At 42.1% G+C, this 61257-nt stretch overlaps 2 protein-coding genes, 1 long non-coding RNA gene and 2 other non-coding genes across 6 annotated transcripts; 2 read left to right on the forward strand and 3 right to left on the reverse strand.

The window, feature by feature from the left end:
• Positions 1-4657: 4657 nt before the first annotated feature.
• On the forward strand, positions 4658-6718 carry NANOS1 (nanos C2HC-type zinc finger 1). The gene has a single exon (XM_027063224.2). It carries the CDS (start codon positions 4960-4962, stop codon positions 5833-5835), a length of 876 nt encoding a protein of 291 aa, XP_026919025.1. The 5' UTR covers positions 4658-4959; the 3' UTR covers positions 5836-6718.
• Positions 6719-10498: 3780 nt separating this feature from the next.
• EIF3A (eukaryotic translation initiation factor 3 subunit A) lies at positions 10499-45703 on the reverse strand. The gene is made up of 22 exons (XM_027063225.2): positions 45463-45703; positions 39520-39710; positions 39217-39353; positions 38632-38795; positions 36373-36572; positions 34293-34501; positions 32411-32582; positions 28715-28819; positions 28235-28333; positions 26977-27093; positions 26293-26478; positions 25432-25779; positions 24901-25005; positions 24699-24812; positions 23333-23455; positions 22664-22817; positions 21926-22110; positions 18351-18439; positions 16862-17523; positions 13502-13715; positions 12583-12764; positions 10499-11724 (listed from the first exon to the last, which is right to left on the reverse strand). The coding sequence occupies exons 1-22, from the start codon at positions 45509-45511 to the stop codon at positions 11495-11497; spliced, it is 4035 nt and encodes a 1344-aa protein (XP_026919026.1). The 5' UTR covers positions 45512-45703; the 3' UTR covers positions 10499-11494.
• Positions 27425-27554, reverse strand: LOC113600398 (small nucleolar RNA SNORA19). Its single transcript, XR_003421399.1, has one exon. It is a non-coding gene; the product is annotated as a small nucleolar RNA SNORA19 (small nucleolar RNA).
• On the reverse strand, positions 28472-28605 carry LOC113600399 (small nucleolar RNA SNORA19). The gene has a single exon (XR_003421400.1). It is a non-coding gene; the product is annotated as a small nucleolar RNA SNORA19 (small nucleolar RNA).
• A 37-nt stretch (positions 45704-45740) lies between the features above and the next one.
• LOC113600317 (uncharacterized) lies at positions 45741-58704 on the forward strand. 2 transcript variants are annotated; one of them, XR_008292282.1, is made up of 3 exons: positions 45741-47896; positions 48977-49127; positions 54317-58704. It is a non-coding gene; the product is annotated as an uncharacterized LOC113600317 (long non-coding RNA). The 2 variants fall into 2 exon arrangements; XR_008292283.1 differs by having other exon boundaries at positions 54651-58704.
• Positions 58705-61257: the final 2553 nt, after the last annotated feature.

Here is a 61257-nt window from a genome sequence, read left to right on the forward strand (position 1 = left end):
GGTATTTCATTACTATCAGCTGGGAGACCCTGGCGGGAGGCGGGGTGGGTGACAGAGGAGACGCTGTTCCCAGTCCCCCGTGTTTCTTTCCACCCCTGTGCACACACCCACAACACACCCCCAATCCTGGCATGGGCGTCACCTCCCCCTGGCCAGAGTACCAAATCCTACCTTTTTGATAGAATTACCAAATGTATCTTTTTTTCATGTTACCGTGTGTTTCAGTTAGAATGAATTCAGCTGCAAGTCAAATACCCGACTTCCAGGGTCTGAAACAATAAAGTTGTTTAATTGTCTTGTGCAACAAGTCACCAAGGAATCAACAAAAATGCCCCTGAGGCTTTTTTTTTTTTAAGTAACTTTTCTGGTCAGGGATCACCAGTATGTTAGCTGCTTGTCCATGAGACTTCCCACCTCAGGGCTGCCTCAGCTCCATAACCTGCTGGTGGCTGGAAAAACGGGAGGCTCCTGGCCTTTTTTTTTTTTTTTCTTAGTTTTTAAAAAGATTTTTAAATCTTTAAATAATCTCTACACCCAACATGGGGCTCGAACTCACAACCCCGAGATCAAGAGTCGCACACTCTACCGACTAAGCCAGCCAGGTGCCCCGTTTTTTCCTTTTTAAGCCAGGGAGCAAATCCCCTCCCAGAGTCCTCCTGACAGACTTCCTCTTATATTTCAAGGACCAGAACCCCTTCCTAAACCAATCATGCCCAAGGGGGAATGAGATATGTCTGCTGGCCTACACCTGTCACGGCTCAACCCCCGAGGCCCATGGAGAGACTCTTCTGGAGCTAGAGTCAGCAAGAAGGGTAAAGTGGCTGCCACTTTACATGATGAGCCCCTCAAGGATCAGAGGAAGGAGCTGGGGGCCAGAGTGGCTAAGTCCCTCATTCAAAGCCGCATGTGACTTTGCAGGCTCAGGACGCCTCCCTGCACTTCACCACAGGGCTTCTCAACTAACTATAGCTGACTCTAAGCCCCAAAGGGCAGGAGCCCCATCTCCAGGACTCCCTGAGCCCGGCTAGAGGCATAAAATAGGCAAAGTCAACACTGTTACAGAAGAGAGCTCCCAAAGCACACAAATGTGTCCGACTGGCCTACAAGTCCCACAGCTGGGGAAGCCAAAGCACTTCCTGCCCCTAGAAAGCGCTTGGCAGGCAAGTCAGCAGGAACCCAGAGCCTGACAAACAGCATCTCTATAGCCACCTGGACACCCGCCAAGCTGCCTCATTCCCCAGGGCTGACCTCATATTTCTGAAGATCCTCAAGATGCCTGAGGTCCGTGTGCTGCCTCTCAGGCTGGGGGCTGGGAGCCGTACAGAGAGGTGAAAACGGAGAATCCAAGCGGCCACCCCACCACCCACCCCGTCCCACCAGAGCCTCCTGCTTGTGCCACAAAGGCCCCATTCCAGAAGACAGAGCAACACCTTCTAACCTCTGAGATGAGGCCTGTACCAGCCTGTCTTCCTGCTGCACCAATCAGAGGGCATCCCTTGAATAAATGCTCATGCTCCGGCTATTGCTGTCCACTTTGTTCCAGACTTCTGGAAGGGGGACAAGAAGCAGGCCGACTTCATCGAGGTGCTAAGAACATGACTGAGGTCAGCTCCACCACCTTGGAGAGAGCTCCTGGAGAGTTCATGGCCCAGCTGAAGCCTGTGCTTAGTGATAAAAGTAATTGTCTGCTAAACCCAGAACTGGATCAGGCACCCACTCTGGCCTTTCTGTGGGAACTAACAGCAGAGGTTCCCAGGGTACGGAGGCCACACGTGCAGGAGGAAAAAGGGAAAAAAAAGCCATCATGCACTCTGCCTCCACTTCCAGATGTTCCAGATCAAACCACCTACTGTGGGGGAAAGGCTGGTAGCAGATAAGGTGAGCAGCCTGGGGAAAAAGCAGGTAGCCAGACCCCCGGGGACACAGGAGCTCCCTTCCACCTCTTTCCAGGGCATCTTTTTTGCCATCATCACTACCCACCCACCCAGCCTGCAGCCCCACAGCAAGGCATTTGTTCTTACCCACGTTCTCTTAAAAGCTTTAATTCCTCTTGTAAACAAAACAAAACATGGGGTGCCTGAGCGGCTCAGTCGGTTAAGTGTCCGACTCTTGATTTCGGCTCATGTCATGATCTCACAGTTCGTGAGTTCGAGCCCCTCACTGGGCTCTGTGCTGACAGCAAGGAGCCTCCCTGGGATTATCTGTCTCCTTCTCTCTCTCTGCCCCTCCCTCATTTTGTCTCTCTCTCAAAAATAAATAAACATAAAAAAAAACCCACAAGGGCTAAAAATCATGTGGGAGAGGAAAGGTCTCACTCCCTTGCATCCCCTTTGGCCTGACCAAAGGGAAGCCAACGCAGCTGGTGGTTTTCAACTTTCCTTACACAAGTTATTCTCAGCACAGTGGCTCCCGCTCCTCAGAGCTGAAAAGTCTGCATACCTTGAAAGCATGCAAGCTGCAGGGCTGTGCGAACAGAGTGGAATTTTCCATTTATAGAATAATCATCTTCATGCTACTCTAGGGGCCGGTGTTCCTGTGTAAGAGCTCAGAGCTCAGTGTCAGCAAACCCGCCACACTTCTGCGGGCTCTTTTATTTATTTTCGGTGGGAGAGGGGGAGGAAAGAGAAGGAACGACTCTTTAACTTGAGTGCCAACATAAACTTGAAGAAGGAACTGGGTTGGCAAGTGTACAATATTACTGCCTGGTTTCATGGCTTCACCGTGAGAGAGCCAGAGGTGTAGAAGAGGCTGAGAAGCATAGCTTCTACTCTTCGTGCAAACAGGTGGCTGGAATATGCATCATGGTACTGTTCCAACTCCTTCCCCATGCCCACCACCTGGCTTCTGGATTGTTCCCTGAGGGCAGGAGATCAAGCCAAAGGCACATGGCCCCACCTCCTTTCTCTTCTTCCAACTTCCCCTGTGTTCCACACTTGATTTCTGCTGATGCATACCCAGGCATGAAGTCTGAAATACCTTCGGGGTCCATGTGTAACAGGAAAGCCACCAAGCCATTCGTGAAGGGACCTGAGTTCTAGTTCTGGCTGTGACATATTCACCTTCTCTTCTCTGGCTCTCATTTTCTTCATCTGTAAAGGAAGGTTGGATTGATCAAAGGATCCCAAAGGTCCCTTCCACCGCTGACATTCTGATCCACTCGTTCATACTACCATAAACCAGAGCCAGCATGAGGTTCCCAGCATCCCCTGCTGGGCCACTCTAGACCCGCTGGACACAGTCAGACTCACAGCTTCAGGCCTAATGAGGGCTCAGTTGCCCCCTCCCCACCCTTGTTTCAATAGCCACAGCATAGCAAGAGAGAGGAAGGAAAGTCCTGACCTGCCCTCTGCAGCCCACCTTGCCTGCCAGCCCAGCCACCAGAGGAGGCATTTTCCTAGTCCCACAGAACCCTAAAGAACCTGTCGCAATACCAAAAACATTTACTGCTTTCCATTAAAAAAAAAAAAGAAAGTGTTGCCCCTTCTGGGAAGGGCATGGCCACCTCCCATCCTCCTAATCAAAAATCTGGGGCGCCTAGGCGGCTCAGCCGTTTAAGCATGGGATTCTTAATTTCAGCTCAGGTTCTGAACTCATGATTGGTGAGTTCCAGCCCCTTGCTGGGCTCTGCGCTGACGGCTGGGAGCCTGCTTGGGATTCCTTCTCCCCCTCTCTCTCTCTGCCCTTCCCCCCCTGCTCGCTCGCTGGCTCCTTCTCTCTCAAAAAAGAAAAAAATCTTCCAATTTATTTTCCATTGTTTTTACAAAAATATTTTACTCATTTAAAGTATTAAATTGTGACGCTGAACAGGGTTTAATTTTCAAACTGCACAGGCAGCCCAGATTTTGATATGGCCACCTAGGGATGAGGGGCTTCATAAACACACACACACACACACACACACACACACACACACACACCAATCACTGTCCGAGGGCTGGAAGATTTTCTGGCCGAGCCCTCATCCCTACGAAGTCACCAGTTAATGGCCACCCAGTCTCTGAACACCTGTTGGGAGTGTGTCGCGTGCTATGGGAAAGTCCTGATCCCTCCCCTACTCACTACGGCAAGAACCATAACCCTCTGAGCCTCAGGTTTGTGCGAAGATTTCACCCAGTGGAAAGCTCTCCAAAGCACTGTGCAAACGGAAGTTTCTCGATTGTTGGGAAGCTCTGACTTGACGACTTGCATCCTCAGAGCGCGCCAAATCCTGCCTCCCCCACAGCTTTTCCTGCTGAGGCGGGAGAAGGGGCTTCTCGGAAGGCTGCCCCGGGGAGGTGGGAGATGGGCGCACGAACCATGGGGCACTCTCCCCCCCATACCCATGTCTACTCGCTTCCTCGGCGAATCTTGCCACCCGGCCGAGGCAGACCCAGGCCTGGTCACCTGTTCCAAACCCGAGGCACAGCGCTCGGGCGAAGGCGGGTCCCGGCAGCCGCCCCTCCTCTCCCCTCCGCTCCTCTGCTCTCCCCCTATCTCGCCCTCCCCTCCCAGTAGCTCCGGCAGGGCACGCCCCTCCCCCAGATTCACCAATCAGCGTCCCGAGCGGCGCCCGTGGCGCAGGGGGCTCTGGTCAGCAGCCAATTAGCGGCCGGGCCCGAGGCGGCGCTTCGCCCGCCCCCTCCCGGAATGAAAGCCCCCCGCAGCTGGCTAGGCTGGCGCAGCTCGCGGGGCGCGGAAGCCGCGCGGGCCGGAGCGGAGCGCGCGCACTGCCCGCCCGCCCCCGGCGCGCCCGCCTCCGCTCCGCCTCCGTCCGAGGCGCGGGCGAGGAGGCCGGGGCGGGGTAGCGCAGGGGGCAGGGCCGCGGCGGCGAGGCCGGGGGAACGGGGAGGAGCGGGGCCCGATAAAAAGGCTGCGAGGCGGCCCCACCCCGCGGCAGGCCGGCGGGCAGGCTCCGCGCTTCCCTTCCGTCCGGCCCGCGCCGGCCGCGGGGAGGCGGCGCGCGCGGCCCGCAGCCCGCCCATGGAGGCTTTCCCCTGGGCGCCCCGCTCGCCCAGCCGCGGCCGCGCCCCCCCGCCCATGGCGCTCGTGCCCAGCGCCCGCTACGTGAGCGCCCAGGGCCCGGCGCACCCGCAGCCCTTCAGCTCGTGGAACGACTACCTGGGGCTCGCCACGCTCATCACCAAGGCGGTGGACGGCGAGCCGCGCTTCGGCTGCGCCCGCGGCGGGGACGGCGGCAACGGCGGCGCCTCCCCGCCCTCCTCCTCCTCGTCGTCCTGCTGCTCCCCCCACGCGGGGACCGGGCCCGGAGCGCTGGGGCCGGCGCTGGGGCCGCCCGACTACGACGACGACGACGACAGCGACGAGCCGGGGTCCCGGGGCCGCTACCTGGGCGGCGCGCTGGAGCTGCGCGCTCTGGAGCTGTGCGCGGGCCCCGCCGAGGCCGGGCTGCTGGAAGAGCGCTTCGCCGAGCTGAGCCCGTTCGCCGGTCGCGCCGCCGCCGTGCTGCTAGGCTGCGCGCCCGCCGCTGCCGCCACTGCCGCCGCGGAGGTGGCGCCGCGCGAGGAGCGGGCCCCGGCGTGGGCGGCCGAGCCCCGGCTGCACGCCGCCTCCGGGGCGGCCGCCGCCCGACTGCTCAAGCCCGAGCTGCAGGTGTGCGTGTTCTGCCGGAACAACAAGGAGGCGGTGGCGCTCTACACCACCCACATCCTGAAGGGACCCGACGGGCGAGTGCTGTGCCCGGTGCTGCGCCGCTACACGTGTCCCCTGTGCGGCGCCAGCGGCGACAACGCGCACACCATCAAGTACTGCCCGCTCTCCAAAGTGCCGCCGCCGCCCGCCGCCCGCCCGCCGCCGCGCAGCGCCAGGGACTGCCAGCCGGGGAAGAAGCTGCGCTGAGCGCCTGGGCTCCCGTCTGCCCCCACCTGACGCCACCAGGGTCACCGCCTGCCCGCTCTCTCATTTTTGGTCTGCGCACCGTCTTTCCCTCGCTGTGGGAGAGGCTTGGAGATCAGCAGTTGGCTCAGCTTGGGAAGAAGTCTTGGTTTTGTCAAAGCAAGCCGGCCGTACGGAGTACTTTCCTGTCGAAGAGCGGTTGAGACTAGACGCTAACATCTTGATTTGTTTATGTCTATAGTTTCCAGTTTGTGCACATCCAGACGGTGAAGGCTGGGTGTGTATTCCACTACCTGAAATATGGCAACTTAGTGGCGCTGTTTATTTACGGTATACGTCGATCTATTTTAGATGCGCATCAGTATGAAGTGTCTCCATCTACTCTCGGATGTTTAATTTTATGGAGGCACTTTACTAGGTTTAGAATATTTTTTTAAAAGCCTCATAACTGGACTTGAAACTGACGATTTTATGGAATGTCGGCAAATTGACTATTTTATTGTTTGAAACAATTTCTTAGTTGTCCTTAAATCAGTTATTCTAATTCCAGGTGAAGCAAGCCCTGGCAGCATCACTGGTTTGAGAAGTGAAGGTTTAGTAAACTTTCCAGTATTGATTTGTGTGGGTTACTCCCTCCTTGTGGCTTGTTTCGGTCTTGGCTGGAGGTGTAAAAAATGTACAATCTGTAGCAGGTAGAGTACAGCTCCTTATCGTTTTATGTACCAGATCTTTTTATTACCGAACTAGGAACTAGTCTTTCCACCTTGAAAAATTGTGCCAAGTTAAAATCTTATTGTGTATACACTTGGAAATTGGTGCTGTTTAAAAAACCTGACTTGTGTATTTATACAGTAACAGTATATGAATTCATTAATCTTGCCTATAACTTTGTTACTTGGCCTTTTGTCCATATGCACCCACCTCCCCATCTCCAATTGCTGAAAAACATTTGTAAGATCAAAAGGGAGCAGTATTTAGTCACCCTGCTCATCAGTTTCAAGGTTCCTTAATAGTGGAAAGCTCATTCCAGCTGTTGCCTCTCAAACTAAATGGAAGATGCAATCCTTTGAGCTGCAGAAGGTTAATGTAATAACCTGTGCTCAAGAAGGTTCCACTATGGGCTGTGTCTGGCTTGAGGCATAGGCAGTCTTCAAACCAGAATAAGCACTAAAGGAGTTACTTGTGGAATGGGGGTTGAAGACCAGGAAAATGGCCACCCTCGTGCTTTTTCCCTCAAAGACCCTAGTCTGTTTCTGGAATCCCACCACTTATCTGAAGGAGATTAGACCCGATCTTTAGGCAAACATCCTTAATCCCTACTTTGTCGCACCCTTATTTTTACATCCATGCTGGATGTCCCACAATGGCATGCAGCTACCATCAGGACAGATACAGAGCCAAAAACAGTGAACTAGGATGAACGTATATGAATGTACAAAATACATCACTATCTGAAAACACCAGCAAGAGATTTAGTTATAAATATATAGATTCAACTAGGAGAGTTGAGCTACTCTACGTTAGATTGTTTTTTTATCAAACCACTAATTTCCTCTACAACAAATTGGCTTGAACACTCCTTTGAAGGTAGAATACAGGCTGGAGTAAATAACACTGGAAGGCTAGGGGCCTTTTTTGGTGGAGGGAAACGGCATCAGAACAAGGAGGAGAGGTGCTGGCAAACAGTGCATTAGCCAAGAGAAGATCCATTCCTGCTAGTCTAGCCCCAGACCACAGAACTTAAGATAGGACTAGTCTTAAACTCAAGTAGTTTCATAAAAAACCATGTAATTATTCTCTTATTGTGCTAGAAAATATACCCGTTTACTTTTGGTTTTGGGGAGGTGTCAGGTCAGTAGGAATTCCCGTTAGCTTCTTACTGTTCTACCTTTCCAAAGATCACTACAGGCCCATGTCTTCTGCAACCCAGAACTAGGCAGGCAAGTGCTTTGTATTTTCAAAGATCCAAATGGTTCTAGACACTGTTTCTAGATCTCGGGCACGTGGCTCGTTCAATAGGAGAATCCCTCAGTGATGAGGTGTGCCTAATAAGGATTTGATATTGACACGATCACTGTTTTATCCAAACTGTGAACATGTGCAACGTGGAGTTTATTCAAGTCTTGAAGTGAAGAGTATCAAGAAAGGTATCCCAAAGACCCTGGACCAGCAACCATCATGTTCATCCATTTAAAATGCACCTGTTTCAGCCCCTCCCCCCCCCCTCAAATTTTCCTGTTTCCCAGCTAACATTACAATGCTGGGAGTTGAAGCGTGAAAAGGAAACATTACAGTTACATTTTCTAGAGATCTTTTAGGGAAAATCTGACCACGCTCTAATGCACCTAAGAGCAGACTTAGAGACCTCTTGATCTAAAACTTTAAATACTTGCAAAATTTAATTTAGGGTGTGGGGCACCTGGCTGGCTCAGTGGCAGCAGAGCAAGTGACTCTTGATCTTGTAGTCAAGTCAGTTGTGCGTTTGAACTCCACACTGGTGGCAGAGTTGACTTAAAATTTAAAATTTGTTAAGGTTATTTGACACAGCACACACAAGCATGGGAGGAACAGAAAATCCCAAGCAGGCTCCACGCTGTCAATGCAGAGCCTGACTACTTGGGGAATAAACCCACAAACCACGGTATCATGACCTGAGGCGAGACCAAGAGTCGGATGCTTAACCTTAAAAAAAATTTTTTTTTTATTTAGGGTAAAAGAAATCCAATTTTCCAAAGTTTAAAAAATAGATAAAATAATTGGTATGACAAAGTGATCTTGTTTTTGTAAAAATATGGCTATATGTTTGGCTAAAAAAATCAAACAATGTATGGAATCTCAAAAGAGCTTTACCAGCTGTGCAGGCAGACTAGACTGCCCTACCTTGCTTGTCCTCTTCTGTAGAGATCTCTGCAGTAGCTTTTAACTTCTTTGTATTTTAGTTTTCCTATGCAGTGCTTTTTAGAAGCTGCAGAATTAACTTTTATTACAACTTTTGGCATAGATTGTAAGTAAGCCAAAATTATGTATGTATTTTAAAATTATACTACAAATATGCGTGCCTCAAGGGAAAGGGCAGGCAAGTTTTGGTGTCAGTCCTAACCTTCTAGTCTGTGCTTAGGCACGAGGAACATTCCTTCATTCCTTCCAGTGTCCAATATATATGTCCATTAGACTTGTAAAATTATAAAATGAATCCACAGTCCAAATGTCTTTGGGTAAAAACAAAACACAGTTAAAACATAAAAGCACCCCAATACGTAGACGCCAACTTCTTCCTGGAAGCCAATACAGACAGCTAGATGGCTGTAGTCTTTTCTGGGCCACTGTCTCCACTCTTAGAATTCACCTGTATTAATAGCAATGGTGTTCTGGTTTAAAAATGCAGACTGGGTGGCTCAGTCAGTTAAGTGTCCAATTCTTGATCTTGGCTCAGGTCACCATCCCTCACAGTTCATGGGTTCGAGTCTCAGGTCAGGCTCTGTGCTGACCACACAGCCTGCTTGGGATTCTCTCTCCCCCTTTCTCTGCCCCCCTCCCCCTTATGTGCTCTCTCTCTCTCAAAATAAGTAAACCTTAAAAAAAGCAGATGCCACCGAAAACATGGAAGACATTCTACACATAGTGAGTAGATTGGATGTTCGGTTTTCCTTTGACACCTGTGAAAACTGGGGTGGGGAGGCCTTCAGAGTAGAAACTTAAGAGCAGGACCACAGAGCAGCAGCTGACTCTTCTGACCCTATCCCGTGCTCTGGACTCACACCTCCCAGGACAAAGAACCTGGGGGGCATCGTATATTTGGGAAAGGGTCCCAGTAGCTTGCAGACTAGCCTGGAAATGCAGGCTAACCGTCAGACATGCAACTACAACTCATCTAATCAGCTAATAAATCGTGCCTTGGGGCCAATCAGTGATGTCACAGGTACAGTCCTGCTCTAGTGTCTGGACACTCAGCAGGTTACTGCCCCAAGTTCTTTTATTGGTTACAAAGAAAAGGCCTTCTCCCCCAAATATCTTTTAAGATTTCCACTTTTTGAAATACTAAATATATTAAGAAAATTAAATGTTGGGGTGCCTGGGTGGCTCAGTCTAGAGCCTGCTTGGGATTCTCTCCCTCTCTCTCTTTCAAAATAAACAAACATTTAGAAAATTCTTAAAAAAAAAAAAAAAAAGATGAAATGTTGAAAACAGTGGCTTCCATTGCTGGTAACATCAAACCAAAACGCTGCATCTGATTAAGTAAAGAAGCATCAATACTCCCTCTTCTGGCCTTATAGCTGTACCAACAGGAATTCTCCCCACCACTCAACACTGGAAATAATTTACATGTCTGTAGCCACTATCAATTTGCAACTAACATTCTCTGAAACTGTGATGTTTCTAATTTGAGAATACCCGAAACAGTAAACCACTCACCCACCCACCCCCCATATATATAAACTCACAGAGAGGATGGCATTACAAGGAAACTAAGGGGATCCTTAATTATGGAAGGAAACATCGTAGCCACATCTGCTCTGTTATACTTGGGTTATTTTCTTTGATCCTACATACTGAGATATTTAATGGCCCAAAAAACTCAAAACCACACTCAACTGGATATGTAAACTCACCATAATAAATAAAACACTTTGACTGTTAACTACGAATCAATCAACACTAAAACAAATTCTGTAAGTATTTTATTTATCATTGAAGAAAAAACACAGCAGCAAGTTCTGTGTTGGCTTCAATAAGACCAAATAGTTAATCTTTAACATAGCTACAACACTCCAAAATTGAAGTCAACACAGTCATTACTACAAATTACTTGTTCAAAGAATCTATCCTGAAGAGAAAGGAAATTAGGAAAAAGAATTTAAACAATTCCTCCAAACCACACATTTATAAATATTGTCATATTTAAAATGCTTGAAAGGCATGAATTCTCCATTAATGGAAAAGCAGTTTGCTATTGGCAACAGAAAAAACTCAGCAACAGTTTACCAAATGCTTTAAAATTTAAAAGCTGTAACTGTTTCGGATTCACACTTGAGCAGTATTCTTGTCATTACAATCATGACTGCAAATTGCTTTATACTCACCTCTCAAGTAAAACCTACAGAAAATCCCACCGTATCCAATGTTTGTAATGTTTACTGCACTTATAGTGAACCTAAAAACTTTCTAAATGTAGTTAATATAGTAAATACCTCAAAGTATCTAGAGGTATGTCTCAACCACTAATGGTGTGGAAATTGTTTCAGCCCCTGCTTTGAAGAGTCTTCAAATACATTTTCTATAACAGAACCTTACCTCATTCCAAATGAATATGGTATTTCAAAAAAAAAAAAAAAAAATCAGTTCTATACCAAGATACAGGTGTTACTCCATACCTGAAGGGTTCACATTTTAATTTATTTTTTAGTTTTTCTCTTTTGTAAACAAATGATTGATGAAATAATGCAACACCTCAAATTCCAGAAAATGGCCTCGTCGTCCAACCTCCTGTGGGTACGGTGCATGATCAATCTATTATAGAGGATTAATACAAGTTCATGCTTTTTGTGTTATGGTGAAACAACATTAAAGAATCCAATTTAGACTGGTTGACGCACAAGTATAATAATCCTTGAATGGGATCAAACCTATGTGAGACATGAGTCTGAATCCATTATCTTGAGATTTAACGTCGTACCGTGGTCCACCCATCTTCATCAGTCTCATTTTTGGTACGACGAAGAGACTCCCGATCTTTCTCAGCTCTCCAAGAGGACTTCTCTTTTTCACCTTCTCTCTCCCTTTCTCGGTCTCTTTCCCGGTCTCTTGAAAGAGCTGGGGGAGGAACACGACGAGGGGCTTCCCGCTCTTCTGCCCGCTCATCTTTCCTGTCATCAGCACGTCTCCAAGAACTTACTAAAAGTTTAACAGAAAAAGAGAGTAAGTTGGTGCTGTACTGTATTGGCTCAGACTAAACAGAACTTTAGCAAAAAGAATGTTTCCAATTACTCAGAAATCCTGTACTAAAGGTAGCAATGCAGAACCCCCATAAAAAAAATAATAAAATAAATTTAGTAATTTAAGACAATGTGACAAAAATCTAAATGAAAATTTAAAATTAAAAAAAATTCTTGGCTCTTACTGAAATCGAACAGCAAAGTAGCCATTAAGCATAGTTGTTTGTTTGTTGTTGGGTTTTTTTGCATTTATTTTTGAGACACAGAGAGAGACAGAGCATGAGTCAGGGGAGGAGCAGAGAGGGAGACAGAATCCGAAGCGGACTCCAGGCTCTGAGCAGTCAGCAGAGCCCGACGCGGGGCTCGAACTCACAGACCGTGAGATCATGACCCGAGCTGAAGTCGGACGCTTAACCGACTGAGCCACCCAGGCGCCCCCAACACGGGTTTTGTTTTTTTTTGTTTAAGCTAAAGTTTCAGTAGTCACAATTTCAGAGAAACAATGTTTTACACTTTGTGCTTCTCTACCAAGATCTTACTTTTAAAGAACAAATACACTATTTCCTAGTTACATAAAATAAGCTTTCAAAGCAATATATATCACTACTATCCAACGTAATTAGCCTACTGATATACTTTGAATTTAGAAATGAGCTAACTTCACAGAGTGACGAAGATTACGAAAACTATAGATTTTAAACTGAATATTCATGATCTTATTTTTGATGTTTACATGAGTATGTGAGATAATTAAACTCAAAACTTCCCCAGAAATTATGGATTTCTGATAGTCCAGCAACATGCAGGCCATCCATACCTTCTTCACGTTCTGATCTGAGAGGAGGTCCTCTTCGGTCTCTGTCATCTCGCCTTTCTCTTAGGTCACGGCGATCATCTCTCTCCCGACGACGGTCATCCCGATCCCTATCATCTCGGCGAGCTGAATCTCTCCAGCTCGAAGATTCCTCCGCTGGTCCTCTTCTCCAGCCACCTTCATCCCTGTAGCCATTCAAAATGTTAAATTCTGTTGTTAAACTACATGATAGCGTATGTGAACAGATCATTTCCGAGTCAGTGCTGAGAGAGTTTACAAACCTAACAGGGATGAAGTTTAGATTTATAACTTGATCTCAACCTGATGCCTCAGGTGTAGAGGTCAAATGAGATTATCTGGATCTGTGCTTTCCAACCTAACAGCCACAACCTGTATGTAGCTACTTAAACATAAATTAACTGAAACAAAGTCAAGACATTCTGTCAATAGCACTACCACGTTCCAAATGTTCAATAGCCAAATAGTATTCAAATAGCTACCATACTGGATATTACAGATCCAAGACAATTTCATCCTTGCAGAAAACTGTATTATAAACAGTGCTGGTTTAGATTCATCAGCACAAAGCCAATTTGGCCAGAAGAAGCAAGCTAGAACCGTTACCGCTAATAAAAGTAAAAGGGGCTTTTACTAGTTTAAGGACTATATAACTGAAGAATTTAAACCACAGAGGATAGGCAACAGATGGGTAAAGATACCTGGTCTGGCTTCCTTACTAAATCATTACAAAACCTACAGAAAGCTACACGGTGTCAGCCTCACTTCCTCAACTTTGTTAAAAGGGGACGTCGGTTGAGGGATGCAGCACACCATTTCTCAACATGATCTGGGAAAACACCCAAGAGTATTTAGGAGAATCCCAGCTGTAATTCCACAAAGAGTCCCAATCAGAGCATCAAACCTCGGCCGTCTGAAGCGGTCTTCTCGATCCCCCTCTCGCTCTCTGTCCCTTTCTCGCTCTCTTTCTTTCTCTGGGTCCTTGTCATTTTCATCACGATCTTGGTTATCTCGCTCTCTTTCTTTTTCTCTATCCCATTCACGTTCTTCTGATGGTCTCGATTCTCGAGGTGGACCCCAACTCTCTTCTCTGGCCTTTTCTTTCTCTCTCCATCCACCTGTTGGTTTTTTTTTTTTTTTTTAAGAAATAAAATTTTTTTTAATACTCCAGAAACCCAAGTTGGTAACTATGACTACACATCTTTATGTTGACATTAAGATCACCATTATGTACGTTAAGTTAAGACACTCCAGGGATGCCTGGGTGGCTCAGTCAGTTGAGCACCTGACTTCGGCTCAGGTCATGATCTCACGGTTTGTGGGTTCGAGCCCCACATCGGGCTTTGTGCTGACAGTGAGGAGCCTACTTTTCAGATTCTGTCTCCCTCTCTCTCTGACCCTCCCCAATTCGCTCTCACTCTCTCAAAAATAAACAATAAAAAAAAATACAATACAATCTTATTTTTAAAGAGAACTAGGGGCGCCTGCGTGGCTCAGTTGGTTAAGCATCCGACTTCAGCTCAGGTCATGATCTCGCGGTTCATGGGTTCAAGTCCCGTGCTGGGCTCTGTGCTGACAGCTCCGAGACTGGAGCCTGCTTCGGATTCTGGGTCTCCTTTTCTCTCTGCCCCTCCCCCACTTGTGCTCTGTCTCGATCAAAAATAAATGAAAAAAAAATAAAAATACATTTTTTTTAAAAAACTAAAGCTACTTATATCATTTTACAGAATCACCAGCTTATATTTACAACTACCTATTATTGTTTTTCTAACACACAGGGAGAAACATGTAAGATAAGGGAAATTTATATAGCCTGGGTTGTTTCATATGCTGAGATTATGACTATAAAAATCTGTTCTGATGGTAAATAGACAACTCATTTTAAGCAAAAAAAACTTAAAAGTGGAGGATTAGGAAATAGATCTCTGAGAGATGGGAGCCCTAACTGTAATTTCACTCACATGTTGCAACATTTTCAAAACCTTTGTAACTAAAAACTTTCTTTTCATATTCATTTACTACCCATGCAATCACGGAACAAAGAAAGATCAATCCTTTGACCCCACCCTATCCATCACCTCACACTTAAGGCTGGGATGCCCAAACCTAGGAATGTAATATATTTGCACAAAGAGGCCAAAGGGAGCAGATTTACATGAAAATCTATTACCCTTGCAGGACTATTATTGTTGCTAACATTTCTATTACAACGTGCCACAGCACTATTCTAAACCTTCTGTGTATATTAACTCATTTAATCCTTTCCATAGCTTTGAGCTAAGTAAATCCCATACCTGCCACTTTACATACTTGCTAAAATTTGTAAGTTGCTAAAATTAATACTCAAGCACTTTTACAGTCCCTCACAGACACGTGCAGAATGGTATCTGAGTCGCCGGAAGAGCCCATTCACAGTGGAGGGTGAACAAGGCAACGGCCCTGTCTTCTTGCTGCAGCACTCATACTTTTTTAAATTTTTTTTACATTTTATTTATTTTCGATAGAGACAGAGCACAAGTGGGGGAGGAGCAGAGAGAGAGGGAGACACAGAATCTGAAGCAGGATCCAAGGCTCCAGGCTCCAGCTGTCAGCACAGAACCCGACGCGGGGCTTGAACTCACAAACCGCGAGATCATGACCTGAGCCAAAGTCGGACGCTTAACTGACTGAGCCACCCAGGCGCCCCAGCTCTCATACTTTAAAACAAGTATCCTTTTGCTGGTCTTAAAAATAGCAACACATCTTTGCGTTTTTGTGTTTTATTGGTGATTTCACGGTTCAAAATGGCCCTCAAGCACTGTGCTGCAGTGCTGTCTCGTGTCCCAAGCACAAGAAGGTGATGGATGCGCCTTACAGAAAAAATACCATTTTAGATAAGCTTCATTGAGGAGATACAGTGCTGCTGGCCACGAGTTCAATGTTAATGAGTCAATTAACATGTTAAAACAGAAATGCACAAAAGAAGGTTCTGCGTTCATTGGTTGACAGAAATGTTGTGAGCAGAGGGCTTAACGGAACCTAATCTGGTATTTTCCTTCAGAGCAATGATTCAGTATTCACAGTGACTATAAAACATCTATCGTGAATTAATGAGAACCTACCACACCGTTATCCCTGTTTTACACAAGGCACAGAAATGTCACACAGCCAGACAGTGGAAGGAATGGAGACCAGAAGAGACAGAAACACCAAGGGCAAAGGAAAGGAAGCTGCTCACTGAAATGTGCATTTAGGACGGCTGCCTCCGGTTACTGCTCCGAGTCAGGAGTGGGAGAGCCTGCGGGGACCAGGAGCAGCAAGAGTTCAAGGAAAGCATGATAGCGGCCCAGACCTAAGCACTTGTAGGGGAACAGAGAAGTGGGTGGATTTAAGGAACACAAGGAAACAGAACTGAACTAAATGAAAAGACTTATCATAAAGGATGAAAGAGGGCAAAGGACAGCTCCCAGATCTCTAGGTTATAAAATCGGACAGATGGCAGTGGCCCTGATGAGAAGCCTGTGGGTGTGAATTCAGTTTCAACAGGCTAAAGGCGACACGTCAGAGACATTTCTAGGTAGAACTGTACTGTGTGCGGCATGAGGCTGGTAACATGGGTCTGAAGGTAAGGAAAGAAGTCACCTGGAGAAGATGGTAACAGAAGTCACAGATTATGTACAACTGCTCAAGAACAAAAAAGTATGAAAACATGAGCAGGCCCAAGACTGAGAAAGTAAGGAACAGCTCTTCCCGTAAGCCTAACCCCATGGTAGGCAAGACTGCAAATACTTAGTATACTTTTTCATTATTTACACAAGAAGGCTGGTGTAGGACGGAACCTGAGAAACACCAATACTTAAGGGACAGGGATGGGACAAGAGCCCTCAAAGAAGCAGTCAGCAGGCAGAGGGGGAAAAAAAGCACAAATCGCTTAAGCAGAAAAAGGGGTAAGGTTATTTAACTTGTTCTGGTGTGTGGGATATCAAAGCCAAGCTCCTGAGATAAAAGTCACTGCACAAACACCTAAGGGAAAATAAAAGACCAATTTATCCAGAAACTAATAATAATATAGCCTAATCGTTTTTATCTATACATTAAAATTTCATTTTTTAGCTAAAAAATAACTTTTTATTTAAATATTGAAATACAGTCATTTGAAATGTCCCTGTTTGAAACACTACAGAATAGTGATTAGCATATGCAAGATTACACTTTCCATTTGTAAAACACATCAAGCAGAGTCTATAAAGCATCTAAGCTGGTTTTCTGAATACCAGAATTTTACCTGGCTTGACAAATGGTCTCCAGGGACCAGGCCTTGAGTCCTCGCCCCTTCTGGGAATCCGATCATCATCTGTGCTTCTCCAAGGCCCCCGGTCATCATCTGCACCACGTCTGGAAATTCTGTCATCATCAGCATTCCTCCAAGGTCCTCGATCATCATCCAACCCACGCCTTGGGCCCCGGTCATCATCCATGCCGCGCCTGGGACCCCGATCGTCATCAGCATTACGCCAGGAAGACCGCTCGTCATCTGCACCTCCTCGCCGTGGCCCCCGGTCCTCATCCATCCCACGTCTTGGTCCTCTGTCCTCATCAGCTGTTCGCCAGCTTCCTCTGTCCTCATCCAGTCCCCGTCTAGGTGGTCTGTCATCATCCACATGACGCCAGCTTCCCCTGTCTTCATCCCCAATTCGCCTGGGAGGCCTGTCATCATCTGCACTACGCCAGGAAGGCCGGTCATCATCTGCCCCCCGGCGAGAGAACCGGTCTTCATCAAGGCCACGTCTGGGACCTCTGTCCTCATCCATGCCACGCCGGGGAATGCGATCATCATCTGCTCGGAGAGAAGACTCTCTCTCTTCCTCATCCCCCAGTCGCCTTGGCCGATCATCCTCTCTTCTATGAGGCCTCTCCTCATCCCGCCCCTCTCCACGTCTCCACTCCCTACAGAGCAACAAGCCAAACATCTTTAAGAGTCCATTTTCTTAAGAGCAAATGATCCTTTTGGGAATTATTTCATTCACTTCTAAAAACCACTTCAGCCTAAATTCATGATTCCTAGTCCTGAAATAATATGTGCTCCTAATAAAAAATAACACAAAATATAAAATCTTACATCAACAAATAAACAGGTAGACAATTAAAGGTATCTACCTGCACTTTACCAGAAGCATCCTGGCATCTATTACTATGAGCTTTCAAAACTTAATTTCTGTATAGCACTTATGACCAGCCATCTTATCATGAGCAGTCATTTTTGAAGGATGATTCAATCCACTTAAATTTAAAGGAAGGGGCACCTGGGTGGCTTAGTGGGTAATCATGACCGGATTTCAGCTCAGGTCACTATCTCATGGTTGTGAGATTAATCCCTGTGCCGGGCTCTGCGCCATGCATGGGGCCTACTTAAGATTCTCTCCCTCCCTCTCCCTCTCTCCCTGCCTCGCTCTCTCAAAATAATAATCATAATAATCATAAGCAAAAAACTAAAAGGAAAATACGTTCTAGAACTACTCATTCTTACTGTAATCTCAGTATTATTCCATTAGGGAAGAAAAACCCTGAAGCATTTATTTCTCAAAATATCTAGAAGTCCGTAATTATAGCACCGTTGAAGTAAACTATAAAAACACTTTGGTAGCAGACATGCATACAATTCTTCATAGTTCTCCTTTCCCCACCTCTATAAAATAAACCCAACTGAAAAACTGCTAATGAGGCATTAACAGGACCTCTGTCTAATTGGTACTATTTTCCTTGACTCTACTTACTTCTCTGGTGGGCCTCTTCTCCACTCGGAATCTACTTCAGGTCCTTTTCTCCATGTGCCTTCTGAATCTCTATCTCCCCAACGAGAGTCCTACATTCACCAAAGTTAATGTGAGGCACTACGTTGGCAACACTTATTACAACTACTAGTATTACCAAATGTTTTTGCACTTATATGAACCTTAAGTCCTTAAATATAAACAAGTTTTAAAATGGTTTGTTTTAACCCAAAGTCAGAGTGGTAGTACAGTGAAACTGGTGTGACTGGCTTTATAAATCAACAAAATACCACCTTGAAAGCAATCTGGCACCCAACCCCTGGAATTATTCAAACATCTGCAGATATCCTTTGATCCTCAAAATTCCCTCCTGAGACTATGTGAAAAAAGCTCGGTGCCCCAAACGTATATTGCACAGGACCTCCTAACATGGAACAAATGAAATGTCAAATGAGGGATGTTTCTATTAACAGTATTTCCCTCTTCCAAGTACTATGTTGTCATTAAAAATTATGGAAAAGAGTATAGGGAGATAAATACGCTTACAGTGGAAATGTAAATGTGGTACAACCTCTGTAGAGAGCAAAGCATACAATTTTAATCCCATACAGCTCTGACACAGTTTGATGGCTCCTACAAACATAACCTAAGGCCACAGTCAGCAATTAAGAATACTCTGGAAAATACAAAACAAGATCTGCGGCAAGGGTGGGAGGAGTAAGGTAAAAATCTAACAAAGCTAACAATTCCAAGTAGGTGGTGTATAAGAGGATCTTTATTTAAATTTTAAAAAGTGTTTTGGTAATAAAACCTCCAATAACAATTAACATAAGAAACTGAAGGGAAGAAGAGGCAGAGATGGTAAGTCACCTGCCATCGCAATGGACTCTGGACTCTTAAGGTGAAGGTTATTCTAAGAGACTTTCCCAAGTGGACACCGTGGGAGAAAAGAGGAGCTCAACTGTCCATAAAACTTAAGGTCACTACAATGCAGGAAATGTCAACGCCCAGAAAACCAAGTTTCTCCCACCCTTCATACTCGCCCTAGAAAGTAAACTCAGCAAAGAATTCAAGTTATTAGAGGTTTTCACACAACTAGACCCTCAAAGAAGATTTTCAGGGATGGCTATGATAGCCATTAAACAAACAAAAAGAATTCCAAAAGGCAACATGATTACCAAAAATTTTTAACTCAGTTCATATATCAAACAGAACAGGCCCCGCTAATAAACATATAAACTGAACGGGAATCTCAGAGAACAAAGACAAAGAGATTTTTTTTTTTTAAAGGGAAACATTAAAAGAAAACAATAGGGCTCTGAAAGGCAAATAAAGACAAGAGAAAAAACTTTCCCTAGATTAAGGAAATACAATCTTCTCTAAGGTAAATAAATTGCATCCTCTGACTACAAAAGGCACAAGTGCCAAAATGGGTGAGTAATAAAGGCTATGTACTTAGGTGACTGGACAAAGTCTCAGGAAAATCTTCATGCTCCTTTCACTCCAAGGACAGAATATTCTGAAATTCCCAAGGAATAATACAGAGTATCTACAGAAGTAGCAAGACCAAGACTATTCTCACGATCTCCTCCCTTCACTGTGTACTGGGATACTGAGCAGTCGTGAAACTTCTGAGGGAGGATTCGAACTGACCAAACCACTACACCATTTTTCAACTTTGAGGGGAGGAAACAAAAAAGAGAAACCTCTTTGGAGATATATACAAAGACAGCCTGGAAAAAAAAATTGAAAAGATATACAAAACAAGACCAAAAAAAATGTTATCTGCAAAAGAGAAAAAGTGGTAAGTGTAAACATATTTGAAACTAAATCATGTTTACCAATCTTGTTGGAAAACTGTTAAGAAAGTCCTAAATAGATTAACATGTTTTAGTGAGCTGGATGCAAAAATATTCAACTTACTGCAATAGAACAAATAAAAGTAAAGGTATGCTCAGAATTTTTTTGTTCTGAGAAGACAGAGTTCCCAAAATTTACAGACTGTGAAGTTTAGAGAAATTTAAAAAAAACGGTGATAATCACTAAGAGACTAGAGACAACAAAAATGTACTGAGAAAAGTTCTTAAATTTGGCTTGAAGGAAGCAGTGGCAGGAACATGGAAGCAAATAAAAAAATATAATAATTACTATGTTAAATGTAAATAAATTAAAGACTCTAACTGAAAGGGAGGGTAGGGAGGGGGAGGCACAAAACAGAAACAAAAGACTGAAAATGGACAGATTTGCGAAAACTAAAAAAAAAAGCAACTCAGGAATCCATCATCACAGCCAAGTAAGTCACCTCCCTTTCTTCAGAAGATGAAGCTCCCATAAGTTAACAGAATGTAGCAAATTAAAATAAGTAACAACATTTCTGATTCCATATACACATACAACTTTGTGCCCAATAGAAAAAGAATATGCGTAACACATCATGTTTTAGAACACAAAATTAGGAATCGTGTAGGCCACATTCACTAGTAACAAGGAAGTAAAAATAAAAATTAGCAACAGGAGTAACAAAACCAAAAATCTATCCATATACATTTTAAACGGAAATCAAAGAACAGCAGGTCATCCAAGAAAACTGACACAAGGTATGGCACGGAGGAAGGAATGGAGACAGGCAGCAGGCAAGAAATCCTCCAGCTCCTCAAGTCTGAACGTAGAAACAAAGCTGTATCTTGTTTAAGAGGGAGCACTGGCACATCCAAGGGGAAACAAAGAGAATGCAGACAGATGTCAAAGAACCATAAGGCATAAAACGAGCTCAGAAACGGTTAGAGTATAGATGACTAAGAAGAAAATGGTGACAGACAAAGCTACTGGAAAAAGCAGGAAACAAGAAAGGCCTTGACTGCTAAGGCAGGTTTTACCTTTGGTTCTAAGTAATGAGTACCAATCAAAGCAAAGTTTGAAACCCAAGAGCAGGTAAAATGATCAAATATACATCATGAAAAAAAATGGCCACGATGTAGAGGAAGGTCTGAAGCTGGGGAGAGACTATAATCAGAGGGAACAGTAAGGAGACCAGTAAAATAATACAGACAAAGGAAGAGTCTAACTTAAGCCAGGAACGTAGAACAGAAAGGAGACAGGGGGTAGATTCAAAACTCTTAAGATTAAATGGGTAACGGTGCCACCAATCAGGAGCAGGGATTAGAGACACAAACTAGAGGGGGAATAAAAGTCAGTTTTGGACGTGAGCGCATATTAAAAATATTTAGGGCGGCATTTGAATCACTTGGAAATATTGTTAAAATGCAGATTCTGGGGTGCTTGGGTCGCTCAGTCAGTTGAGCGTCTAACTCTTGGTGCTGGCTCAGGACATGACCTCACAGTTCATGGGTTCAAACCACACATCAGGCTCTGTGCTGTCAGCACAGAGCCCACTTGGGATTTTCTCTCTTTCTCTCTGCTCCTTCCCTGATCGCTTGCTCTCTCAAAATAAATAAACATTAAAAAAATAAATAAAACATGAAGCTCAGACACTGATATGTGCACTGAGGCATGTGGACCATGCAAGACAACCGGGTGATAAGCACGGCACATAAAAACAGAGTAACTTCTACACTCACCTTTCTAGAAAGTGGATCGTCACCAAGTCTTCTCTCTTCCTCTCTACGTCGTTCCCTTTCTTCAATTTCCAGCTCTCTTTGGCGTTTTTTCCTTTCCACTTCTTCTAATTTCTTGACCCGCTCCTGATATTCTCGTAGCTCTTCTTCACGTTTTGCCCGTTCAGCACGCTCTCTCTCTTCACGCTCTAGATACCGGGTTAGGTTATTAAGTGTTACAAGTCTTTGCCCTAGAACTAGGTCTACTTTGCTGGTATTCAGCAGGCAGTGTAAGGTAGAAGGAAAATCTTTTTAAAAAATTGTATTTTACAATGAGCTAAGGGGCAGAAGATATTCAAGAAAACAAGTATGATGCCACTCGACACTTTTGTAACGACAAGATACTCGAATGCCTCCCCAACTCCTGAGCATGTTGGGATTCCAGAGAAAGGACCATCTGACAGACTCCATGCAGTATGTGCTCCTTAATACATGTCAGTGCTACATAAACTTGAGTGATAAAAATTAAAAATTAAAGAATGGTATTAATTAAAAAAAAAAAAAAGATGTGGCAATAAGCTAGAAGAGGACAGAACATCCTCACCTAAAACAAACTTCAGACAACTAAAAGTTACCTTAAGTTAGCTGCAATTAAGAAGCCACTGATCCTGGTTCCTCATTCCTGTATTTTCTAAGTAAGATTACTGTAAGGCGGGCTATCAACCTTGCCTCACACACCCTCCAACCTTGGTCTAGCGATACCTTTCAACATCTGTTCTTCTGCCCTCCTCTGCTCCTCCTCTTCTTTTTCTCTATGGTAGGTTATTCTGCGTTCTTCTTTACGCTGCCTTTTGCGCTCTTCCAACCGATTATGCCTTTCTTCTGCTAATCTCTCCTCAAATTGTTTAAGTTTTTCCTGTTAATAGAATGGACAATAAAAATCCAATCTTTTGAAGCCCTACAAACCAGCGAAATTTGAAGTTTACAAAAGCACCGCAAGCTTCTTGAAACCCTATGTACACACATTTCCCAATGACCGGTTTTTGTGACGTGTTGTGGCCAGTTGTTTTTTCCTACACCCAGTGGGTTTGTTTTTATACAAACCAAATCAAATAATTAAATTAGAATTTAAGAGCAGGACACTTTGATCTATTATTTCCTTTCTAAATCCAACAGTAAACAAAACTTACATCCAAAGCAAATATAATGCAGTCCACTTGCACCTTCAGAAAATTTGTTTATAGTGATGGCTGACTGCTTAATAACCTACAAAATATTTTCAAGAACGTTTCTATTAAAATGTTATTTAAATGATTATTACAAAACGTTGGCTCAGGACACAACGTACCACTGCATTAAAGAACCTTAAGGCAAAACAAAAAAGCTCATTTATTCAGGGAATAAATGTTTCCCTGAAACCAGTAACTTCACCTCATAAACAGACTGTCGTGCGGCCTTGAGTCGCATTACAAATAAATCTCTGTCTTCAAGCATTCGTGACATTCGATTCTTATGTTCGAGAGCCTTTTCACGTTCTAGTTGCATGGTAGTAATCTGCAAATACATAACATGAAGTTAAATTTCAAAGCATTCACTTTCTGATTAGTAATTTACTCTCAATTCCTGACAGATATTCTCAAAGAATGACAAGCAGATCTTCTGCCCCTTCTATCTTGCTATAAAAATGGAAGGGTTACTATATCCATGCCCATGTGTCCCTAGGCGGAAATCAGGGACAGGAGACGGGTAAGTCCTGAGGCATCTGTAAGAAATTCTTATTTAGGCCCATGGTACTGAAAATTTTTATAAAGGAAAAACTACAATGTATACAATAAAACAAAAAGTAAACACCTCATGGTAATAAGCACTACGATCTAATTATGAAAGATATTTTCTCCCTTAAAGAAAACTGTGGAGGTTCAGGCAGAGTGCACTAATGATTCAAGAAGACTTTTCTCTCTGTACTTCAAAGGGAAATGGAAGGCTTCAGGGCAGAGACTACAACAAATCACCTCAAATATTTTATCTGGTCTGCACTCTGTTTTCTCTGATTTTACACATTATCACAAAAATTCGAACTTCTGAAAGAATGGGAAGAACTGGCAAACGAAGCACAGAATGGCAACACTCCAGTGGAACCAAGAGGCTGCATTCTCCACACTGCAAGTCCCCACAGGTTTGTCGTCTGTATTTACTTTTTTTTTTTAAAACTAGAACAGGGCCACTAGTTTTTAATCACAATTTAATCACGAGCATTTGAAAGCCTTGCTCTTGTACCATTAGATAAATACAGAAGGGACAGTCTAGTCCCAAAAGGCCATGCACTGTATGATTCCATTTATATAAAATATCTAAACAATAAGCAAATCTAGAGACAGGGCACTGGTGGTTGCAAAGGCCAGAGTGGTGTGGAGAAAATGGGGAGAGACTGCTAATAGGTGTGGAGTTTCTTTTGGGGTAAAGTTTAATGGCTGTGCAATTCTGTAAATGTACTAAAACCCATCAATTACACAGTTTAAACGGGTGAATTGTGTGGCATGTGAGTTATATCCTCATAAAGCTCTTTTTTAAGTGAACTTTTCACCTGTCTTTTGCGTTACTACAAGTTTCATTTTTTAACCTCTGTTGTAAAAACATCTATCTGCCCACCAGTCTGTCTGTATTCAGCCATTAAAGTGCCACCATTCCTCGCAAAAGAGCACAGAATGATCAGTTCTGAAACCGTGGCCCCATTACTGGCAGAGGATTTAATTATAGCTTACAGTCTAAAAGTGTTACAGTCCAATGTAAATCTTACTCTTTCTTCTTCTTGCTGTTCCCACAGATCCATGTCTTTAATCCTCTGTTCTTCATATGCGCTCTTTATCAAAGGGATTTCCTCCAAGCGTTTAGCTCGTTCAAAATAATCAATCTGAATGACATGAGAACAAAAGTATTTAAGAAAGAAATTTCTGTTAACCTGACATGTTGTAAGTTTACCAACCAGTCCTTTCATTCACCTTCTTTTCTTGATTCTTCAGGCGTTCCTGAAGTTCCTTCTTTTCTTTCTCCAGTTGTTCAACCTGTTTAGCCATGATAAAATCTGGATCCAATTCTTCCAGATCCTGTAAAGTATTACAAACGCACAATCACTAATAAGAATATAGAAGAAAGGCGTATGGAGCAATGTTTTCTAAAATCAAAACCTAAGTTACTTTTTATACAATGAGTGTTACCAGCAGGTAAAGTTAGGCAACGTAAGAATGTTTTACAATAGCCATATTTCCACTTCTGTGTAGGGAAAAACAACATAATCTTAACATCTACTTCTCATTCCGCACACCTGCACGTACCCAACTCTGTTTCAACAATGGCTAAAAACTGCACAGAGCCATTTAAAACAAATGCTTACTTCACAGATTATAGTTAATGAATCAGCTGTACGCAAACGAATGAAAATAACCAGATTACTCAAAGTAAATCACCAATTGGTAAAGAACCGTGCTTCTGAAATGTGGATCAAAGACCGTAACAAGTAGTGAGCTACATACTTCAATATCAATGTCTTTGAACGCTTTGGCACCCAGTTCCGTTTTCTTGATCTGCTCCAAACGCTCACGGACAGTTTTCTTTTTGATTTGTTCATGTTCCTGTAAGATGCGCTCCTTCTCTCTCTCCTTTGCCTCCTGTCGCAACCTCTCTTCTTCAGCTTTCCTTACTTTCTGAAGTTCAGCTTCCCTCTGCTCCAATTCTTCCTTCTCACGCTGAATATTGAGACTCTCAAGGCGCTCTTTCCTTTCCTCAATTGTCTGACGGCGAGCCAGGATACGCTGATGCTCTTTTCGGGAGTTTTTAAGGTATGCAGTAACAGCCAACTGATGCTGTTCTTCTTTCTCTTGCTTCAAAAATAAATGGATTAAAAAAATTATCACATGACACACCAGGGTATTAGGCATCCAAAAAATTACTAAATAATCCTGACCTATTACCCTTACGTATATCTGCACTTAATAACAAGAGATGATGTTATTCAAGCTACTAGCTCCCAGCACCAAATACTATGACCTATACAAAATCTTTAATAGCAGCAACATATCTGAAGAACCTTTATTTGCTAGGTCCATTGTTCTCTGCACCAAATCTACTTTGTAGCATGTAAGCCAAGGAGAAAGGCTAACAAAACTAACAAGGAAAGAAGTTAAGCAGGAAGGAAAAATCCCACAGAGGGGGTGAAGAGGGGATATCCTCTTATATGTGATAGGTACAATACCAAAACTAAGAAATACAACTGAATAGGAAATATATAATAAAGTCTTTTTCTCAGACATCATCCCAAACAAACCTTTTTGGGCAAGACATAGCGTAAGGGCCCCTGAAAGATTCTGTAGTTCATTTCTCCCCAAGATGCATACCAAAATATGAGCTGGCTTAATGACTTCAAGTGCCTTTGCAAGTACTGAAGACATCGCTGTCAACTGATTTCTGATCTGTTCTGAAGGCATGCTTTGCAAATGAGGACCAATTGGAGCATCTTCTCGAGTAGCGTAATTCAAATCAGATCCAAAACTAAGGGTCCGAGAAGTGTGGTCAATACGAACCTTTGAAAATTAAACGACCTCATCAATAGTTACATCTATATACAAATACGAAATCATTCTACAGACGGGTCCCTTATATTTTCTTAAATGTCTATTTTTGAGTGAGAGGAAAAGAGAGAGCGTGTGTGCACACGAGACAGAGCACAGGGGAGGGGCAGAGAGAGAGGGAGACACAGAACCCAAAGCAGGCTCCAGGCTCCGAGCCGTCAGCACAGAGCCCAACGCAGGGCTTGAACTCGTGAACTACAACAGCATGACCTGAGCCAAGTCAGTCGCCCTATTGACTGAGGCGCCCAGGCGCCCCACAAATAAGTAACTTTTGATAAAAAAATTTCAAATGAATATGAGAAAACATTAAGAATGTTAAATACAAAAGCTAGAAAACCCATTCAGTACAACTTTAAAATGGTGCCACTGAACCAAAACTGCGAGAAACAAAGGATAGGTGTTTTTTAGTCCTTAAAGGCCTTCTACCTCGGTGTCCCTTCCAGCACATACCTGCAGATCACAGTGCCTGGCAGCATCTACTATAGCCCGTTCCAGTTGGAAAGCATCAACAAAAGGAACCAGAGAAGTCAAACGAGAAAACTCAATGCTCTGATAAATCTGTGCCACCTGCATAAAGAACACAAGGTTAGCAGTAATAGCTATAATTTATTCAGCATTTTTATGTGCAGTCTCACACAACTATGAGTAGAACCTATGTCCATTTCCCAGAGAAGAGAAGTTGAAGCTCAAAGTTAACTGTTAACACTACACTGCTAGAGTTGGAATCACAATTCAAAGCTATCAACCCCAAAAGCTATGCTCTGAACCATCACATTATACCATTCCTCAAAAGCATAATCCTTTCAAATCCTAGTTTCATCAAACAAAAAGCCCTGAATGGCCATATTTGTAGAGATCTGCTACTTACCTAATTCATCTGAACACTTTTAATAAAATTATTTGTCTGAAGGAGACTGGCAGCATTACTATTTAGTTATACTGCTAATTAGCCTTCAACTATTTGTATAGCACATAAGAAATAACACTGCTCACATATACAAAAGAAAGCAGGTCAATGAAATGTGCATAAATACTGAAGTGAAAAATATAGTAAAAGCCCCCTCCCAATGAAACAAATGGAAGACAAAACAGGAACATTTAAGCCATATTATAAACCCTAATATTCAAACTTACATAAGTCAGCCTAAAGTATGTTAAAAGACTAACAATAAATAGCGTTAGTAAGAGAAAAGGCTTCCCCACTCACCACAGGTAGGAGGGTTCACTAACTGAATCTCTTGAAGAGCTATTAAAGCTTTAAATGTGTAAACTCTGTGACTAATTCCACTTCTGATATTACACAAAGTCACAGAAGTACGTAAAGACACATGTATGGAAATGTTCACTGCTACAACATTTTCTAATAGCAGAAAAACCCCTAGAAATACGGATTTCCATCGGTAGAGTCTGAATAAATCACAGTACCCTTTAGACAATTTAAAACCATGTAGGTGTTGAATTAGATTTACACTACTAATGAGGAGAAATGTACGTAGATAGTGTTCAACGATAAAGGAGAAAAAAAACTACGAATTATACGTAAAATATTGTTTTTCAAATCAAATAAATTAAGACTAATTTTGGCAAGGATAGAATTTGGTGAGGAGTTCAAATCCTAGGCCATTCCTCAATTTTTTAGTGTTGTGATAACAACAATCAAGGGGAGAAATTCCAGTTCTAAATAAAGCATTTATTTAAAAATGTTTACCTGCTGCAGAAGACGAAGTATGGTGTTGTTTTGCAGCTGTGGGACATACTGTTGCAACTCTGGTTCCTTTTCAGGTTGTTCCCTAACCCAATTTAGAACCTGTAAAGTCCATTACATTGAAAACAGATCATACTTTCTAATAACAGTAAAACATTTATGAAGTTTTTCATTTTTTTTTTAACATACAGAAACATCACGGTGCAGGGAAATACAAATGTAATACAAAACTATGTTGATGCTTGTCTGAAGGTGACTGACAGCAATGACTAAATTAGCCATGCTGCTAATTTACCTCCAAAGGCTTATTTATTTAGCACATCAGAAATATCTTTTCCCTTAACATAAAGAAAAAAAGACAATGAAATGTGCACTGAATTTAAACACAGAGGACAATACTTCTCTCTCCTCAGTATAAATACAACCTGAAAAAAGGCCAGCTAGCAAAGGTCATATAACCAAAACTAGAACACTAAGCCTTACCTTTGTGACTCTCTCGCAGAGTTTTAGCGGGTTAAATTCTACTTCCAGCCAATTGTAAAGGTCTTTCACTTCGGGAACAACATACTGCAATACATTGAATCTGACCTACAATGAACAAAAGGTTTAACTGCTGAAGGAAATTTTCCAACTAAATTCCCAACTGAATTGAATACAAAGAAGAAAAATACAGGATTGGAGATCTAGAAAGTGTCTGAAAGACCAGCCTCAATCCTCTTTAAATTTACCAGAGGACTCGAAAAGAAAACTACACTTGGGTCTCTTACCCCAAATTATGTATCTATCTACAGTGGAAAGTCTCCCAAGAGCTTAATAAGGATATAAAAACTCTAAACCAACAAAATATTTACAAAGACAACTAGTGTGGCCAACCTAATTACCAGCAATAAGTAAAATCCCAGAGTTCACAAATTACTGTAGCACACAAAAATTACCACGCCAACACTATTCATAAAAGCCCCTATTAGAAAAAACTCAGCACAAACAGGGATAGGTTCTTATACAGAAATGATCGAAGAAAAAAAAGCTACACACATGTGAATAAATCTCACAAGAATTTAACATACCGCATTTATGTGAACCTCAAATCTCATATAAAGTACACAGGCAAATTTATGTGTGGTGTCGCGTATCAGGGCAAGTGGCTATTTTGGGGGGCATGGGGAGTGAGGACTATAAACCACCTCATGAGAATGTACCCAATTACATTTATGATTTACATTTTTATATGTGACTAAAACTCAACTAAGGGTGCCACCTGAATAACTTTTCTTAAAAAGGGAGACAAAAAATGGCCGAACGTTATAAACCTCAAAACTGCCCATAATTAAATCTTGCCTTACCTAAACTGTAAACTAGAATATATAATGCACACGGACCTTTACCCTTCACATGTGGGGAACTGCAAACCCAAAGACAGCAGACTACCTGCGGAGACACAGCAAGACTTGCAAGCACAGGATTGCAGGATTGTGTTGTAGCCACAAGACTGGTCACGAGACTGAGGCAAATGACAGCAGATCCTATCCCCACACATGAGCACTCTAGTCTACCTCCTATCCAAAATGGGTGCACGACTGATTTCCACATTTCTGGAATACCTCCCTCACAAGTGCCTTTATTGAAATTAAGTGTGGTGTGGTATAAGCATTCAAATAAAATTCTCCCTGCTGTAATTGTATTCCTATCAAATTATTCTAGATTCTCCATTTAGCACCCTTTTCCCCAAAGAGGAGATATGCTACAATAGGCTACTGTAATCTGTTAAAATATTTCTAAGATTTATAATTGGCTTTCTGATCTAAGAACGAGTTGCTTATGAACTCTGGTTAATCTGAATATGTTCCTGAGATAAGAGAATCATTCTCGGGGTGCCTGGCTCAGTCGGTAAAGCATCTGACTTCAGCTCAGGCCACGATCTCGCGATTCGTGGGTTCGAGGCCCACGTCCGGCTCTGTGCTGACAACTCAAGGGCCTGAAGCCCGCTTCATATTCTGTGGCTCCTTCTCTCTCTGCCCCTCCCCCGCTCGTGCTCTGCCTCTCTCTCAAAAATAAATAAACATTAAAAAATAAATTTAGAAAAATCATTCTCTTGGTGTTTACAAATTCAGTTATAGGAGCTCAAAGCTCAGGTCTCAATCTTGAATGTATGGTGAACTCATAAAGACTTATATAAATGCCCACTGACAGCCAGCTAATCTACTGACCTGATACCAACCTATACCGTTCTCATAAACTTTTATACCTGTCTATGGGCACAATAAGGACCCAAGTCTGGATGTCCTGGCTGCTGGCCGAAAGCTCTCCAACAATGATAAACAAACCAGCGTAAGACACCAACTTTAACATCAAGGTGTGTGTTAGGTATGTAGATAAAAGTTCAAGAGATAGGGACTCTCTTTCCGGTTTAAACACTGTTCAGTATTTTAAAATAAAAAAAAATTTTTTTTACACTACTTGCTAGTAAGATCTCTTCCCAAAGAAAATGCTATCATTTTATTCCCTTAATTCTAAGTCAGTCCCACAAAAACTCGTCAAAACACAAAGCTGACCTGTGGCCAGAGGCAACAAAATAAAACATGGAGGCATACAGAAACAGAGAAGTGCTGTTTTGCAGATTAAGTTCTTGTTAAAAGCTTACAACAGGCACCAGGGTGGCTTAGTCAGTTACGCATCTGACTCCTAGCTCAGGTCACAATCTCCGGTTTGCGAAATCGAGCCCCACGTCAGGCTCCACAATGCTTTGGGACTCTCTCTCTCCCCACCCCTCCCCCTGCTTGCACACACAATTCTCACTCTCTCTCTCAAGCAAACAAATAAAAATAAAAACTGACAACAAAGGGAATCTGCCTTCCTACTGTTACAGAAAAGTGTTCCAAGGGAAAAGTGTTGCTACATAGAAAACTGATTAGTTCTTACTTAATGGGTTCTGCCAGAAAAGCAAAGCCTCTTCTCTAGCAACTGTCCCTCTTATTTCTCTTGTTCCAAAGTAATTTACTGGGCTATTATATTACAGTAACTACTAAGTCTGACTACTGTGAGTCAGACTCTCTAAAACCTAAAGTTGTAAATCTTAATTGCCTGGCATGTAATACACACGTGCAAGGGGCGCCTGGGTGGCTCAGTCAGTTGAGCAGCAGACTCTTTCTTGGTTTGGGCTCAGGTCCCAGTCTTGTGATTCGTGAGATTGAGCCCCGAAATTGGGATTCTCTCTCTCCCTCTCTGCCCCTCCCCCGTGGAGCACATTCTCTCTCTCTCTCTCAAAATAAATAAACATTAAGAAAATAATACACACTCACATGCTAATTTCCAGTGAATGCAAAAGTCCATCAACATAAACATTGTAAAGATACACAACCTTAGGCTCCATATTCTGAAACTGATTGGTGTAGGTACTGGGTACAACCTAGAAATCTACATTTTTTTTAAGTTTTATTTAAGTAATCTCTAACGTGTTGCTCGAACTTACAGCCCCAAGGTCAAGTCACATGCTCTTCTCAGAAGACTGAGTCAGCCAGGCACCCCTAGAAATCTGCATTTTATTTATTTATTTATTTTTTTTAGAAATCTGCATTTTAAAAAGTACTTCATGGGGTGCCTTCGTGACTCAGTCAATTAAGCTTCCAACTCTTGAGTTTCGCCACAGGTCATGATCTCATGGTCATGGGATCGAGGCTTGCATTGAGCTCCGCACAGCCTACTTGGGATTCTTTCTCTCTCTACCCCTCCCCAGCTCAAGGTCTCGTGACTGTGCTCTCTCTCTCTCAAAATAAACAAACATTAAAAGAGAAAGAAAAATTGGAAATATTCCCATTGTCCAGAATCAGGCCTAATCAACTTCACATTCATTCCTATACTCATCACCCCATTTCTACCATCTGTCAGCTTGGTTAGTTTTCCTGCAGCCCTCTGAAGTAAGCCATGAACCTTACCCATCATTACCTTTTCTCTTACTGAGTGGTCCACATTATTCCTCAGAGGTAGTCCAACTCTCATCTACTACATCAAATGTAACTTCAGTCCACCCCCTACAGAGGAATCACCTTAAAGGAACACTGTGCTGACTTACACCGGCAGTTCTCAAACCAGTCCATTCATCAGAACCACCTGGCACGAATTGTAAACCCTGACCATAAATTTCCTATTCTGAGCTGTAAGAATGCTCGAACTTATACCAACCATATCGTTAATAAGGCCAATTCGTGTTGGTGGGGCTTGAAGACCTAGCAGCGTTGCAAGGCGACGTTGTTTTTCGACTATAATGCCATCCATATCCAGAAGTCGAGCAATATCAGTACGCTCAGGGGTAATAGGGATGGAAAGAGTGGCCAAAAGGACTCTAGTAGACATTCTGGAGAACAAAATCACAAATCTGTTACATTCATAAATGTTACCTGACATAAAGAAAGACACTTCTCTTTAATCATTTTGTAAGATATGCCAGTGACAGAATATGTACACCACCTTTGGTGGACTATATTCATACATATTATTCATCAAAACAGGAAATTAAGAGAAATGGGCCATACTAAAATGAGTACTTGGGAGAATCAGAACTTCATCTACCCACTTACTACTGTCAATATTTTCCAGCTGTAGAAAAAGACTGGGAGGTTAAAATGTAGAATAGATACCTTTGTATATCCCATGCTTCCTTAGCAAAACAAGGCAGCTTTAAAAGCTAAGAAAAATGACACTAAGAAAGGGGTGGAAATTTGCAAAGAATGTCAGTGAACACAACAGGGGTGTTGGGAGGACGCGTGGTGGAGAGAAATCTTAGCTTCCTTAAAACACAAGAGGCAAGTCAGGTTGAATTCAAATCACCGTATTACATTAAGGATAGTGGGCTCTGGAGCTAAAGGGTGAAGGGTCAGAATCGCAGCCTCACCATTTCCAAGACTGAAACCTAAGGCAATTTTTTGAGTCATGAGGCTATTGTAAAGATTAAACAGAATAATGTACATAGAGCTACATAGCCTAATACTTACTATTATAATACTATTACAGCAGTTTCTAAAGAGATGGTACTGGGGCGCCTGGGTGGCTCAGTCGGTTAAGCGGCCGACTTCGGCTCAGGTCGTGATTTCACGGTTCACGGGTTCGAACCCTGCAAGGGCTCTGTGCTGACAGCGCTGAGCCTGGAACCTGCTTCAGATTCTGTGTCTCCCTGTCTCTCTGCCCCTCCCCTGTTCAAACTCTGTCTCTGTCTCTCAAAAATAAATAAATGTAAAAAAAAAAAAAAAACTAAATAAATAAATAAAAATAAAGGGATGGTACATAGGTACCTTAAAGGAAACCAAGTTTTGTTTTTTTTTGTTTTTTTTTTTAAATCTCAGACACGGATTACATGAAGGACAATGAGTGAACACTGGCCTCAAGACTTTCAAAGAAAATATACTAGAAAAATTAATTTAGTTGGTTCCGTGTATTGCTGTAAAGGTAAAAGAAAAACAATTTGGTATACATAAAGAATTATGGAGGCCAAAATAACATGGTCTGCCAATAAGAGAAAAGAGTGGTGTGTGAGCTGCCGGAGTCCAACCAAAACACGTTAAAAAACATATATATTTGACTGGAAGAAAATAGGTTACATGTGATGCTAAAGGAAAAAAGTGGTCTTTGGATTGCTACGTCATAGACCCTTTTTTATGTTCAAACACACACTCAGTCAATGTCTTATAATCAGGCATGATGGCAGCATTTATTTTTTTAATTCTCTTATTTGTTCTAAAACTAGATTGTAAATACCACTTATGGATAGAAAGCTCATACCATAACACTGTCTTTCCTAATATCCAATTTTCTCCATCAGGTTTTTGCTACTACCAAAGAACAACAATGTCCAGAGACATTTCTGATAGAAGGGAAAGAACTGCTACTGGCATCTGGTAAACTAGGGACGCTCCAAAACATCCTTCGTGCACAGTCCCCGAGAAGAGAAAATGATGCAGCCCCAAATGTCAACAGTGTAGAAGCTGAGAAACCCTAACCTGGAACCATGCCATTTAGTAGGAGATATTTGTTTCATACTTTCAATATTATCTGACTTCAACATTCTTACCTTTGCATCTCTTCCTGTGTAAGATTCTTTCTCATTTCTCTGGATAGATGGTAAAGACGATGGAGTGTAGATGCATGAAAAAGAGCATTTCCAGATTTCCAAAACACAGTCGAGACTTTGTTATAGTAATTTGCCATCAACTGAGGTTTAGGTGGTTTTTTAGACAAGGTAAATAGTCCATGAATATCTTCCACAGCTTTGAACGCTTCCTAAAATTAGGAGTATAAATTACAGTCACTGCATTCTAAACGAACAAAAAATCTAATCCAAATCTCTTTATGAAACCTAAAACACAAAACACTGAAGAATAAAAGTGGGAAGTAAAATCCCTTTATGTGTGGTTCCTTTTATTCATCTACAATCTAGTATCTGATGTATCTCACAAAACTGCCATGATCACAAACATACTAAATCCTTAAACTTCTTAAAATTAGACAGAACAGGTTGGAACTGACACAGGTTTGAACATGCGCCAGGTGACGTATAGAACACAGTGTTTTGCTTTCTGTCTCTTTCACAGTAGTAGCAGGGGTGTATTTTGAGAAAGTGCCAAATATCTATACAAACATCTATCTGCCCCATAGAGAATTTGTAGAATTCAATTTTATTTAGTCTTTCTGCCAACCAGCCCCAGCCTAAAGCTTGACACAGTAACCAGGTTAGCTATTCTACAACTATCTTGACAACTTTGCCAACTATGCTTTAATTTGCGAAGGTTATTTTTAAATCCCATTGACTATCCTAAAAATGTTTCAAAGTACCCTTGCAAACATGGTTTTATATGCTTACAAATTTTTCCATAATAGATCGTTTTAATGATTAAATCTGATCCTTTTGACAGAAAACAGATCAGCGGATCTTAAGGATCAGGGAAGGGTTGGGTGCAAAGGGGCATGAGGCAGTTTTGAGGAAATGTTTTACATCTTGATAATGGTGGTTACTGCATTTGTCAGACTTCAGGGCAAGTTTTGCTGGGTGTAACTTACACATCAATAAATGTGACTTTAAAATTCTTTTTTAAACGTGATTATCATACCACTTGGGATATACAGAAAAAATATCTAGAAGGACATTAAAACAAAACATAGAGGTTATTTCTGAGTGATAACATGTGAGTATTACTTCCTTCTTTCTACTTATCTATCCATTTGTTCTATAAGGAGTATGTCTACCTGCTATAGAACCTCTTTTTCCTATTTCATCAGGTAGTATTTTAAGGGTGTCCCTACAGAAATGGAAAATATTTTGGAGAGCAGGAAATCACATTTTCACTTGACTCAAAAAACTACCACTCTTCCTTTGCAATTTCAATTAGATTTTATATTTTGGTCAAACATGTAGAAGTCTCAAGTTGTGACTACAAAATCACGTGAAAATGTCTTTGCACAATTCTTAGTGTAAAAAGCTCAAGTAGTGGGCAAGACTCCCAGCACCACACTGAGATCTCCCAGGTAGGATATTCCCCATGCATGTTTACTAAGTCAAAGCAGCACCAAGAAATCTGAGAGACGATCCAGTGCGCTTCTCCAATCCTCTACAGCAAAGGACAAGTTTTGTTTTGTTTCGTTTCGTTTTTAATTTCCAACCTTTTGCCACCAATACTTTTATAAAATACAGTAAAATTATTACAAAAATTAATTGAAAAACAAGCTCAGTTTTTCTAAACAGAGTAAAACACACACACACACCATCACCATGAAATTGCTATCCTTCCCCCCCAAAAAACCCTTCGTAAATGCATATTCTCCTCTCTAATTATTTCAATCTGGTAGTTCACGGACTGGCACCAGGCAATGAACCACACTTGGAGCAGCACTGAGGATGAACTGTTTTATATGGAAAGCCACTGGGCCCAAAAGAGCACACATTTGACCCCCATTTCACAGCAGGCAACTAGAACCACGATATTCTGAGATTGCTTGTTCAGAACTCTTGGTTATCCATCAGATGATCTTAAATTCTTCAATTAATGATTAAAATTAACCAGTAAGTATCAAGAGAAAGATACTCATTAAAGAAAATAATAATAATAATATGGGCTACTGTTACTACAAAAGACAGATAGTAGTTCACAACATACCTGCCACAATTCCATGCTGATAGCACTGTCCAATTGAACAAGCCTGGTCTCCAAATGCATGGACTGGCTTTCTGGATTATTAAGATTGATTGCTGTACTTTGGTTATGGTGGCGTTGAATCTGTGACAAGTGCATTCTCAAATTGTCACAAAGCTTACGGAATTCAGCCTTACGTGTGTATTGGAGGCAGAATTTGAAAGCTATAGACATAATTATAAAATATATTAGGTACTTTCCACCATCAACAAGTATGTGAATAAGTTTTATTTCAAATACTGAAATCAGTTATTTTAACAAGATTTACACAAACTTACAATCAGTCTTCAGAAATGATCAAGGTCATTAGTCACTTGTGTCCTGACCATCTACTGGACATAGTCCTGGCCTAGGACTAAAATTTGTTTCTGGGATTCCGGGAGAATTTACAAATGGGAAGCTATTCAACTGAAGTGTAGGAGGGACTCACCTTTCAAACACCTACCACTTCAAATCCTAAAAGAACAAAAAATTCTAGCCTGGAATACAAAGAGCCTTCTTATCTAACAAAATTTGGGCTTATGATAACCTGATTTCAACTGTGTACATAGATGTATACCTTAACTACTTGCTCTGTCATTAAAATAATTTTCTACTGTCATATATGCAATAACAATTTTTTCAGAATTCCTTTGCCCTAAAAAAAAAAAAAAAGAGAGAGAGCATTTCTATTTCAATAGGCCCAAAATGAAGGGATGCAGTTTAACTTCAAGTTAACATTTATGTATCAGTAGTTAGCAAAAAGCCCAAGTTTACTTGTCTTAAATGAAAATTCACACATGCTATGTAAATAAAACAGAAGTTGTAATACTCATAGTAAAATATTTTTATAAGCATTTATTTATGAAGTAATCTCCACACCCAATATGGGGCTCCAACTTACAACCCTGAGATCAAGAGTCATATACTCTACCAATGGAACCAGTCAGGTGCCCCTACAGTATTTTTTTTTTTGGTAAAATATTCCTTAAAGTCACTTACAACTTGATAAAACAAATGCCAATCATCCCCACAGTGAGAAGAATGGCAACATAAGGTTGTACTGAGGCCAAAGTAAGAAAAAGTCAAAAGCTACTCTCAAGTCACACATACCCCATTTGTATTACAGTTAGAAAGCTCCATTAAGAGCAAGGTAAGTGACAGTAAAGACAAGACACAAGATTAAGATAACAGACTTGATGCAGCTCTTTAGGACTGAAAGTTCAGCTAACCCTTGAACAAGGGTTTGAACTGTGTGGATCCACTTACATGTGGATTTTTTCAATAATTTTAACCTTCTCTTTTCTCTAGTTTACCTTAAGAATACCGTATATAACACATATAACGTACAAAATGTGTTAATCAACTGTTTACGTTACCAGCAAGGTTTCTGGTCAACAGTAGGCTATAGTTACATTTTCGGACACGCAAATCACAGGCAGATCAACGGTGCATGAGTGGGGTCAAAGGGGTGTTTCAGTCTGCGCCTCTACTCCCCCACCCCAAGCTGTTCAAGTGTCAAATGTATATGCACTATGACAGCTGGATACCTTTTTAAGATGATCCAGAGTCATCAAGATGACTTATTTCTATGTTCAGTAATACTGTTTAAGAAAATAAAAATATGAATTTTTCAAGGAATCACAGAAGTCCAGAGCTTAAAAAGACCTTAGAAACCCTTACATGGGGAACCTGGGTGGCTCAGCTGGTTGAATGACCGACTCTTTGATTTGGGTTCAGGTCATGATCTCACGGGTTTATGAGTTCGAGCCCCACATCAGGCTCTGCGCTGGTGGAGCAGAGCCTGCTTGAGATTCTCTCTCTCCTTCTCTGCCCCTCTCCTGCTCACACTCTCTCTCTCAAAATAAATAAGCATTAAAAAAAAAAAAAAAAAAGCCACGGCATGATTAAGTATATATGCAGTAGGTGAAGTCAAAAAGCACAAGTCACATTTATCAGAAAGCAATCAAAAAGTTACATTTGTTTTTCTAGTCACCTGGGAAATTCCAAAATGACTTTGTCTTTCAGACATCCATGAAGTGGATTTCATATAGAATTACCCTAACTAGTAAAACAAATTTCTTATAGTCACTTAGTTACTATTTGAATGAATGCCAACCATCTCTCAATGAGGATAAAAACTATAAAATAAATACGATGAAGAAAAACAGGTTAACTTTAATTGTCAATCTTTTGCAAAGTCTTTTCCTAAAAGTCAACTTTTCAAATCAGTTCTCATTTTACCTTGTTGGGCAATATCATGGTAGAGACGCTCTACTCTAGAATTATTTCGAAGAAGGTCCAAACACTGTCTATATGATTCCCAAAGGAATTTAACCCATGGAGTTAAAAGTAGTCTGTCAGTACGATCCTGAGTGTCTTCACCACTTACAGCACTTAGGAGAACACTAAAAAAAAATTTTTTTAAGTTAAAAACAATTTTAGACACGATTTCCTACTTTGCCCTAAGATTAAAAAAAACAAAACCAACAATGATACCAGTGTAAGAAAGTGTGAATCCTTCTTACAACTTTGGGCACACTGTAAAGATGCCATGTAAGTGTTCAAGTATTTGCATCCCCAACCCATATTACAACCATTTAAATTAGTATCTGATTATCTGAAGGTTGTTAATTTGCCACCTTTATGAATTTATAGTATGGCTTTCTTTTAAGACACTTAAAATTCCAAAGGTAAGCATTCTTTCTAATAAACATCTATACTTCAAATGAGGACGAGGGAGACACATGTAAAGAAAAACATTGACAAAAATGTATTAGCAAAAAAAAAAAAAAAAAAAAAAAAGAATTAGCAATTTAACCTACACACCTCTCAGGAGTTTGAATATTATCCAGATCTTCTATGTCTAGGACCATTTGCTGAGATTCTTCTTTAGCAGCTTCAGTTTTTTCCTCTGCCAATTTCAAATATGCCCTAACAACATCCTCTAGAGATTTGATGTTCACCTAACCAGAGAGAGAGAGAGAGAAAACCTTAAAACATTTCTCAACAAACCACAGAATGCTTTAAGAGCAAATTTTATGACATAAAAGCATATTACCTTTAAAAGGTAAACTTCTCTGAAAATCATTAAAGCACTATTAAAAATATAAAACCCAGCTCTTTTCATACCTGTTGACAAATGTTCTTATACTGGTATAATCCCTCTTTAGCCAAATGGCTCTTGCGAAGATCCACACAAAGTTCCAAGTATTTCAACATAATTGGCTCGTGTATCTTTTGCCATGTTCTGTGTTTCTTACTTTTCATAACATCATAAAGAACATCCAAAGCAGGCTGCTTTTTTCCAACCTCAAGAAATTCTGGAAAAGTAATTCAGAAAAATTAAAATTGGTATGTATACTATACTAAAGTGTAAATCTTGCTTAAGTTGGCTATTTTAATTTCTAAACTCACTACCATCTCTTTTTAGAGCACACTTATTTTTGACATCTAAAGCCATGCCGAAATTACCCAACTTAATACAATGAAGACTGGTATTATCTCAAAATATGGTCTATGGATAAAACGATTTCACTCAATTACATTGTACCAAACCCTTGTAAATGACTGCCATGTTCCAAAAATTGAAGTTATGACAGAGAAAAATCTCCTCCCAGCAAACAAAGAAAAGTGAAATGTGACTTTAGTCACAATGATCTGGTGGATACAATTTCTGCTCTAGGCAAAAGGATCATTAGACTCAATAAGACAGTCAATTAGATTTTGTTCCTTTAAGATCAATTGACTATTTATGTGGGTCTACTTCTGGGCTCTCTATTCTTATCACTCTCTATTGCAATGTATCTAGTCTTTTTCTAATACCGCCCTGACTTGATTACCATGGACTTATAGTAAAGTCTTCAAACCAAGTAGTATGAGTGCTCCAACTTTGTTCTTCTGTATTGTTTGGCTAAGTCTTTTGCCTTTCCATATAAACTCACAATTAGTTTGTAAATATCTACAAAATAGCTCACTGGAATTTTCATTCAGATTTAATGAATCTAAATATCAAAATTTGGAAGAATTGACAATAGTCTTCCAATCTATGAAATATCTCTCCCATTTATTTATCTCAACCTAAACATGAGAAAAATTTTAAGACAAACCCCAATTGAGGGACATTCTACAACATACCTGACTGGTACTCATCAAAACTTGTCAAGGTTACCTACAAGGAAGTTTAAGAAACTGTCATAACCAAGGGGGGGAGGAGGAGAGTGTCTGAGGAAACAGGACGACTAAATATAATGTGGTATCTTGGATGAGATCCTGGAATTCAGAGAAGGACATGAGGGAGAGCTACAGAAATCTGAGCAAAGTATGGACTTTCATTAATAATGTTATCAGTATTGGATCATTAGTTGTGATAAATGTCCCAAAATGACAGAAGAAATTAATAGGTTATGGTGTATATGGGAATTCTCTGTACTATCTTTGCAATAATTCTGTAAATCTCTAACTTTTAAAATTAAGTTTACTTTTAAAAATAAAAAAAAGATTTTAGAATGCATACCAGAGAAAATTACACATTTCTGAATTTACTACCACCTAAACTTAAAGGCACTCTGCAAGTGGCAATATTTCAAAATCCAGTTCCAATCTAAGGTTTTATGTACACTGCTCATTTTGAAATTCACTCAAAAGCAAAGAGTCCTCTATCACATTACTTCTGACAAAGGTTAAAATTTATCTTTTTTCTCATCTTTTCCTTTATTTACTTTTGCACAAAACTTAGTAAACTGAGGTAAGGGGAAGGCTATTTAACCTAAGTCATTTGGTTATGTTCAACTTAAAATTCAGTAATTAACAAATTTCACAAAGAAAAAATCTTTCCACTGAACATTTGAAAACATACTTTGGGGAACCAAAACACTAATTAACACTATTAAAAAAGATCTTAAAACACTACATCCCTATTGCTAAAAATCACTATTTTCCTAAGAAAAAAATCTTTGACAAAGAATTATTTTTAAGAGTTAACCAAACAGCATAGTGCATTATCATGTAACTCTGTGCTAGGCAAACAACTGGCAGAAACACTGCTTATTTGGGAGTTTTACCAGATTTACAGATTTAGTAAGTAATTTTTCTCCCAACTATCACATCTTTCAGGAATGCTGCTTCTGAATGTTCCTTCCTCCAGGAAAACTACAAACAATATTCCAACTCTCTGGTATATTAAGAAGTTTGCAACAAATCACAAAATATACTGAAATTCTTATCTTTAAAGGATAGCCTGTGTCTTCCCATATCATATTAAGCCCTATTCTTCATACGTTAGTGAAAAAACCCCTCTTCAGTAATTCACGTCAATGTCAACATTAATAGTACTGTTACGAGAAAAAGTCCATTTTCATTTGAGTCAATGCTATTACCAAAAAAACCAAAGAACCAAAAAAAAAAAAACACCTTGTAAGAGGAAACAAAGATGTAACACAACTAGATACTTTGTTAGAATACTAAGCCTTTCCTGGGTGTTTTTTGTTTTTTAAGCCTTCCTGTTCTGAGGGGAGGACGTTACAGTCTTTAAACTGGAGCATACATACAAGGTTATCATCTAAAATCCAACAGTACCTTAGGTGTTTTTAACAATTATTTAACAGAAAAGTCTCTATCACCCAAAAATTTGGAAGTAAATGTTTTTAGTTAAATTTAGCATTCATATTAAAGAGCACAGCATCAGCACCAGAAAAACCTATTATATCCAATTCCCAATCTTACACTGAGGATTTAAATCTTACACTGTTTAGTATATAAACACTGTCAAAATGCTTGTAACACAGAACAGGCACAAAGAGAATTAAAGTTGAGAACTGTGCCCGGGATGGTGATGACAAAATAATAAACTATGTAAAAATAATTTACCTACCCTATCTCTTATTTTTAAATAGGGGAGTGTGGTGTCTTAATGTCACTATAAAAAATAAAAAATCTTGTTTAGGGATAGAAAAGTGATTTTTTTCACTTCCTAAACAGCCAATCAGAATTTATTATTACAAATTCCACTTTCAAACTCTGAAACAATAGGTTCAAACAAACAAAGCAAATGCACTAAAAAATAATTTTTATAGGACACCCTACCATCATCATGGGAAAAAAGCAAACATGGATACCAAGCAAGGACATTTTTAAAGGGAAAAAACCTGAATGGGAACAAATATGATAGTCCATGAGGGTGAGTTCGTCTTTATCTGAAGTCACATACAGGGAGAATTTAGTTCCTATGAATTCTCTAGTAAGGGGGAAAAAAATTTTTTGAGGCTAGAAAGGCATACCACACATTAAAAGCTCTACTGCAATGTTAAAAAAAAAAAAAAAAAAGAAAAAGTTCATTTCCAAACTGATATTCTTGAAATAAAAATAAAAATCTAGCATTATGAACTGTTACTAGGAGGGTGGACATGCTGAGCTTACCTTTCAGACACAGTGACAAATTGTATCTATTTATAAAAGAAAAAGCTTAGGTCGGCCCTTCAACATTACTAGTTTATTTGGGCAACAGACCAAGTAGATGAGCTATAATGTTACTCGATTTGTGGGTTTAATAACTTTATTTGTAAATCACTGGTAGAACTAAATTAAAAGGTTGTTACAAGGTCAGGAGCAATTAATTCTGCACTACTGACAACATAATCTGCAAAAGGGTCTTTTTCCAAATGATTCTGGGGTATAAATTTCTTGTCTGTAACTGCTTAGGCCAAGTTCTCATCTTCCTGAATGATTACTATAATAGTTTCCAAAGGAATTGTTCTGAATTACAGACTCAGAGTGACTTGAAGAACTATTGTACTTAAACACGTTCACATTTTATTACGATAATGCAGTGGATTAGGTCTAAATGTGTTTAAGGCTACAAATGTCATAGATAAAACATTTACATAAAATGAGATTATCTCCATGGAATGAAATGCGCTTTTACGATCCTATTTAAAGTTTTGTAAGCGGTGCCATGTGCCATCCACATTCAGCTCACTTTGACACTTTCAGACAGATCTTTCATTCACAAGATCAAAGGTACAGAACTAACTACTTGAAAGCTAAGGCCTCTCTCTACTGTAACACCCATCCTACAATTTAAAAGGGCTGCAGCAAGGAGTCAATACAGACTTTTAAAAAACCTACACAAATAAAAGCCCCCCCACAGTGCCCCTTTCTCATCTTGCCTAGTTTAATTTCAGATGCTTTCCCTAACTTGCCCTTCATGAGTCAAGGCTATTTCAACTTAGAAAACGTGAAAAAGAGGTTTAAGATTCATTACACAGGAGATAACCCTTTTAATTTAAAGAATTACTGAAATAGTAAACTCATACGAGGATTCAAAAGGGAGGAGTGATGAAAGCAACAAGGCCGGAGCACATCAAATGTGTAATACTTAGGCTATCCAGATTACAGTGCTTCAGCCTATTAGAAGGAAAAATGCCTGTTGGTAAAGCAAACAACTGTAGAACAAATCTACAATAGCAATTACAGTAGCAACTGAATCCAAGTCATTTTGTATACCATAATGTAGATTTCTAAGTTTCTAAACGTAAGAAAAAAAATTCCAACTTTGCTACAGTTCATTTTCTGGTGGTAAATCTCCATTTCCACCGAGTTTCTTTCCTATAAATTAACGTCCTTAATTCTTGCCTGTCCTAACCATTAGATCACTGGTTAAAATGAGCAGTCATCAGATCTAAGTTGTACCTTTAACTGATTTTTAGAACAATTACTCTACTCTATTCCAAAGAATGTGGCATTATCCTATTTCACACTCTTACCACCCTCCCAAATTGTTGCTTTTAAAATAACCATGTGAGGAAGGCACCCTTACCCCTGACAGATTATCACTAACAATTTTGTGTCGACTGAAATTGACATTTCCACAAGAGGAATTTCCAAACAAGCTAACAAAATAAGCTCCACCAACATAAGGACTGTAAGAGACACAGTATATCCACCTACAAAATGGGATAAGACTCAAAACTTGTCTGGGGTACAGGAAGGGTTGAAATAAGAACTATCAACTACCTACTCACTTAGAAATTATTAGGCTTAAAAAACTCTAAACGAAAAAGTTTTTAAAGACCAGAGCCATGCATAATACATTGCACCCCCATGATGCGAACGTAATAAATGCCTCTTGAATAGACCGAGACACGCACAACTTTTCGCGAAAGGGCCGGTGGCATAAGAACACATGGAAATAAAAATCGCAGGCAGCAGCGCTGTGGCGAAAAAAAGCAACTCATCTGGAAGTCTAGAGACCTTGGTTCTAGTCTCCTGGCTCCACAACTAACTCTCGGAGTGACCTTGGGTAAGCATTCTCTCTGTAGGCCTCAATTTCGTTATCTTTAAGAAAGAACCTGAAGTCTCTTACAGGTTTAACAATGTTCCAACTTCATGTGATTTGGGATAGGCTCTGGGACTGAGAATAATCAATGCCAGGAAAAAACAGACAACCGGTTAATTGGGTCAGAGTCCCCGAAGCAGAGCTATAGTGACTGGGGAAAAGGCTAAGTGGACCCTGACCCAGCAAAGCCCGGCGCTGCATTTGGGGGGCGGAGGTGTCTGCGAGAGGGCGGGAGGTGGGACAGGCCGGCTCCCGGCGCCGGCAGGAGGTGGAGTCGAGGTTCTCGCGTGCATTGTCCCCGGGAGGGAGCCATGTTTCTTCCTCCCCGGCACTCCCAGATGGCGGCTGGGGGCGCGGGGCCTAAGCAGCCGAGGGCCCGGCGGCCTGGGGAGCCGGGCGGAGGCGGACGGGGGGGGGGGGGGCGGTTAAGGAGGCCAGGCCCCGGTAGACCTGTCTCCGGGGCCGCGGCCCCTGAGACGCAGCAGGAAGCGGCGGGGGGAAGGAAGGGCCCCCCCAGAGCGACGGTTCCTGGCTCCGCACCTCCCACCCCCCCAACGGCGGTCGGTAGGAGCGAGAAGGGAAACCATGCCCAACCACAGGCTGGAACGGCGGCAGACAGGTCTCATCGACCACCTCTGCAGCCGCAGACGGGAGGCGGAGCAGGGAGAAGGAGGCCCGGGCCCCTCGACCTCCGAGGCCTCGGGCCGACCCAGCCCGGCGCGCCCCGATCCCCTACTCACCGTTGGCGCGTTTGAGGGCATTTTCCGGCCTCTGGAAATAGGCCGGCATCTTGGCGGGCGGCTCAGCTCACCAGCTTCAGCGAACTCCTTGGTGGCCCGGGCCGCGAGAGGAGACGAAAGGGAACCAGCGCGAGGTTCCACGCGCCTCGCCAGCAGTCGCCCGCGCCCAGCCGGCCAGAGACGGAAAGGAAAGAGCCACGTGACCCCCGCACGGCGGCGCTGCCGCCGCCCAGGCCCCGGATGTACGGGGCGGTCCTCCGCGCGCAGGCGCGCTACCGTCGCGCGCACGGGCTGACGTGGCGGTGGGTGCAGTACGTGCGCGCCGGTTCCTCCTCCGGCCTCGGCCGGGAAACGTTAGGGAGGAGGTTTTCAGACCGCTCACCTCTCACTCCTCGAGCGCGAAACGGGGTGGGAAAGGTGAAATTGGGGTCAGGGTTTCTGCCTGGCGAGAAAGAAGGCGTCTGCATAGGGTCATTTTGAGCATGTTTTGTGCGCAGTCATGCAAAGTTACAGGCCGGTCCCTTCCGCCTGGGGAATGGCCTGTCTCCGCTGAGTGAAAATGCCGTATTTATCCGTTAATCAGAAACGCATCGAGCAGGTATCACTAGCCCAGCACCGCTCACCTCTGGGAAGTAATAGTGCCCCGACCCTTGACGGACTAGCAGTGGGAGGAGGGACGCAATAAGTAAATTAGCAAGTTTATTTCATATCGGTAAAGTAAAAAAGTTGGTGAGACCAAGATTGGTGAATAGGGAACACTCAGAGAAGGTGAGTTTTGAGCTGAGACCTAAAAGGTGGGGACAGGCTGGAGAGAGTAACGAGGCAAGAGCTCAGAAGCTCTGCAGCAGAACAGATTTTGCATAGTTTGAAAATACTTGAGTGGTAGCTTTACATTCAGCACACATCACAAACAAGAAAAATGAGTGTTAGTGGAAAAAAAATCAATTTATCAGGTCCTTTGCTACAGCCTTTTATTACTGGCCAACAATTTTTTTGAATATTTTATTTAAAAAATTTTTGTAATGTTTGTTTATTTTTGAGAGAGAGAGTGTGAGCAGGAGAGGGGCAGAGAGAGAGGGAGACAGAAATCTGAAGCAGGCTCCAGGCTCTGAGCTGTCAGCACAGAGCCCAACTCCAGGCTCCAACCCACGAGCCAGGAGATCATGACCAGAGCTGCAGTTGGAAGCTTAACCCACTGAGGGACCCGACCCAGGCGCCCCTGAGTATTTTATTTTTTTAAGTAATCTCCACACCCAGCGTGGGGCTTGAACTTACAACTCCGTGATCAAGAGTCGGGTGCTCTACTGACCCAGGTGCCTCTTGACCAACAATTTTAATGTTTAATCAGTAACTATTATACCTCGAACTTGAAAGCCATTTAAACTGAATCTAATTACTCAAGCCCTTGGTATGAAATTAAGATGAGTTCGGAAAAAAATCAGAAAGCAGCAGTGGGATACATTGTTACAAATTTTTTACACGTTTTGTAAAAATGGATGGTGCATGTGAATGAATGACAGAATACTACATCCGGGAACAATGAACCCACAACACATACACACAAAAAGCCTTTTCCTCTCATTCGTTCTACCAGAGCGAAGAGGTTTTTCTATGTAACTAAATGTATCACTGTAAAGAAAGAAAACTTAGGAAATGCAAACATAGACCAAAAAAAAAAAAAAAAAATCACAAATTCTAAAAGAGGTTACTTAAAAATTAGCTTCAGAGTTCTTTCTCCAAAATGCTTGGGCCACTCTAAATTAAACTTACCCTCCTCCCCCAAAATAAGAGCCAGACAGAGTTGAACAACAAGTACTAAGAAGCTACAGGAACTGTTTTATGGGGCAGGATCAAGAGACTCGTTTGTGTATATGATAATTAAGTCAGAATTAAAGAGCTTAACATAAGAGCAAGCATAGCTTTTAAATGCCGTAGATAGAAAACTATTTAGTAGGCCACAGAGAGATGTGACGGAATAAAATAAAAGGAAACCTGGCCTAAATATCAGAAAAAGCTTTTCAATTATTACCTTTGCGTTATATATCAAAGAAGATGGTAAAATGATCTCATGGGTTATTGCTCATTATGTGGTAGACCTAAAACAAGACAAACTCTAGAAAATTTGGAGAAAAAATGAAATTCAATATTTCTGCATCTTCATTCTTTTCCCTTTCAAGTTAAAGTGTATGAAACATTTGGTAATATAATAGCCAATGATCATTTAAGTGCATTAAATACAATTATTTAGGCTCTAGTACTGTATTTGTGAACAGTCCCAACTTCCAGAATAAATTTATTAAATGTAGCCAGTAGGTATTAAATACCAGCTAATAGCCATAATGTTGGATGTTGGGCATAAACGATGCAAGACACCTGTTTCCAAGGAGTTGATGATTCCCTGGTGAAGATAGAGGAGTACACAGTGAGGAACAAGGTAGGATCTATTCTGAACCAGGAGAAAAGCGTGATTACTTTCTGTTGGTTTATGCTCACTTCATAGAAAACAAGCAATGTGAATATGCTAGAAGCCACCTTAGGAAGCGGTAAAAGGAAGTGATCAGACTGATGAAGGTTTTTTCCCTAATCAAGCTACTTTTGTACTACATATGACTGGATAATTTCTCTAATACAATGTTTTGGGGATTTTGAGTTGAGTAAATAAGAGTCTCAAAAAAAAAAAACAGTTGTTAGGAGCACAAAAGAGGTACTACATTATACATATTGCAACATAATATAGCTTTAAATCAGGTATGTTTTACAGATTACAAAATGCTTTCACATTTGTCATTTTGTTTACAAGAATAATGAAGGTATTTATACTGATAAACTAATAATTTTTTCAGAGCGTTAGACTATGGTTCACAGTGACACACTCCTTCCACAAACCATTATCATGTACCTACCACATGCCAGGTATGGGAAGTGAGCACCTGATAGGTGCAAGGCAGCGAACAGGACAGACATGGGTCCTGCCTTCTTGGACTTTGCCAGAGGCTTCTTGAGGATGCAGACACCACTCCAGGCTAGACCCCCATCGTCTTTCCGACTCCATCTTTCACCACACTCCATGTCTTCAGTGCCTTAAATAGCCCTTTGTCCCACCTCCAACCCAATGAGTGCTGTCACTTCACTTGGAACATTCTCCACCACCACCCATTCCTTGTTCTAACAACAACCTATTTCTCCACATTGTCACTTCCTCCAGGACTCTTCCCTGGCCCCCACATTGGTTTAGATGCCAAAGCAGTGAGCACCAGTAACATCCTATCTGAGCCTGATCACACTTCAATATTTGCAGACTATAAGCTCAGAGAGTGGAAGGAAGCTTTTGTGTTGTTCACCACTACACCCCCAATGCCCGGCAGAGCGTTGGGCAGATGAGATACTCTCAAAAAATGCTTGAGAGATGAATGAGTGAATCCCCATATACAGATTTATTTAAAACAGTTTCTACTATACCTGTGAGGAAGTAACAAGTCTGCAAGTTGATTGTGTGGTTTTCTTTCATTTATAGAGCATCTACCTATCTACGTGAGGCTCTCAATCTACTTAAGCCCCAGCATGCAAATACTAAAGAAGAAACAATAATGCTCTTCTCCCAAAGCTCCTAATTGCACTGGTCTTGAACCTCCAGCTGTACTGAAGTTCATTTGTGCCTTTCTGAGGTCAGTGTTTAAATATATCATGCTTTCCTACACCTATGTATCCCTTCCCTTCTTCCTGTCCCACCCATTTTTACCTAAGTCCTACCAATACTTTAAGCTTCCACTCAAAGCTTTCCTCTGCAAAGTCTTTCCAGCCAGTGGGGCTGACTTAACTGCCCCTTCATTTGTGCTCTTTCCTCAAGGCACCATTAACTTGGTCACCCAGGCCATCTCTGAGCACTCTGCTTCCCCTGCAGCTCTGTCGAGTGGTAGCTGTATTCATCCTTCAAACCACTGGTGCCTAGAGGAGTACCAATGACTGACTAGCTCTTCCCCCAGCTGCTTCTAGAACATTCTCTCTCTCCTCCCTTAACTTTGAATGTTGAACCTCATGCTGTCAGACTAGATTACATGTGGTTCCTCTATGTTGCAGTCCTCAGTAGGCATCTACAGATCCCAGGTCACAACCCCTTATTCCTTAACTGTTGGTTCTAGCTCCCTGCCAGTCTCTCCAACACTGTCATAATTATTAGCAGTTTCTATACACGTGTAGATATTCCTGCCAATATCCTGGCCACCTGGCCTTGACAATTGTGTCCTCTACCTTACCTCAGCTACTCACACCCATGGTGATACCCTAGAGTCTAGACTAAGAGTCAGGAAACTTTTTCTGTAAAGGGCTTGATAGTAAGTACCCTAGGCTTTGCAGGCCAGGAGGCAATGTCTTCAATTCTTAGAGCAATTGTTGTTCTTGCCAAAAGAATAATTGCCCTTGTATGTATGTGTGTGTGTGTGTATATTACATTTAAAAATGTAAAAACTATGTTGGGTTGTATAGTAAAAACTATGCCTGGTTGGCTCAGTCAGTTAAGTGTCTGACTTGATTTTGGCTCAGGTCATGATCTTGCAGTTCATGGGATCGAGCCTCACATTGTGCTCTGTGCTGAGAGCGAGGAGCCTGCTTGGGATTCTCTTCTCCCCTCCACCCCTCCCCCAGCCCACACATGTGCACACTCTCTCTTTCAAAATAATTAAGAAAAAAATAAAAAGAAAATAATATATAAAAACTATCTTGATGACCACTGAGTAATATAGAGAATTGATGAGTCACTATATTGTGCACCTGAAACTAATGTAATACTATATGTTAACTATACTGGAATAAAAATAAAAATAAATTTTTTAAGACTAAAAAAATAATTTAAGACTAAAAAAATCAAGACTAAAAAAAAAAAAAGTAAAGTAAAGACTATTTTTAGCTCAAGGCTGTGTAAACCACAGGCAGTAGGCCAACTTTGGCCGATAGGCCATGTTTGCTGACCCCTAACTAAACCTTGTCATACCAACTCTCTCAGTTCCCAGATTGTGATTTCAAGTATCTCACTTTCTTGTTCATAGTGAACCACAACCCCAGCGGTCCTGCTGCCTGACTGGGACCTGCATTCCATTCGCAAATCCTGTTTCCTTTTCACTGTTCCTCATCCCCCATGTCCTCTATTTCCTCCACACCCAAGTTGGATTCCATCATGTAGTTCTTTTCTTGCTCCACTTTCCATTTATTTGACCCCAACCCTGGCCAATCCAAGTGTCTTCCTGCTCCTTGCCTGCAGCCCAGTATGACTGGGGAAAAATGCACAACCATGTTGACAAGCCCCACTTTACATTCCTGACCACAAGCCCCAACAAGTACCGTGCTGCTGTTCAGCCATCCTACTACACTTCTCTAGGCCACATCCCCAATCTCCCCAATGACTGTTTCGTACTTTTTCCTGTCTCCAATCCTCTACTCTCAGTTGATGGCTTCATTTTCTGTAGCACTGTAAGCAGTGGAGCAGTGAGAAGAGAACCTGCCTCTGCACTCTGCCATCTACCCACCCATTTGCTTCTGTACTCAAAGACTCTGCTTCCCTACTCTTACCCGGCAGTCTGGGCTCCTCTCTAAAGCCAGCCTTTTGAGGCACCTGGGTGGCTCAGTTGATTGAGTGTTCGACTTCAGCTCAGGTCATGATCTCCTGGTTCGTGGGTTAGAGCCTGGAGTTGGGCTCTATGCTGACAGCTCTGAGCCCGGAACCTGCTTTGGATTCTGTGTCTCCCTCTCTCTCTGCCCCTTCCTTGCTCGCGTTCTGTGTCTCTCTCTCAAAAATAAACATGAAAAAAATTTTTTTAATAATAAAATAGTAAAAATAAATAAATAAATAAAATAAATTTTAAAAGTTAGGCCAGCCTTTTGTACTAGTGCACTGGATTCTGTCTCCTCTCACACGGAATGTTGTTCACTCCATCCTTCCTCAAATACTTCCTCACTTGGCTTCCAGGGTCACCCTCTCCTGATTTTCCTCCTACTTCTCTGACTCTTCCTCAGTCTCCTTGACTGGTATCTCTTCACCTCTCAGACCTCTAAGGTTGAAAAGTCCTCGGGCTGAGGCCCTGGACTTCTCCCTTCTCTAACTACATCCATCTTTTGGTTCTAACTCATGGCTTTAGACATCATCTCTGTGCTTAGAAGTTACAAAATTATATCACTAGTGCTCTCTCTCTCTCTCTCTCTCTCTCTCTCTTTCCTGAAAGCCAGTCTCACACCCAGATGCCTATTTGACACATCCATTAAGCGTTTGACATACAACATACACCCAACCTGCCCCAGACCAGACTCTTGGTCTCTCTGGCCTCCAACCTGCTCCTTCCATCATCTTCCCCATGGAAATAATGGCAACCCCCTTCTTCCAGTTGCGTAAACCAAAAATATTGGAGACATCCTTGACTCCACATTTTCTGCCACAGCCCCACATGCAATCAATCCATCAGCAAATTTCATTTCTACCACCTCCATAACTATCACTCTGGTCCAAGTCACCATCATTTCTCACCTAGAATATGTAATAACCTGCTCACTTGTCTTTCTGTTTCCCCTTGACCCCTTTCTCTTTACTCTCCACCATAGCAAGCAGGGAGCAAAAAGGAGGTGATCATGCCAATCCCCTGATGAAGATGCTCTTGTGGCTACCCAGTGCATGTGGTCAAAGTGAAAGTCCATACAGTGGCCTGCGAGACCCTACCATTCCCCGTTCCCATCCTACCCTTCCCCATTCCCATCCCTCCCAGGCCATGCCAGTGTCACCTTTTCAGTGTTGTCTTCCCTCACCTCTTTTTTTCTTTAATGTTTATTTATTTTCAAGAGAGAGAGAGAGACAAAGTGTGAATGGGGGTGGGGAAGGGGCAGGAGAGAGAGGGAGACACAGAACTCGAAGTGGGCTCCAGGCTCTAAGCTGTCAGCACAGAGCCCAATGCAGGACTCCAACTCACAAACTGTGAGATCATGTCATGACCTGAGCCAAAGTCAGACACGTTACCGACTGAGCCACCCAGGTGCCCCTTCCCTCACCTCTTTAAAGTGATAATAACCTCCCTTCCTCCCATACTTCTCTCCCTCTTTTTTTTTTTAATGTTTATTTTTGAGAGAGAGAGGGTAGGGCAGAGGATTCGAAGTGGGCTCTGTGTAGACTGCAGAAAGCTAGAGGCAGGGCTCGAACCCATGAACTACAGGATCATGACTTGAGCCGAAGTTAGACGCTTAACCAACTGAGCCACCCAGGCACCCCCTTCCTCTCATACTTCTGAGCACCCTTTTCTTTATTTTCCTCCACAGAATTTATTTAGCTATCAACATCTTACTTATATATTTCATGATATACTCCTCTAGAATATAATAAGGTTGATGAGGACAGGGATTAATGTCTGTTCCATTTAACTGCTGTATTAAGTCTAGCACCTATAACAGTGCCTACCACAGAGTAAGCACTCAATAAATATTTGTTGAAAAAATCATTTAATACATTAAAGCAAGCCTCCTGTATTATCATTGCCCACCTGCATGTTGGTCTCCTCCATGACACTGGAAGTCCCTTGATGGTAGGGACATGGTCCACACCCGGAAAGTGTTTGTTCAGTGTATGTTTCAGAGCACCTTGATGGTTCCAACTGCATGGTGATACACAAGGTCCAAAACCTCACACCTTTGGGTTTTTGTTGTTTTTTTTTTTTCCACACCTTTGTGTTCTTAACCATGAAAGTGACCAATGAGGGTTGGAAATCTTTTCAACGGTGGTGTACCAAGAGCAGATGTGGGGAGCGCTGTGCCTGGGCCAAACAGTTCTCAGTGAACCTTTGGGTTGTGTAACTTTAAAGCAGGAAATTGGAATGGAGATTCAGTTGAGTAGATTTTTAGCAGAAATCTGTCCTAGCAGTATTTGTTATTTATTGGGAGAAATGCATCTTACACCCAGGAGTCCTCACCATCAATATTCTGCCCGACTCCAGGAGAAGTCTGAGGGGGAGAAGAGAAGCATGTTTGTGGGAACTGGTGTCCATAGTCTCCATTGTTGACATGCCACACAGCCCAGCTCCCGCCTGGGATCTGGGAGTTTAGGAGATTATGCTCAAAGCTACACCAACCAACCAGGGCCAAGAGTAGAATGAGTAAGACGCTGTGCAGAGTGGTTAGGGTGTGGTTTGAAAATAGGCTTCTGTGTTAAATATGTTAAATATGATTAGAAGGAACCCTGGAACCACAGGGTGTGGGCTTTCATTCTGGGCTTGTGGGTATTAAACAATCTTCACATGGACCTTTTCATTGTGCCGTCTTCTCATGAAGCAGCTAAAATGGCACCTCCTCAGAGAGCCCCTTCCTGACCACCCCATCTAAACCTGAAGTCTACCCTATTTTAATTCTCGGCACAGCATTCATCACAAATGGATAGTTTTCATTGTTTCCTTGGTTACCATCTGTCTCACCACACTAGATGGTAATCTTTAAGGGACCAAGCTTGTCGTGTTAACCATTGTAGCTCCAACTCCTGGAACTGTGCCTGGCACAGGGCAGGCACTCTACAAATACGGGGTGTGTGAATAAATAAAGGAGTGGAGAATGTGGTAGGCAGAATTGTAAGATGCCCATAGATTCCCAGTCCCTGATGTACACACCCTGTATAATACCTGAGACTGTAAATATGATGGGGTGTTACTTCTGTGATTAATTATATTATGTATCACAGTTGACTTTCAGAAGAGATTTTCTGGGTGGGCCTAACCAATCACATGAGCCCTATGAATCCAGGTCTAGAGGTCACTGGCATAGGAAGTAAAAGATTCAAAGCTTGAGAGGAAAAATGGAAGGAGCTGCATGGTAAAAAACTGTCGGTGACCTCTACTAGATATGGGACGCCCCCAGCCAAAAACCAGCTAGTGCACGGAGGCCTCGCTCCCACGACTGCAAGGAACTGAATTCCATCAACAACTTGGATGAGCTTGGAGGGAAATTCTTCTGCAGAGCCTCCAGAAAGGAATACAGCCTTGCCATCCCAGGACTTCAGCCTGACAAGGGCCTGAGCAGAGGCCCAGTCATTACACGCTTGGACCTCTGGTCTATAGAACTGCACGGTGATAAATGGGTGTTGTGTGAAGCCAGTAAGTTTGTGGCAACTTGTTACACGACAATAGAAAACTAATACGGAGACCTTAACAAATTTTCTCCATATTAACTTCTAGAAAAAGAAGAAAGAAACACAAATGGAGTCTAACATTCTAAAGTGACTTTGCTTTGCATGAAATGAAAACAAAGGTACAGCTCAGTAGAAGAAAAGGGCAAGACTGTGTAAGGTTTAACTTTACAAATTCAGACTGTCCAAGCAAAAGCCCTTTAGAAGGAATCTGAGACTATGAACGTGTTACAGTACTCCACACTGGTGTTTTTAGAACTAGGGGTTAAGTTTCATTTCCTAGGGAATTTAGAATTATAAATACACCTCAGTTCATCCAATAAGCATGCCAGATTTGGAGCCAGTTGGCTTCATTTGGAGCCAAATGGCTCCCAGCTTTGCCATTTATTAGCACTATGATATTGGGCAAGTGATCTCTCTGAGCTTCCATTTTCTCACCTGTGAAATATGCATGAGTCGGGCAAGGTTTGAAGGAGATACGACCCCAAGCGCCCTTCACACTGTCCTTGATACAAGCTCTCAAGAAGTCTTTTTCATACATGGACATGTAAGAGAGATCAAATAATCAATGCATGAAATATTCACAGCCTCTTTCTGCCCTCTCAACTGCTAACATCATCTACCGACTAGTGGCATTTCCCCCTATGTTCCTCCCCTTTTTTCCCACTTATACCTTCTTAAATACATAAGGTAATCAGTTGGGAGGACAGCTGGAAAAGTCAGGTGGGAGAATCAAGTAGCAAAGGGCTGAGATGAGAGAGGAGAATAGAGGGGTAGGGGGAAAAGGCTAACGGGGAAGCAAAGGAAAGAGGAGAGAGGAGACGACAACAAGAGGAGCTTTTTGTAAGAGGAGGAGGGAGATTTCAGAACCCGTGCCGCTGAATGGGAGTGATGTTCACAAAAACACGGAGGGAGTCCACACCAGTGTGAACAAATGATTGGATAAGTAAATAAATGGAAGAGAATAGACACGTTTCCCAGGAAGAAGAATTCAAATAGTTTGTGTAGACGCTTTGGCTTGGAGGAGGTGCAGCATAACTCCCCGCTCCTTCAGCGTGGGCCATGCACAGTGACTGGTAGCCAAAGCGGAAAGCGTAGAAAGGAGGAAGGAGAGTAACTTTACAGCAGAGAAACCTGGCACACACTGCCTCAGCCAGGTGATGAAGGTTAGCACCTCCATGTACCCTTGATATGATGTGATGACAGGAGCACTTCTCCCCACAACGCATGGACCAGTCTAATGAGCAAAACATCAGACAAAAACAAACTGAAGGGCGGTCCATGGAAGTCCTGGCCAGCATGCTTCAAAACTGCCAGGGTCATCAAAAGCAAGGGAGGTCTGAGAAACCGTCACAGCCAAAAGGAGCCTAAGGAAACATGTTGACTAAATATAGTGTCATCCTAAATGGGATCCTGGAACAGAACCCAGAAAATAAGTAAAAAGCTAAGGAAAAAAAATATGGACTTTAGTTACTAATGTGTCAGTATTGGTTCGTGAGTTGTGACAAACGTATCATATTGATGTAAGATGTTAACAAAAGAGGAAAATGGTTGAGGGGTATATGGTAGGTAACTTTAGATACTATCTTTGTAACTTTTCTGTAAATCTAAGACTATTCTAAAATAAAATATTTATCCCAGACTTTGGCACCAAAAAAATTTAAAAAAATGATGAAAGAAAAATAAAATATCTATTTATAAAATAGGGGAAAGGGATTTTAAGACCTATCACTGTAGGTAATGAATTATATCATCTTTAATATTCTTTGAAAAATGCAAATACAGGGGCACCTGGGTGGCTCAGTCGGTTGAGCGTCCGACTTCGGCTCAGGTCATGATCTCATGGCTGGTGAGTTCGAGCCCTGCGTCCGGCTCTGTGCTGACAGCTCAGAGCCTGGAGCCTGCTTCGGATTCTGTGCCTCCCTCTCACTCTGCCCTAACCCACTCGCATTCTATCTCTGTCTCTCTCAAAAATAAATAAACATTTAAAAAATTAAAAAAAAAAGAAAAATGCAAATACAGATCAGAATTTATCTCAATTACATTTTCATGCTGATCTGTTTCTTCTAATACAACACAGTTTGAAAGCTGGGCTTTTGGGGCCTGGGATCTACTCAGGTTCCAATATCAGCACCCTAAAACTATGGATGCAGAACGTAAGAAGGATGACTTTCCCTTGGGAATGTTCTGAAAGCCTCACATAATCTGGAAGCCAGTTAACCATCAGCAAAGAGTGTCAAGGCATTTGACTAAAGCCCCTTTCAGAGGTGACTTCTTGGGCCCCAAGCAAGCCTGGAATCCCTGAAAAGAGCTGACATCCCGACATATGCCTAACCTCTTATTAAATACAAGTAAGGAAAAATGATGAAAAGAAAAGCCACATTTGGCTCACAGGGATCTGGGAATTGGAACATCTATAGAAGATGTTGGGGTGCCTTACCTACATGCCCAGGGAGTTGGGGCATTTCCAAATCCATATGAGTGCCAATAACATCTTAACTCTTTTCCCAGGGAGCAAAGAGCAAGCAGGCTGTGCAAATAAGACATAGCAGGCCTCAGCCAGCTATCCTTAGAAAAGCCTACTGATAAGGTAGGCCCTTGGCTGGTATCTGTGAACTTGGATTTCGGGAGTGCTCCCACCATTCCTGGAATTGATAAGAATGACTATCTAGACTCCTTGCACAAACAGTGGGGTTCATGCTGAATACCTGTTTCCTTCTGAGAGACTGGAATTTGGGTACTTGCTCGGCAGAAGGTGCCACTTGACTGTCCCCCAATAAAAACCTGCCTGTCTCTAACGAGCTTCCTTCTTCAATAATATTTCACTTGTGTTGTTACAACTTGTTGCTGGAGGAATAAAACATGTCCTGTGTGACTCCACTAGGAGAGGACTTTTAGAAGCTGGCCTACTGGCCTACTTCCCTTTGGAAATCACCCCCATGTGCCTTTTCCCCTTGCTATGAATCCTAGCCATGAGCACAGCAGTGTGCTGAATCCTGCGGGGCCCCCTAAGAAATCATTGGGTCTGGGAGTGATCTATAATATTAACATAAAGATTTTTCTTGATTCAAACTTTGGGAAAGGCACAGAAGAAAGTATGATTAGTTCCATTTGATCACTGAGGAAGCAAGTACACAGAAAGTAGCAAAATGAGAGATTTGGCAGCCAAGATGGCAGAGGTGACATCTGAACTCAGGCTTGTATGTTTCCACACCCTCCAACCCCCTTCCATCTATGACAGGCAGCATCTTATTGCTTAAGGTTAGAGATACCTCCCCTTCTCCGTGCCCTCTACTCATTTTCCCTCAACTCTATGAACCTGTCTGGCAGGTCTGACAGCCCCCAGCAGTGAAATGGAAGGGAGGGAGGCATGCGTTCTTTCCCCACCCCTGCCCTGTGTCCTGAGCCTGGCCACAGCCTCATTATCCTTCTCCCCGCCACAAGGGGCTGCTCCCTAACTCATTCACTGAGAAAATCGAGTGCCTAGCAGGCATCAGGGACTGCAGGAGACACAGCATGAACAAGCCAACCAGGAACAAGGAGAGGCAATACACATAAGGTGCTTTCGTGCTCTTCTACTTCTGAGATTGTCTCCTTTTTCCCTTTCCTCAAGTTTGGATCTCTAGGTCTGAAATCCCAGAAGCAATAGATCTGGTCAGGCCCTCCCCCACCCCTTCTCTGTTTTCCCACCTGATTGTAAGGTGGTCACAGGCACAAGTTCTGCTGAGGTTATCTGTGCACCCATCTCCCCAGCCTTTGGCCCATTTCACAGTGTGCTTTGCAAATGTTTGCACTCTGTGCAAGGGAAGTGGAGTTTTCCTGATCCTATACCCCTGCCAATGTAATGGAAAATGATTCCCCAAGCCCAAATACCACAGAAAATTATATTATGTACTTGGAGCTAAATGTGTCCCTGTAAGATTCAGCAAATGACCTTGGTGAGGTGGGAAGGACAGGAGATCCAGGGCCTGTGGATTTAACATATTTTCTCATTTTTTCTGTGTACTATCTTTCATCAAATCTAGAAATGCCATCAGTGATTAAGCACATCATTTTATCTACCATACATTTGAAAACATTTTCAATTATAATTGTAGGATACATCCCAATTTCAGAGACTTCTTAATTTGAACTACTGCAAGCAACAAATACTTCTTTATCTTTTAAATTGCGAAATGAAAGTAAAAGAAGGAGGAAAAATAGCTAAAGTCTTACCCACCTAAAGAAAACCACTATTATTTTTCTATATTGTCCTGTGACATCTTTACAGTCACGGACCTTGTATTAGTGCATTTAATGTCTTTATGTATTAAATATATGCATCTATACATATTTGTAAATGTATATATCATATCATACATTTCCAAATATTTGTATTTTTATTATACAATTCATACCTTCCTTCATACCCTATCCCCACACCCTTCCTCTGAAGGTAATGACTTTCAGTATTCCGGTGTGCGTCCTTCCAATCCTATGTATATACAGACCAGCTTGGAGTTTTACACACAGATGTGATTATAGTGAGTTTGTACAAATATGTCTACCTCACCTTAAGAGCTCCATAGCACTCTATGATGGTTGAATACGCCCTTATTTTATTTTTTTTTTAGTTTCTTCATGAGTAAATATTTAGGTAATTTTCATATTTTTGTGATTACTAGCAGCACCAGATGAACATCGTTAAACATGCATATTTTGGTATGTGTATTTTTGAAAAGTAAATCGCTGGGTTTGCATTTTGTTAGATACTGCCAGACTGCCTTCCAGAAAGTCTTCAGTTCATTAACACATCTTCTTTAAATACATAAAACCCATATTGAACAAAACAAGGTATTCCCTAGTAAAGTCAGCATAAATTGTCACAAACTCAACAGGTAGTTACAGTCGTATTGCTTTTATCTTTCTTATTAAAAACTGCCTTCTTACCAGAGACTTTGGTATTTCTTCAGGGTCTCTTTCCAATTGTCCCAGACCCCAGGGGCTTACTCTTGGGCCAGCAAACAAATCCAGGGAGACTGTGAGGTAGTTCTGAGCACTCTGCTTCTGGCTGTGGCTCTTCTGGCCTCAAAGATTGCTCTTGAAGACTGAGCCTGCAGCATCTGGCTACCATCCAGGACCTGGGATGTTCCTCAGTGCACAGATCCTAGTGCTGCTTTTGGGGAGAGGAGGAATGCTCTCCCTGATTCACTGATGAACTCTGACTCCAGTCCCTCAGGAGCAGCAGGTTAGGGCTTTTTCCCTGGTCCATCACTCCATGAACGAAGATCCTTTGTTGCTTTCTCTCCTCCAAGCTATGGGAATTTCCCCAGGTGCCTGGCACATCTGAAACTCTTCAACCACAAAAGGACGTGACAGTATGTCCTAACCCCAGATAAAGGAGCAGTTGCCCACCCAAGGAAGATGGCCAGTGAACTTGAGGGGCCCACACCTTTACTGCAGAGAGAAGAGGGGTTTACCCTTAGTGATTCAAAGGCAATCTTTCCAAGCTTCTCTTTTATCAGAGAAGAGGGGGAAAAACCCCACAGAAATATAATCTCCAGTAGGGTGCTTCAAACACACCCAACACAAATGGCCCAAGAGTGGGGCGCCTGGGTGGCTCTGTCAAGCATCCCGACTTCAGCTTAGGTCATGATTTCAAGGTTTGTGGGTTTGAGCCCCGCACTGAGCCCCACATCAGGCTCCACACTCCCGGTGCTTGGGATTCTCCATCTCTGCTCCTCCCCCATGTGTGCTCTCTTGCTCTCTCTCACTGTCTCTCTCTCTCTCAAACTTAACACACATGGCTGAAGAGTAGCTATATTCGTTTCCTATGGCTGCCACAACAAAATACCACAGACTAGGGGGCTTAAACAGCAGAGATTCATTTTCCCACAGTTCAAGACATAAAAAGTCCAAGATCAAGGTGTTAGCAGGTTTAATTTCTTCTAAGGCCTCTCTCCTTGGCTTGCAGATGCCTTTCCTCTGGGCAGCCACATCTCTGATATCTCTTTGTTTTGTCCAGATTTCCTCCTCTTATAAGGACACAGGTTAGATTGGATTAGGACACACCCTTACAACCTTATTTTAATTAAATTACCTCTTTAAAGGCCCTATCTGCACAGACAATCACAGCCTGAGGTGGTGAGGTTAGCCCTATACCATATAACTATGGAGTTATTCCAGCCCATCACAGTAGCTTAAATATGTTAGGATTTTATATAATTAATTATCCTAGTTAATTGGATGACAGTGACCTTCACCAAAAGCAGGTATTTAAGGTGCAGATTGATGGAGATTGGTGCATTGTTCACGTTAAAGGGAATCTACAAAAGGATCTATTTTCCTTGTGAACACTTTATCTGTAGAACCTTGCAGGAGATTGTAAAAGCCAATGAAACATGAGTGCAAGTGTCTACTTGGCTTCCAAACTGATTCCAAATCTGCATCCCACTCCTCAGCCCCTAACACCTTTGTATTTTCTGTGAGATCTAGAAACATTAGCAACTATTTACTACAATAGTAAGCATAGGGAATCAATCCAAGGGGCATAATTCAGGGTGCTGCCCTCCGGAAGTTCAGTCTAATGAGAGAAACAGAAGAGCCATATATGGGGTGCCTGGGTGGCTCAGTCAGTTAAGTGTCCAACTTTGGCTCAGGTCATGATCTCACAGCTC

The sequence above is a fragment of the Acinonyx jubatus genome, chromosome D2 (genome assembly GCF_027475565.1).
Source record: "Acinonyx jubatus isolate Ajub_Pintada_27869175 chromosome D2, VMU_Ajub_asm_v1.0, whole genome shotgun sequence".
In the NCBI taxonomy this organism is placed as follows: domain Eukaryota; kingdom Metazoa; phylum Chordata; class Mammalia; order Carnivora; family Felidae; genus Acinonyx; species Acinonyx jubatus.

Coding starts and splice junctions, on each gene's coding strand:
- NANOS1 (XM_027063224.2), top strand. CDS start 4,960: ATGGAGGCTTTCCCCTGGGCGCCCCGCTCGCCCAGCCGCGGCCGCGCC.
- EIF3A (XM_027063225.2), bottom strand. CDS start 45,511: ATGCCGGCCTATTTCCAGAGGCCGGAAAATGCCCTCAAACGCGCCAAC. Junction 25,006..25,431: donor TCAAAGACATTGATATTGAA/GTATGTAGCTCA, acceptor AATACTTTACAG/GATCTGGAAGAATTGGATCC. Junction 17,524..18,350: donor AGAAGAGGCCCACCAGAGAA/GTAAGTAGAGTC, acceptor GTTGCTCTGTAG/GGAGTGGAGACGTGGAGAGG.